The sequence below is a fragment of the Trichosurus vulpecula genome, chromosome 6, assembly GCF_011100635.1.
Source record: "Trichosurus vulpecula isolate mTriVul1 chromosome 6, mTriVul1.pri, whole genome shotgun sequence".
NCBI classification, from domain to species: domain Eukaryota; kingdom Metazoa; phylum Chordata; class Mammalia; order Diprotodontia; family Phalangeridae; genus Trichosurus; species Trichosurus vulpecula.
In genome coordinates, this window is record NC_050578.1 from 267,254,576 (window position 1) to 267,323,846 (window position 69,271).

General features: G+C 37.4%; 4 protein-coding genes and 1 pseudogene across 4 annotated transcripts; all 5 read left to right on the forward strand.

The window, feature by feature from the left end:
- Positions 1–7,968: 7,968 nt before the first annotated feature.
- Positions 7,969–8,916, forward strand: LOC118855145 (olfactory receptor 5B2-like). The gene has a single exon (XM_036765245.1). The coding sequence runs from the start codon at positions 7,969–7,971 to the stop codon at positions 8,914–8,916; it is 948 nt and encodes a 315-aa protein (XP_036621140.1).
- Positions 8,917–19,103: 10,187 nt separating this feature from the next.
- On the forward strand, positions 19,104–20,039 carry LOC118855146 (olfactory receptor 5B12-like). Its single transcript, XM_036765246.1, has one exon. The coding sequence runs from the start codon at positions 19,104–19,106 to the stop codon at positions 20,037–20,039; it is 936 nt and encodes a 311-aa protein (XP_036621141.1).
- Positions 20,040–34,551: 14,512 nt separating this feature from the next.
- On the forward strand, positions 34,552–35,108 carry LOC118855147 (annotated as a pseudogene).
- A 720-nt stretch (positions 35,109–35,828) lies between these two features.
- On the forward strand, positions 35,829–36,767 carry LOC118855148 (olfactory receptor 5B12-like). The gene has a single exon (XM_036765247.1). It carries the CDS (start codon positions 35,829–35,831, stop codon positions 36,765–36,767), a length of 939 nt encoding a protein of 312 aa, XP_036621142.1.
- A 26,972-nt stretch (positions 36,768–63,739) lies between these two features.
- Positions 63,740–64,675, forward strand: LOC118855149 (olfactory receptor 5B2-like). Its single transcript, XM_036765248.1, has one exon. The coding sequence runs from the start codon at positions 63,740–63,742 to the stop codon at positions 64,673–64,675; it is 936 nt and encodes a 311-aa protein (XP_036621143.1).
- Positions 64,676–69,271: the final 4,596 nt, after the last annotated feature.

Sequence of the window (69,271 nt, forward strand, 5' to 3'; positions counted from 1 at the left end):
GTAAGCTTGTCAACCCCTTCACCTTGCTTTCCTTAATTAAGCAGATCGAAAGAACCTGTGCTGTTGGCAGCTTTCTGGGTGCTGGCTGTGGGTGAATCTTATACCCCCACAGAAGCTGCTAGCCAGGTTGTTGAAACAATACCTTGCATGGAATAAATGCTTTTTTTCATTCATTTGTTCATTACTACATTTTATAGTAATGGTATGCCACATTATTCCTTCAATAAACACAATAGGATTTACCTAAGAGGAAAATCACAGTCCTTATTATGAGGGGACAATCTAAATGTTTTGAAGAATGCACATTCTGTAGACCTCATTATTACCCACACATGGGGCATTTGGTCAGCATTGAGCTTCCATTCCCTTTTTTCAAGAAATTCAACAAACACCTATCAAACACCTATTTTGCTAAAGACTGGACTAGGAGCCAGAATAGTTCCAAAGATCAGAGCTAAAATGATTTAGTGCACTATTGGCCATTTAGTGGTTCTCAAACTCTCCAGAGGTTCACAATTATAATCCAAGGATTTGGAGTTTACTGAATTTATTGGTTCCAGAAGCAATAAATAATTGTTCAGTTTTGTTACAAATCTCTTTTTCCTTGGTGACTCCAAGTACGTACACGTTCACAGCATTTTAGGCTTCTTTCTGCAGCAATATGAAACTGATATGATCATGTACAAAATTTGGGAGTTTGCTATAACATGACCTCAAACTCACTAGGCCCAATGCAAGTTCTGGGTATACTAAGACAAAAAAGAATATTGTGTATCCATTAGGAGCCATATTTTATCAGATGAAACTACATAAACACATGTGAAGATGCAATACACAAACAGTAAATATATTCTTCAGTGTCAGGGCAATGCTAGCTGGCAGGGGACCAGGATAGGTGATCTTCTAAGTTGGCAAGGAGCCAGTATTGAATCCTTCTTAGTTTTCAGTATTCAACAAATTCTGCATCTATCATATTGTGCTCCTTAATGTACTGATCTGTGTCTTATATTGAAGAACAGTAGGAGGGAGGTTGTCAAAAGGTTTCACCATGACAAATGATTGCTACGGTAGTCCTGCCAGTTACCATTTAACTAGAAGATTTAGAGCATGGGTTCTCAAGGACCAGAGCTGTGAAGCAGAGTGAGGCAGGACAAAATTCAGTTTGTGGAGACAGGTAATTTGGAAGTTCTGAGCAGTTATAAGAAAGAGAAAAAATATTCATGATAAGACTATCTTTTATAATTTACAAATTACTATTCTCACAAGGTCCTGAAAATTAAAGCATGAAAACATGCTTATTTGCCTTTTATAAACGAGGAAATCAAAGGTCATCCAGAATAAGTTATTTGCCTAAAGTTTCACAGCTGCCAGCAATTCCAAAACAAATCTTACATCGACTTCAGTGATCTTTTCACTACCCCACATCATGGAGATCATTTCACTACTCCACATCTCTTTTATGTTCAGTATCACATTTCATCTTCACCAAAACTTTTTGATTGCTTTCAGGTCTGACATTATTAAACTCACTTGAAAAATGAATACGCTGAAACTTATAGATATATGGTGACTTGGCCAATGCCACATAGCTAAAACATGTTAGAACAAGGTCTAGTATCCAGCTTCTGTTAATTGCCCTACCCAGGCCCCTTCCTTCCTCACTTTGCCAAAAAAAAGCTAAAAAGCACAAAGTACCCTGAGGAAATGATTCTTTTCTCAGGGTCAGAGCAGAATTTAATGGCTTGTTTTCTTGATGAGTTGGCAGCAGAGCTGACAGGGGTTGCTGAGGGAACACCATCTCCCAAGAGCTGAAGGGATCCCAGGTCTGCATAAAGTCCTAGCCTCTTTGCTGACTCTGGCTACTGACATTGAAACATTCTATTATAGGGCTCAATGCTTTGGTATCAGCTTCTGGGTCAAATTCCCTGAGTCATTCGTTCATCCAGTTGCTTTTCTTTTTCCTAGGGCTGAACTGAATGGAGGGCATTAACTCTACTGTTAGGTGACACTCCTCCCACCAGGAAGCTTTGAACTCTTTGCCACAGTGACTAATGAAGAGTTTTTTTTTTTCCAGTAGGATCACAGGCCTTGAACTTCAACCAAACTTTGAATTTAAAGTTCTTGACTAACTCTTCTCTTTGGAGTCCTGGCCACCTTCCTCCATATCAAGTCAGCTAGGTTGTAGGATGCCCAATCCAAGACTGTAGTGCTCACATAGGCCACAACATGGTATAGCGGAAACATTGCTGGATCTTAGAGGCAAGAAGACCTGGATACACTCCTTCTCTATCTCAGACACTAACTCACTGTTTCCACATGGGTAAGTGCCTTGACCTAGTCCCTCTTTTATCCATAAACTGTGCATAATTAAACATGTACTTATCTCATATGTTTGTGTGGGGCTCAAATGAGTTCATATATGCACACTGTGTTCAAAGATCCAAGTATTCTGTAAACACCAGCTATTATCTTTTACTTTTTGCTTTTCAAGGTCACTATCCTTCAAGGAACTGGAAGAGCAATTTGAAGGACTGGAGTCCCTGCAGTGGTAATGGGTACTTAAATAATGTTGATAGAGGGCATACTAGGTTTAGGGCACTGCATTAATTCTTGAGAAAGGCATTGATAACAAAATTTAGATGAGATCTAATCCTTGTTTTCAATGACAAAAGCTCACATTTAAATACAAATGGGGTCACTAAGTGTTGGCCTCTACTGAAATTACCCAAATAACACTTAAAACTTGCAAAATACTTTATATTAATTTTATCATTTCAATCTACCCAAAACTGTGTGAGATTAATACCATTATTTTTATTGCCCTTTTTAAAGATAAGTAACTTGAGACTGAGTGACATAAGGGATGTGTCCAAAGATATCCAGTTAGTAATGGTCTGAGGTAGGATTTAAATCCACATCTTCTTGAGTCAAAGATCAAAGCCCTCTGCACTACAAAATGATGTACTGGCACTTTGGAGTGGAATGGCAACTTTATGTTCTTTTCTCTTTGTCTTTGTGTTTTTCATAGCACCCACTCATCCACTGTCATGTACAAGCCTGATAAACTATGCTGATGGTGGTAACCCTCATGTATATAGAACTTGCTTCTTGGTAAACTCTTTCATCACAATGTCTGTCTTACCTCCATATTGAAAGAAATATCATTGTAATTTAATAAATGAGGAGACAGAGGCCCAGGAGAACTGATTAACTTTTGTGAAACCACAAAAGAAATTATCGAGTATACAAGTACCATTAGAATCTGAGTCTTCAGATTCCCAATCAAGTGCTCTTTCCAAATTTTACTATCCACCAACACCTGAGCATTTCTAAGTGGAATACAAATTACCTTATTTTCCCTAGTGAACAACAAGGGCTCTCTCTAGACATGGGAACTTAAGAAGATCAAATCTGGAGAACATCAATGAGAAGGATTGTCATAGATTACGTCTACATATATTTGATTCAATAGTATCGATTATTAAAATAGCTCAAGACTAACATATATTGGACCAACATTACTATAAATCTCGACTTTAAGTTGGTTGCTTGTATTCTATTTAATATAATTCCTGTTATGAAAATTAACATAGCTTAAAAGATCATAGGATCATCAACTCAGAGCTGAAACTGATCTCAGAGATAATCTTGTCTAATATCTTTTCCTTATTGATGAGTAAATGAGGTCCATAGTATCCTAGGAGTAAAAGACCTCAAGGAGATTTCTGATAAATAATACAGGTAGTAGCAAAAGTGTTAGTAATGGAAATAATGACAGTAGATAACATTTACAAGGAGTTTTAAGGTTTTCAAAGCATTTTACAGTATTATCTTCTTCTATGGTCAGATAAGCCCCATGATGTAGATGCCATGAGTTTTAGCCTCTTTATCATATTGACATAGGAGCAAAGTGAGGTTGAAGTGTAATGACTTGTCCATGGTCACAGTGACTAGAAGACCTAGGAGCCAAATTTTTCCATGAAACGAGAGCTAAATCTTTTTTGTCTTTATCTCTCCCTGCTCTCTATTACACACACACACACACACACACACACACACTATATATATATATATGTATATAAATGTGTGCATACATGTATATATATACACATATATGTTATATATACATACATGCAGTGTGTGTGTGTGTGTGTGTGTGTGTGTGTGTGTGTAAAACAATTGGTCAACTAGCTCTTCTCTCAAGACTTCAAGTGAAGGGAAATCCAGTATAAGTCAAAGAAGTCATGTCCATATCTGAACAACATGATTCTGGGATTGTTTTCTTTACATTAAACCCAAATTTGTTTCATTGTAACTTTTGCCTTTGCTCCTGATTTTTCCCTTTGCATAAAAATATAACAAACAAATCCTTCTTCCGTATTTCAATCCTGTAGTTGCTTAAAGATAACATTAATCCCAACACATGCTCTGATGTATTCTCTACACCAAACACCCTCAGTTCCTTCCACAAACACTAATATAGCAAGATTTCAAAGTCTTTCTCCATGCTGGCTTAACTCCTCTGGAGAAGCTCTAGCCAATCAATGTCCTTCCTAAGGTGTGTAATCCACAACTTAACATGTTTCTCCAAATGCAGAGTACACTGGACCACCTCTGTACACCTGGATCACGTGTCCCTCCAATCATTTTAGAGTCAAATAGACATTCTTGTTAGCCGTGTATGTCACAAAGTTGTTGTGGGGATCATATGATTCCATGTGTCTAAAGTACCTGGCAAACTTTAAAGAAGCAGCTCTAGTACAGGCGGCAAAGCACTAGGACTGGAGTCAGGAAGTCTTGAGTTCAAATACAGTCTCAGAAATGGTGATACCCTGGGCAAGTCACTCAAACTCTCTTTCCCTCAGTTTCCTCAACTTTAAAATTGGATGATAACAGCACCTGCATTGCGGAGTTGTTGTGAGAATCAAATGAGATCATATACACAGTGCCTGCCACATAATAGATGCTATATTAATGCTTCTTCCCTTCATTAATATCAGAGCTAATTCCTATTATCTTTAGCATCAACTCCTTATTAGCTGGTTATTTTGTTCTGCTCAATCCATAGATCATTCTACTTGTCAGTGAAAAGAGTAGCAAAATACACAGTGAGCAACTCTGCCTTGGCTTGTCATTGATTGAATTTGTGTCATCAACATAGAGAATCAGACTAATTCCTTATTTGATTATCTTTTGCTTACCTAAATGGCTAATTTTTCAATTAAAAAACACACCTTTTTGTAGTCTTGGGCTTTCTGCACTTTCTTCAGCTCATCTTGAGCCCTGCCACTCCTCCAAATCTATTACCATAATATAGGATCTGCTTTGCCTTCATCCTTGGTTATCTGTCCTTTTTTCTTACTATAGGTGTTTTGTTTTCATAACGGAGTATACATACTTGGCAATTTTTCATCTTGTATCTTCAAAATTTAATTCTTGAGATCTTTCTATCCCTTCAGGTTTGAACTCTCTGTAGCCCCCTACGTCACCCTTCCTTTGAATGCCTGGAATTGACCCACCTCAAACTTAATGTGCATGTCTGACAATTGTTAGTGTTCCTTTCTTTATCTACTTCAAACTTTAACATGATCTAGTTACTTTCTTCCTCTTCCAGTCACATAGCCATATTTTGATCCTACCTAACAATTCTTCCTCTTTCATGAGAATAAAACACAGATTAGAATTTCCTCATATAAGCTTCTTCACTTTTGTTGGATAAAAATATCATTGTCATCAAGAAACCAATAGAATAGCTGTTCTGAGAGAGAGAGAGAGACAGAGACAGAGACAGACAGACAGACACAGAGAGAAGGAGACATAGAGGGAGGTAGATAAATTACAAGAAACAGATAGATACATAGATGGATAGATAGATAGACAGATTGATGGATAGATGATAGAGACATATAGAGAGAAACAGGCAGAAAAAAAGGAATATCAGAGACAGAGAGAATGTGACAGGACAACTGAGACAGAGATGTGGATATATAAAGACAAACAGAGGCAGGGAGAGAGAGACAGAAAGAGAAACAGAGAGGTAGAATGAGAGAGAAAATTCCAAATTGAAAATCTTCATCACTCATGTATCATTCCTCCACGCTACGTTTGTGATATTTACCAAATCCATGATCTATTTCCTCTTCAAATTAATAGTTCTTTATAACAATATATTGTTTTTCTAATGTCAATATAAATGTTTTCTATCATATTTCCCCACTCTGGCTGCCAAATTTCATCATATGAGTATATAGTCTGTTTTTTTTTAAGAAGAGCCAGCTGTCACCTATTCCATTTCATTAAAATTAGAGAGAAACTTTTTCTAGAACCACATCCCAGTTATGAGTACCTTCTCTCAAGTTTAAATATGACCTTGTTAGCTAGATTTGATTTCTTGAATTAGAGATTCTAGTTCAAGTTGCTCATTAAGCACAATTCCTTGGGGACTCCAATGGGTTACCAAAGCTATATGTCTCTTATTTTTTCATTCTTCCTACTTAACCATCTCTATTCCTTTTCCAACCTCACATTCTTTTTGGCAGGATTTAGTAGAATTGAATGCTGGTCAGATGTGAGCTGAGGTAGTTGTCCACTGAAGAATTATAATGACTTGACATTCTCTGATTCTGTTTGTTATGATTTTTTCAAGATACTATAGATACAAAACATAGACAACATGTAGCAGCCTACTCAAAACTTCTTTGAAAACTTTCTTCTAATGTCTCATGATGTTAGAGATGATACTAACTTCTCCAAGTTAGTGAAGCATGACTGTGGCATGTCCTGCCAGGTGTAAAGCCTTATGGTGGAGTCTGAGGTTGGAATATGTATTTACCTGAAGCCCAAAGGCTACCTCAGCTTTGTTCATAAAGGAAGAGTTGCCACCTAAATAAATGAACCAATGAACATTTATGAAGTGTTTACTTTGAGCTCAGCACCACACTAAGCACAAAGAACACAAGGAAAGGTAAAGTATAATCCCTGCCCTCAGAGAACTGATAATCTCTGGACAACATGCAAGTAACTAAACAAATAAGAATTATCCAGGATCAATTGTAATAGTCAAAAGAGGGAAGGCAATGGAATTGAGATGGATTGAGAAAGACTTCCTGTAGGTGAGATTTTAACTCAATCTTGAAGGAGGCTAAATCCTACACTGGTAATTTCTATGCAACTCAGAAAAACATTCAGGAATGAAACACTAAATGTCCCTGTTTGTGGCCACCTACTGAATCCACAGTGACAGTGCTGGAGAATTGAAAAAGGGAAAGGCTATGGGAAGGACACAAATTTAGAAATGACACACATACTATTGCATGAACTACCAATGGTATTTTCAAAAGATAATTCCAACAGCTATGCCAGTGGTATGTACTGGCAGCTGTTCCTCTTCAGGAAATAGTCACTTCAGTCCATTGCATACAGTAGACCTTACAGCTGCAATGACACCAGGACTAATCCGGGGCTAAGGGAACTTTTGGCCAACTTTCTTTGATCCTTTCTCGCAGTCTTAACTTGTCTTAGTTGGTTCCTGCCTCTTCTCCTTTATTCCTCTTTTTACTCTTCATCATAAGAGTTAAGCATATTTACATTGTCCATATTAGACCAAAAACCATATTCCCTCTTATGGTGGTTTTTGCAGAGAATAAGGCACTTCCTTTTCCTAATGAAGGAAATTCCACTTGGATGATTGATAATATTTTATCAGATTGGAAAATGGTGAAGAGTAATACATTAGCAACTACCTCTCTTGATGGGAAAATGGACAATTGATTTTTTGTGATGTAGTGTAATTGCTATGACAACTACCTAGATGTTCTCAGTCCTTTGATTCCTTACTTCTACTCCTCACATAAAATTGTTCTCTGACCATATTTTATGACTTGAAGTCATTCATCATACAGAATTGATTTTTCTGATGATTCCTCTTTTGTTGCAGGTGAATGACCTCACTTTCAAAGGGCAATTTCTATGGAGAACAGATCTGAAGTGAATGAGTTCATCCTCGCAGGATTAACAGATGCTCCAGAGCTCCAGGTTCCTTTCTTCATCATGTTCACCTTCATCTACCTCACCACCCTGATAGGGAACTTGGGGATGGTAGCTCTCATCTCCTGGGATTCTCACCTCCACACCCCCATGTACTTTTTCCTCATTAACCTCTCTCTGGTAGATTTTGGCTATTCCTCAGCTGTTACTCCCAAAGTGATGGCTGGGTTTCTCACAGGTGCCCAGGTCATCTCCTATAATGGATGTGCTGCACAAATATTTTTCTTTGTGGCCTTTGCCACAGTTGAAAGTTTCCTTTTGGCTTCCATGTCCTATGATCACCATGCAGCTGTGTGCAAGCCCCTACATTATACCACTACCATGACTTCAACAGTATGTGCATTTCTGGCCAGTGGTGCTCACATATGTGGCTTTCTAACCTCCTCCATAGTCACAGGAAACACATTTAGCCTTTCCTTCTGTAAATCCAATGTGGTCCATCACTTTTTCTGTGATGTCCCTCCTCTCCTAGTTCTCTCTTGCTCTGATACTCACAGCATTGAGTTGGTATTCTTTATCATAGGATCATTCACTGTATTTGTCCCATTTCTTGTCATCTTTGCTTCTTACTTGTTAATCTTCATCACTATTCTGAAGATCCATTCTGCTGAAGGCCGCCAGAAAGCCTTCTCCACCTGTGCTTCCCATCTCACAGCAGTGTCCATATTTTATGGGACAATCACCTTCATGTACTTCCAACCCAGCTCAAACCATTCAATGGACACAGATAAAATGGTGTCAGTGTTTTACACCACAGTCATCCCCATGTTGAACCCCCTTGTCTATAGTTTGAGGAACAAAGATGTCAAGAATGCTTTTAGAAAAGCTGTGAGAGGGCAACAACTTCAATTTGATTCTCATGTTTGTTAGACAGAAAATCTAATGTGAACCTTCCCCACTCTGGGATCCAGCCCCCAATTCAAAGTATTTTTTTTGCACAGAGAAGTGGTAGCCAAACTTTTTCATAGGTACATGGTTGAAAAGACTTGAAGTTAAGAGAGTCTGAAATTTAAATTGTGTCTCAGACATTTTCATATTTTGTTTCCTTAGGCAAGCCACTTAAACTTTCAGCCTCAGTTTTCTGAAGTTCAAAGAGACTTAATTTTATTTCCTATTTACAGATTGTCATGTAGAATGAATGACATATGTAAACACAGACACAAGCACAATATAGGAAATCTGGAAAGTGGAAGATCATTTACAACATTTTTGCACAGAATCATACTGGGAAAGCAAAGCCACTGAGTTGTTTGGAATTTATAGCTTTCATGTTATTGGCATTACTGTTTCAGAAGAACCTAATCATGAGGTATGATGCTAAATGCTTAAGAACCATAGCTTTGAAAAACAGGGTCCATGAGACACTTTAAAATTTAATATTGTTTTTATTTTCTCCATCACTTTCTAAACACTGGATCATCAACAAAAGAATAAGTGAAGTCTTTATCTGTAGCATTTACTGATTTCTATGGTCTCAATGTTCAGGCTCAAAATTCAATAATCTTTTTGTGGCCCCTCTGGAGCAGGCTTCAGCACAGCCCTTCAGCACAGCTACCTTTAGGAAGGATATAAACCATAGGTGGTCCTAAGGGCCTGCAAAGAACATTGAATGATCCTGTGGAAGAGTTGTATTTTACTGTAATACCTCAATACCAATTCCATTCTATCTAAGACATTCTTTAGATGTTTTGGGTATTTCTGTGTCTGAATACAGGTTGCTGTATTTTTTTACATATTTTGATTTTGATGGGGGCTGAAACAAAGGCTATCAAGTATTCGGCAATTCGAATTATTATATATGAGCTGGAGACCCATCTTGACCTTATTGGAAGAAACTTAGGAACATACCATCTTATCAGCCTGTAAGTTAATTTTCCAAGGATGCCTCTATTGATAGGGTTATATAATATTGAAAATTGATGATTCATTTTATTTTACATTACTTATTAATTATTGTTTGAGAATTATATCTTATCCCTGGATTTAATATATGTCTATTGAATGTAGATATAATGGCATAGACATCATTGGTAAAATTTGTAAGAGTTTAAGTTATCTGTTGCTATGGGCTAAAGTCAAACAACAAAGACTCAAATCAATGAGCATTTGCCTACCATGTGGGGAGGTGAGTGACCCTGGTCTCAGGTTCTTTGCTTACCATGAGACTTTCCAAGGGATATTAGTCAATATTATTTTCCCTGTTGCCCTGGTTCATGAAATCTCTACTCTGATTTAATCCAGGCAAAACCAACCCTTCATCTCTGTGACCAATCACATTCAGTTTAGATTGCGTCACTGGACAGCTTCTGGTAACTTATATAACCAGGTATATAAAAGAGTTACTCTGATTGTTAAAGGTATCCTTAGATAGTAAAAAGCCTTGTATCTCTTTTATTGACATTTTTTAGCCAAGCTAATAAATTAATTCTTCTCAGACCATTCTGCCTCAGCTTCTCTTTATCATAAAGTTTTATTATAATAGTATTGAGATAACAAGAGAGAGAAAAACTTTTTGTAAGTCATTTTTCCAGGATTAAACATGGGCCATGTAAGACTAAAAGTCTTGATGAGGCATGAGGGCATTTGGTAAGCATTTGGTGTCCCTTTTCCCACTCTGATTCCACCCTTTTTTTGCTTTGGGATTTGAATTATTTTGGACTCAAATCAACTCACATTTTCAGCCCTGCCATTGCTTCTACTATTGCTTTTGCCCCAAAATTAATTAAAGAAATAACAAAAAATAATAACTACGAATAATTCTGCAGTCCTTATCCAGAAATATAGTCATTGTGGAGAACCATGTTCCCAAATGAGAAAATGTTCTGTCAGTGAAGGCTGGTCCTTCACGTGATGCTTACATCTGAAATGAACTGTATGTATCATCTCCCTGATTAGAAGTAAACCCTTGAGAACATGACTCTCTGCTTTTCAATATGTATCCACAGAACTTGGCACAGTATTTTGCATGGAATAGATGCTTTTTCATCATTCATCTGTTCATTACTACCTTTCATAGTTGTCAGTACACCGTACAGGGGTAATTCACATGATTCCTTTCAATAAACACAATAAGCTTTACCTAAGAGGAAAATTGCAATCATTATTCTCAGGGGAAATTCTGAAGAATCTTTGGTTACCTTTGATAGACATCATTACTACCATATATTTTGGTTTTGGGGTCACAGTTGAGCTTCCATTCAATTTTTTCAAGAAATTCAACAAATAACTACTAAGGACTTACTTTGAGAGAGGGTGGACTAGGAGCTAGAATATTTCTAAAGATGAGAGGTAGAATGATTTAGTGCAATGTCTCTCATTTAGTGGTTCACAAACTCTTTGTGGCTTCACAATTATAATCCCAGGAACTGGAACTCACCAATTTTCATTGGTGCCACAAGAAGTAAATAATTACTCAATTATGTTACAAATCTCTTTTTCCTCTGTGACTACAAGCATCCGTATGAATGAAGCATTTTGGACCTTTATTCTGCAGCAATTTGAAACTGACATGATCATGTACACAACAATCTAGAGGCATGTGAAATATTACATGAAACTCATTAGACTCTGCAAGTTTGTGGTATACCAAGACAAAAAGAATATAGTTTATCCAGTAGGAGACAAATGTTATTGGGTAAAACTATATACACACATGAAAGTGCACATAAAATATATAAAAACATACAAAAAGATTTTTCAATGTGTGGGAGATACAGGCAGGCAGGGGATTAGAGAGATGGCCTTCCAAGTTGACAATAAGCCATCATTAAATCCTTCTTGGGTCTAAGTATTCAACAAAATCTTAATCTATCACTCTATTCTCTTTACTGTCTTTCTCTGCATCTTATATTGAAGTATGCAACGAAGGAGTTTGTCAAAATGTTAAAATATGAGAAATGATTACTGAAGTATTCACCCCAGTTACTATGAACTAGGATCTTTAGGACATGGGTCCTCAAGAACCAGAGTTATGAAGCAGAGTGGGACAGGACAAGATGGTGTTTGGGGAGATAGATCAACTGGGAGCTTTGGATATTTTTAAGGAGAGAATTAATATTGATAATAAGCATGTCATTTATGATTTACAAATACTATTCTCACAATGGTCCTAAGAGTTACAGTACACAAATATGCTTATTTGCATTTTAGTAATGAGGAGACCAAGGTTTATCCAGAAAATGTTATTTGACTAGAGTTTCACAGTGACCTCTAAGTCCATTTTAGATCTTCCATCTCCAAGTTCAGGGATATTTTGATTACCCCACTTTGTGGAGATTTTTTCACTACTCCATATCTCTTTCATGTTCAGTATAACAGTTGATCTTCACAAAATCTTTTGTTTGTTTTCAGGTATGAGATTAGCATACCCACTTCAAAGATGAATAAACTGAGACTTAGAGATGTTCAGTGACTTGATGAATTTAATGTCGTTAGGAGATGGTGGAAGAAGGACTAGCATCTGGCTTTTGTCAATGGGCTTGTTCAGGTGCTTTCTTCCTCACTTTGCTCATAATAAGCTAAGATTGACAAAGTTCTCATGAGAAAATGTTTCTTTTCCCATGGTCAGAGAAGAACTTAATGGCTTGTTTTGTTCATGATTTAGCAACAGAGCTGCTAGGATCTCCAAGGGAGCATCATCTCCCAAGAGCTGCAGGGCTCCCAGGTCTTCATACAGTCCCAGACTCATCCCTTACTCCAAATACTGATACTGAAAAATTTCCCTAAAGGGCCCAGTGCTGGGGAATCAGCTTATCAGCTTGTTTGTCCAATTCTCTGAGTCATTCACTCATTCATGCAGTTCTTTTTCTGCTTCCTGAGGCTAAGCTTAATAGAGGGTAGGGATGGACATTGCTAACTCTACTGCCATTTATGGCACAGCAATGGCCAGAAGTGACCTCTCTGCTACTAGGAACTTTTGGACTCTTTGACCCACTGACTAATGAAGAGTTTGTTTTTTTTTCAATAAGATCACATGCTTCCTAGTCTTGGGACTTCAAGTCAACCTTGAATAAAAAGTTCTTGACTAACTCTCCCCTTTGGAGTCTTGACCACCATTCTCCATATCAGGCCAGGTAGGTTGTAGGTTATCTCATCCAAGACTGCAGTGGAAACATCTCTAGACCTGGAGGTAGGAAGACTTGGATAAAAACTTTCTCTATAACAGATACTAAGTCACTTTTTACCCATGGGTAAGTCACTTGACATCTTCCCTTTCCTTATCCATCAAATGTGTACAATTGCAATTGTTGTATTCATCTCACAAAGTTGTCTTGGGGTTCAGATGAGATCATGTATGCAATTATATTCAATACAAAAGCGCTCTTTAGACACCAGTTAATATTTTCTACTTGGACCTTCTCTTGGTCATCATCATTCGGTAACTGAAGGAGTAATGTGATGGACGGGCAACTGAACAGTTCTAATGAACACTTACTTAAATGATGTCGACTAAGGGAATATTGTGTGCAGAGAACTGCATTGAATTCTCGAGGAGGGAGCATTGAAAACACAATTTAGATGAGATATAGTCTTTGCCCTCCATGATAATAGCTCACATTGTTATAGGACTAAAACATTTGCAAAGGGCTTTACACCACTTTTCTTCTTTTAATCTCCCTGCAACTCTGTGTCATAAATCCTACTAATATTATCACCCTTTTACAGGTAGGTAACTTGAGTCTAAATGGCTTAAGTGCCTTGACCAGATGTGTAGAATTAACAAGGATCTGAGATGGGATTTAAATACACATCTTTTTGATTCTAAGATGCAAGCCCACCTTAGTACATTCCCACATTAGTACTTTGTATTATTGTAATACCTCTTTCCTCTTTTCTCTCTGTCTTTGTGTTTTTCAGAGCACCCGCTGGTCCATGATGACATACAAGCCCAATAACCTGTGCTGATCACGGTCACTTTCATATCAATAGCACTCGACTCTTAGAACACATTTCCTTTACATTCATTATGTGTAAGCACTACCCCCAAAGAAATATTAACCCCATTTTTCAGATGAGGAGACAGTGACCCAGAAGGATTGATTGGCTTTTGTGAGATCACAGGGAAAAATAGTTCAAATCCAAGCAACACAGGAGACCAAATCTTCAGTCCCCTAATCAAGTGTGCTTTCCAAAACATAGTATCTACCAACATCTGAGGATTTTTGAATAGAAACCAAATGGCTTTTTCTGCCCTGACAATGATGAGAGCTCTCTCTAGACACGGAAAATCAAGAGGACCTAACAGTGAGTACATCAATTAGAAGGACTATCAGAGACATAGACTATATCTATACATATTTGATTCAGTACTACTGACTACCAAAATGGCTCATGACTACCATGTGGGGGATGAACATCACTATCAATCTTGGCTCTAAGTTGATTGTTTGTATTGTACTTAGGATAATTCCTGTTATGCTAAAGGAAAATCTTCATTGTTAGTTGCAAAAATAGGTTTTATTTCTACTTCTCTAATAGACCATGATATAAAGTTTTAATTATTCACGTTGTCCTTACCTAGAAGTCCCAAATAAATTCCATTAGAATAAAGGCTCTTTTATTGTGGTGTTATGAAGGCTAATGAAAAGCTTTAAAATCAATGCAGGTTAGAAGTATCATGAGATCATCTATGTGGAACTGGAAAGGTTCTCAGAGGTGATCTAGTCTAATGTCTTTTCTTTATTGATGAGCAAACTGAAGTCTATAGTAGCCCATGAGTAAAAGACCTCAAGAGGATTTCTGATAGATAGTACAGGTAGCAGCAGTTATGATAATAATTAAAATAACAATAGTAAAGTAAGTTACAAAGAGCTTTAAGGTTTTTAAAACAGTTAATAGAATTTTTTCCTATGATCAGAAGAACCCTATGATGTAGGTTCCATGAATTTTACTGTCTTTTGACATATGAGTGAAATGAGGTGACTTTTCCATGACCACAGTGACAATACCGAGCTAGTTGTCAAATTCCTCATAAAATGAGAAATAGACAATTTTTGTCTCTGCCTTGGTCTTCCCCTCTCTTTCATTCATATGGATAGATAGATAGATATGTATATATGAATAGAAAGATAGATATATGTATAGATAGATATATGTATAGATATATATATAGATATAGATATATAATACACATGTACACATACGTACACACACATAAATGTATATGTATACATATATATCATACATGTGTATAAATAATATGATATATATTTAAAAAGTGGTCAACTAGCCCTTCCTTCAAGACCTCAAGTGAGAGGCAATCCAGTACATATTAGGCCAGCCCCTTCCTCTTCTGAATACCAATATTTCTGGAATGTTTTCCTCACATTAAACCTATATTTGTTTCTTCTTAATTTCTGCATTTTGCTTCTGGCTCTTTCTTTTCGGTACAAATAGAACAAGTCGAACCCTTCCTCCTTGTGACAGTCCTGCAGATACCGGAAGAAAACTAATCCCAACCCCACCCCTGACACCCGTCTTTTATCTTCTTTACACCAAACACTCTCAGTTCTTTCCACCAATCCCAATATGACAAGATTTCCAAGTCCTTCTCCATCCTGGCTGACCTCCTCTGGAAAATATGTACCTTCCAATGTCCCTTCTGGAGGTGACAAGTGAACATGTTGCTGAAAATGTGGAATACAGTGGACCACCTCTGTACTCTGGGATACTGTGCCCTCAGTGTAAGGTCAGATTAGGTTTTTTGTTAGCCATGTATGTCACGAAGTTGTTGTGAGGATCGTACATTCAATGTATTTAACATTCTTGGCCTACTTTAAAAAAGCAGCTCTGGTACAGGGGTTAGAGCACTGGGACTGGAGTCAGGAAGTCCTGAGTTCCAATCTAGCCTCAGATATTTAGGATGTAATCCATAGCAAGTCACTCAAGCAGTGTTTGCCTCAGGTCCCTCAACTTTAAAATGGAAATAATAAAAACCCCTACATTGTAAGGTTGTAGTGAGAATCCAATAAGATAATACTGATAAAGTGCACACTTAACTCAGTATTTGGCACCTAATAAACACTATATAGATGCTTTTTTCCTTCCCTTCACTAATATCAGTGCTAATTATTATTATATGTACTATTAAATCCCTATAAATCATAGTTGACCACTTCTTCTAAATCCAAAGAACATTCTCCTTGTTAGAAAAAACAGAAGCAAAACATAAATCGAGAATCTCTGCCTTTCTTATTTGCTGTACTTGTCCTGTCAATTCAACCTGGAGAATTGTACAATCCTTACTTGATTATTGTTTGATCCCCAAATAGCCATTTCTTCAAAAAAGAAACATCTTCTGTTAGTCTTTAGCTTTCTCTGCTTCCTTCAGCTCACCCTGGGCCCTGGCACTCCTCTTACACTTACAATATTATAAGATAGGATCTGCTTTGTGGTTCATCCTTGCTTACCTCTCCTTTTCCTTTACTGAAGGTTTTTTTTTCATATCTAAGTCTACATAATCAACAATTTTTCTTCTGTTGTCTTCAAAATTGCATTCTTAAGATCTTTCTATACTTTAAGTTTTGAACTCCTTATAGAATTAACCCATAGGACACTACTATCCTTCCTCTGGAAAGCCTGTACTTGACTCACCTCAAACCTAATGTGCATGTGTGACAAATGCTGTTTTTTTTAAATTATCTCAAACTTTGAGATGATTCAGTTGCTTTCCTCCAATTTCTGTAACATTCCCACTTATTTTGATCTTATTTAACAATTTGTCATCTCCTATGAGAATCAAATGCAGAATAAGATTTCCTCATTTTGGTTCCTTCCCTTTTGAATTTTTGATGGATAAAAATATAATTTATATTCAAGAATTCAATGGATGTTCTTTGACGAAAGAGAAACAGAGTTATCTGGGTATTTAGACTGAATTCACCAGATTGATAGAATGAAAGAGAGAAAGAAAGAAAGGAAGGAAGGAAGGAGGGAAGGAAGGAAGGACAAAAGAAAGAAAGAAAGAAAGAAAGAAAGAAAGAAAGAAAGAAAGAAAGAAAGAAAGAAAGAAAGAAAGAAAGAAGGAAGGAAGGAAGTGAAATACAAAGACAGAGGCTAAGAGAAAAACAGACAAACAAGGAGAGACAGAGATAGGAAAAAAATACAAAGGGAGAGAGATAGAGAATTGCAGACAGAAAGGAAGAAGATAGAACATTCTATCAGATTCCCAGACAATTAAAGTCCTCCATCTACTAATAAATCATTTCTTCTTGCCAAGTTTATATTTATCACCTTGATGATCTGTTTCCTCTTACAATATAAATGCTGTGTATTAAAAGTATTTTTATGCTGATAACAGTAGAATGCTTTTCATCATGTTGCCTCATTCTGGTTCCTGGATTTCCTCATGTGAGTATAGAGGCCATTCTTTACAAATACAATGGCTTGCTGTTACCTATTTCATTTCATTCAAGTAAGGGTGAAATCTATCCAGAACAATATTTTTGTTATGAGTCCCATCACTCTAGTCTAAACATTAACTTGGCAACTATGTTTGTTTTCTTGTATTAGAGATTCTAGTTCATCTTGCTTGTTAGGCATAACTCCTTGAAAACCCCAATAGGCTACTAAAGCTATATAACTCTTATCTTTCATTCTTCTTCTTTAAAAAGTTCTTCCTTTTTTCAATCTTACATGCCTTTTGGCAGAGTTTTGCAGAGGTGACTACTGGTCAGGTGTGATTTGAGGGAAATGACCTCTGAAAAACCATCATGACTTAAGATTCTCTGATGTTGTTTTCTATGGGTTTGTTTTTTTGGGTTTTTTTTTTGAGATACAACATTCTGTAGAAAGCACATGGCAGCCTACTTGTAAATCCTGAAAAATAATACTTTTAATGTCTCGTGGTGGTAGAGATGAAACTAAGTATTCTAAGTCTAGGTTAGTGAAACATAATTGTGGCAGGTCCTTCTGAGCTGTAAAGACTTATGGTAGAGTCTATGGATGGACTATGTATTTGTCTGATGCCCAAAGGCTGCCTTGGCTTAGTTCAAATGGGGAGGGTTAATAATGACTAATCAGTGAGTCCATGAACATTTATTAAGTGTCTACTCTATGGCCACCATCATGCTAAACACTAAGAATAGAAGGAAAAGTAAAAACAGAATCCCTGCCCTCAAGGTGCGAACCATCTCTAGGCAACATATAAATAACTATGCATAAACAAATTATACCCAGGAATAAATTGGAGATAATCAAAAGAGGAAGGCCCTAGAATTGAAGTGGATCAGGAAAGGCATCCAGTAGGTTTGGTTTTAGCTCAACCTTGAAAGAGTCTAAACCAAAGATCGATGATTTCTCTGGGACCCAGAAAATCATGTAGTGAAAAAGGACAAAGAGTCCTTGCTTGTGGTCACCTTTAGCTTCCATGCTGGCAGTGGTGGAAAACTGAAAAGGGAGCAGACTGTGTGAAGGAAACAGATTTAGAAATCATACATATTGCTATGTGATCCATCAATGGCCATTTTTGACTAAAGACTCCCATAACTATGCAACGGCTGTTAACCTGCAGCTGTTCTTTCTCAGGAACTGGTGACTTCAGTCCATTGCATAGACCTTAAAGCCACAGTGAAACTCAGACTAAGTGGAATTCCAGGAAATTTCATCCCACTTTCTTTGAGCTTTTCCTCTCTTCTCTCCATCTTTTAACTTTTCTCTCATTTTATTCCTCCTCCTTGTCCTTTGTTCCTCTTTTCTCTCATTATCAGAGTAAAGTATATTCATAAGAAAAGAGATAGTTCTCCATATGAAGCAACAATACCCTCTTTTCATGCTGATTTTCCAGATAAGAAGGCAGTTATTTGTCTTTCTTGCAGAGGGAAATGCCATTTAAGAGACTATTAAGTTTGTAATGGACAGAAAATAGGGGGTAACAAGGGACTCTATGAGAAATTGGATCAAGGTATTTGGGGGAGCTAGAGCAACTGCAATGACACATTTATGCTTTTGGTTCCTTCATTCCTTATTTCTGTCCCGCACATAAGATGAGCCTCTGATGATATTTTGTGTCTTGGAGCCATGCATCATGTAGAGTGGCAGGTAAATGGCCTCACTTTCAAATGATATCTTTGGAGAGCAGGTCTGAGGTGAAGGAGTTCATCCTAGAGCTTCAGGTTCCTCTCTTCCTAATGTTTACCCTCATCTACCTCCTCACCCTGGTAGGGAACCTGGGGATAGTTGCTCTGAGTTCCTGCGACTCCCACCTCCACACCCCCATGTACGTTTTCCTCAGTCACCTCTCTCTGGTGGATTTTGGCTACTCCTCAGCTATTACTCCTAAGGTGATGGCTGGGCTCCTCACAGGCAACAAAATTATTTCCTACAGTGGATGTGCTACACAGTTGTTCTTCTTTGGAGCCTTTGCTGGGACTGAAAGTTTCCTCTTAGCCTCTATGGCCTATGATCGCCATGCAGCTATATGCAAGCCTCTGCATTACACTACTATCATGACATCAACTGTATGTGCACAGCTGGCCAGTGGTGCTCATATCTGTGGCTTTCTGACCTCCTCCATAGTCATAGGAAATACCTTTAGCCTTTCCTTCTGTAAATCCAATGTGGTCCATCATTTTTTCTGTGATATTCTCCCTCTTCTAGTTCTCTCATGCTCTGATATTCAACTCATTCAGTCAGTAGTCTTTATCATAGCATCATTCACTGCCTTGTTCCCATTTCTTGTCATTTTTACCTCTTACTTGTTAATCTTCATCACCATCCTGAAGATCCCTTCTGCTGAAGGCCACCAGAAAGCCTTCTCCACTTGTGCTTCCCATCTCACAGCAGTGTCCATATTTTATGGGACAATCATCTTCATGTACTTGCAACCCAGTTCAAGCCATTCAATGGACTCAGACAAAATGGTCTCAGTGTTCTATACCACAGTCATCCCCATGTTGAACCCTCTGGTCTATAGTCTGAGGAACAAAGATGTCAAGAATGCTTTTAGGAAAGCTGTGAGGAGACAACGACTTCAGTTGGATCATCTTCTTTCTTAGAAAATTGAATCTGTACCTTCCCCACCCTGGGATCCAGCCCCCAAATTAGTATATTTTTTTCTTATGCACTGAGAATTATAATTCAAACTTTTTGAGAGGCAACATCACATATTAGAAAGTGTCATGGACTTAAAGTTAGGAGACATGAATTTAAGTTCTTTCTCAGACACTTTCACATTATATAACCTTTGATAAGTCATTTAATGTCTCAGGCTGTTTCCTCATATTTAAAGGGCCTTAACAATATCCCCTATATGATATGATTGCTATGTAGAATGAATGATGAGTGTTTATGTCTACACAGCCACCTCTAAGTGTAATTTATTCATTCTATCTGTTGTTCTTCCAGAAGGAGGAAGACAAGCCCCATCATTTCTGAACAGCTTAATATTTGTGGAGCAAATCCACTGAGTTTCTTGGAAATTGAAGCTTTGATGTCAAGGGCCTTGCTTATTCAGCATCCCCTAAATGAGATGTGAATTTTTAAATGCTTAAGGAGCAGCTCTATGGGAAAGAATATATCCATGATATACTTTGAAACCTAATCTACTTTATTATTTTCTACATCACCTCCTAAAGTCTAGATCATCAACAAAACAATAAAGTCTTGATTTGTAGAATTTACTGATTTATGTGATCTAAATATTCCACTTAAAATTCAATGATCCCTTCATGAGCCACTTGTAGCTGGCTCTACCACACTGCTGCAGTACAGCTGCATTTAGGAAGAAATACAAACCACAGTATGTCCCTTAGCTCCTGGAAAGAACATCGATACTGTGGGAAAGAAGTATTTTACTGTAACATTAGTGTAATGTCCCAATTTCCAACTCAATATCAATTTAATTCTAGCTAACAGATTCTTGGTGCTTTGTGTGTTTTTGTGTTTGAATAGGGGTTTTTGTGATATTTTTTAAAAGTATCATTTGACTTTTCTGTGGGATGAAATAAAAGCTATCTACTATTTGGTAACTTGAATTATAGGAGCTGGAGAGCCATCTTGACAGTACTAGGAGAAAATTGGCAACATACTATACTTTTAGGAAGTAAGTTAATTTTCTAAGAACAACTCTTCTTGAGGGTAATTTGGAATTGAAAATTGATAGCCTCTGTATTTTGTATTATTTATAAATCGTTGATTGAGAATCACTAGAATCAATATATGTATAGCAAATGTAGGCTTTAATTGTATAGCCCTAATTTGTAATATTTGTAAGATCTTAATTTCCCTATTCCTACAGTCAAACATCCAGCCACAAAGACCCAAATCTGTGAATTTTACTGACATTGCTGGTAGATTACTCAACCTGGTCACACAGGATACTTGCCAAGCACCAGACTTTCCAGAGGATGTTAGTCAATGCTATATTTTCCTGTTGCCTGGATTATGTATCTTCCTGCTCTCAGTCAAGCCAAGAAAAGCCCATCATTAATTTTTGTGTGACCAAGAACAGTCTTAATTTAGTCTGAGTAACTGGACTTTATCTAGTACCTTATGTAACCAATTGTATAAAAGAGCTTCTTTGACTGTCAAATGAATCCTTGGCTTGCACCCCTTTTATTTACAATTGCTAGCCTTGCTAATGAATTTATTATGCTTGCATCTTTGTTCCTCATTTTCTCCTTAGTGCAGTTATTTATTGTGACAGTAATGAGCTAAGAAGAGAGAAAAAAATCATTTTGTGCGGATCAATTTTATTAGGATTGAACTTGGCCCATGTGAGCCCAGAAGTCTTTGTGGGGCATGGATGACTTTGGTATGCATTTGGTATTCCTTCTCCCACTCCGTATCATCTCCCTTTGGAATTTTAATTATTTTTGAGTCAAATCACCTGGCCCTAGTGCATGGCTCATCTAAAAAAAATTCAGTTGGTATTAGTGGGCTACTGGTACAATACCAGTGAATAGTAGGACTTGAAAGCAAAAATATTAATTCCATACATGACCACATTGATAAATATTTTGCCCCAAATGAGGTAGCTGATCATATTGCTTTGCTTTTGAGAGTATTTCTGAAGATTTTATTCAGTCCTGGGGGTCACATTTCGGGAAAGAATGTTTACTGGATACTATTCTTTTTGAAGAACAGTTAGAGAATTGAGTATATTCGTTTTGAAGAATGAAAATTTAAGTGTTGGTGAGTGAAGTACTTAAAGATGTATCTTATGGAAGAATGATTAGACACATTCTGCTTGGTCCTAGAAAGTAGATCATAAAGTAATGGCTGGGGATTTCAGAGGTAAATTTTGGCTCAATGCAAGGAAAAAATTTCCAAACAAATGATCCTAGTCAAAATTAGGAGAATTCTCCTTCACTGTAGGTCTTCATGAGGAGTAAATACGTATTGCATGTAATTTTCAGTCATGATTAGATTTAATGACTACTGGGAGCTCTCTGACTCTAAGCTTCTAAGATTCCTTCACTCTAACCCTCTCGAGATTTTCCCCAGACCTTTTGTGTTTACATAATACTACTGCCTCCAGAAACCTGGGTGCCTATTGGGACATAGCAAACTTTTTTGCTTCATTTGTCTAAACCCTCACATGCCATTATGAATGTGGATTGCAAAATATAAAAAAGTAAAGCACTTTACCACTGCCTCAACTTGTTTGAAATAGTTTGTGGAACTTTTAGTATATTCAGGTATTTTTATAAATATTAACATCCTCCTGCAATAATCAGATGAGATCAACTAATTTCTTAGTGTTTTTTTTCTTTATAACCTCCATGAAGGGCAGGTTCTATGGGTTTTTGTTTCTGATTTCCCAGCTCTTTCCATGTTTGCTTCATAGATGAATCAATAAAGACAAATTGAGTTAGTGTTTCTTAAGTGACAAGCACTCTGCTTAGAAGCAGAAAAACAAATACAAAAGCAAGACAGTGCCTACCTTCAAAGTTTACGATCCATTAAGCAGCTAGGTAGTATAGAAGATAGAGATGTGGAATGCAAGGCAAGGAGACCCAAGTTTGAATACCACAATAGCATTAAGTAGCTGTGATCCTGGAAAAGTCATTTAGCCTTTCTCAGCCTCAGTTTTTTCATCTGTAAAATGAGAAGAATAATACCATCTGTCATATAGGTCTTGTTCGGATCTAATAAGGTGGCATGTGTAAAGTGCTTCAGAAATATAAAAGTGCAATGTGAGTGTAACTGCAGGGGTGAGAAAACACTTTGAGTGGTGTGGTAGCCTGAGAAGAATGATTTGTTCTGGGAGGTCATAGATATAATTAGTGGAATAATAAGGCTATCCATTGCTTTTTCAAAGGCAATAGTAGTGGGCGATCTGATTAGAAGGCTGGAAGAAGATGGGTTGGAGCCAAGATGGCAGAGAATAGGCAAGATGTTGCCCGGGATCTCCCAAGTTTACCTTGGGGAAGAACTCTAAATCATGTCTCAAAACAAATTCTGGAGCAACAGAACCCACAAAAGATGGGGTGAAACAATTTTCCAGCCTATGCCAATTTAGTAGTATTACAGGAAAGGTCTCACTTAGTTAAAAGGAGAGTGTGGCCCAGTGCAGGACGTGTTGGGGCAACCCATCAGGAGGCCTATACCCCAGCACAGATTAGCAACTGAGGCCCAGTGGTTGTGGCTCAGCAGGCCAGCTGTTCAGTGGGCAAGCACTGAAGCCTCTAGCCTCAATATTTATAGCAACTCTTTTAGTGATGGCAAAGAATTGGAAATTGAGGGAAAGTCCATCAATCGGGGAATGAATAAGTTGTCGTACATGGTTGTGATACACTACTATTGTGCTATAAGAAATTACGAGCAGGATGCTCTCAGAAAAATCTGGAACGACTTAACATGAACTGATGTAAAATGAAATGAGCATAACCAAGAGAAGACTGAACACAGTAATAGCAATGCTGTATGATGATGTGCTTTGAATAACTTAGGTATTGTCAGCAATACAATGACCTGAGACAATACTGAATGACTTATGATAAAAGGTGCTATCCATCTTCAGAGAAAGAATTGGTACAGCCTGAATGCAGATTGAAGATACTTTTTTCTTTATTTTCTTTACTTGTCTTGGGTTTTTTTGTGTGTATGTGTCTGTTTTCTTTTACAGTACGATTTACATGGAAATGTTTTGCATGACTTCACATGTATAACCTTTGTCAAATGAATTACCTTCTCAATGAGGGGAGGAGGGCAAGGGGAGAAAGAATTTGGAACTCAAAATGTGAAAAAAGGTTAAAATTGTTTTTACACGTAATTGGGAAAAATAAATAATTTGAAGTAAAAAAAGTGGGTGGGTCAAACAACATACCATAGAAACAATAGTTTCATCAAGGAAAATGACAAAAATGAGACAATGTCCCAAAATATATGATATTCATCCAAAGCAGAGGAAAATTTGTATCTCTAAGCACTTACATCGATAAAATAGAGAAAGAACACATCAACAAATTGGGCCTGCAACCAAAAAAGCTAGAAAAAGAACAAATTAAAAACCTTTCATTAATGCCAAATTGTAAATGCTGAAAATCAAAGGAACGATTCACAAAATTGAAAGAAAACCATTGAAATAATGAATGAAACAAAGAGCTGGCTTTACGAAAATCAATAAAATGGATACACCATTGGTTAATTTTAATTAAAAAAGAAAGAACAACAAATCATCAGGATCAAAAATGAAAAGGGTGAATTCAGCACCAATGAAGAAGAAATTAAAGCAATAGTCAAAAACTATTTTTCCAACTGTATGCCAATAAATCTGACAACCTAAGTGAAATGGATATTTACAATAATATAAATCACCTTAATAAATAGAAGAGAATACTTAAATAACTCCACTTTAGAAAAATAAATTGAAGTGAGCTCCCTACAAAAATCTCCAGGTCTATATGTATTCACAAGAGAATTCTACCAAGCATTTAAAGAATAATTAGTTCCAATATTATATAAGCTATTTGGAAAAATAGGTGAAGGAGTCCTATCAAATTCCTTTTATGACACAAATATGGTGCTGACACCTAAACCAGGAAGAGCCAAAGGAGAGAAAGAAAACTTTAGAACAATTTGCTTAATGAAAGTGGTTGCAAAAAAAGTAAATTAAATATTAGCAAGGAGATTACAGCACTATTTACCAGGATCATACACTGTGAACAGGTGAGATTCATACCAGTTATGCAGAGCTGGTTCAATATTAGGAAAATTATCAACATAATTGACCACATCAGCAATGAAGTCAACAGAAATCATATTATTTTAATAGATGCAGAAAAAGGTATTCTGGAGAGCAATTTGAATTATGCTCAAAGGGCAATCAAACTGTACACACCTTATGATCTAGCAACACCACTACTAGGTCTGTATCATTATCACCAACACAATATTCACAACCCCAACAGCAACTCTGAATATGCTGGCTTAGTTGTGAATCACAAAATATAGCTAACTCTCTACATAGAAGACAGAACAAAAACATTTATTCAAACACCAGAAAGCCAAATCAAAACACCAGGAAACCAAATCCACCATAGCAACAAAGAAGTTAATACACATTATCACTGCAGGGAGCACCACACCACAATCTTGAAGCCTTCCCCCTGCTTGGGCCTTCCCATAAACAAAAAACTCACAGATAGCTGTCTGCTTGCCTGCTTCCTCTCTCTCCCTGGGCTGTAATTGCTCTGAGCAACTTTCACCATTCTGCTCCAACCTTCGTCCTCCACCCTTTCCTATTCCACCCATTCATCAAGCTCCTCCTACCACAGGCTTTATTTAACTTAGGGTTCCATGTGACTTAAGCAGGTCACATAGGCCTGTTAATGGATGGGAAGATCTTAAAATTTACATTACCATTACAATATCCCAAAGAGATCATAAAAAAGGGAAAAGGACCCACCTGTAAAAAAATATTTGTTGCACTCTTTTTGTGGTGGCAAAGGATTGGAGATTGAAGGGTTGTCCATCTATTGGAGAATACCTGAAAAGTTGCCAAAAATGAATGTAATGGAACACTATTGTGCTATAAGAAATGATGAGCAAGCGAATTTCAGAAAAACCTGGAAAGATTTACATAAACTAATGCAAAGTGAAGGGAGCAAAAGCAGGAGAACATCGTACACAGTAACAGCAATATTGTGTGGTGATCTACTTTAAATAACTTAGCTATATCTTCTAAGCAATGATCAAAGACAATTCCAAAACATTCATGATAGAAAATGCTATCCCCATCCAGAGAAGTAACAGATGGAGTCTGAATATACATTGAAGCATATTTTCATTTTCTTTAACTTTTCCTTTTTTCCTTTTGTTCTGTTTCTAATTTCAGAACAAAATTAATATGGAAATATGTTTTAATTGATTTACACAGAAAACCTATTTAAAATCCTTACCTTCTTAAAGAGTATGGAGGGAGAGAATGGAGAGAGGGAGAAAAATTTGAACTAAATGTTTTAAAAATGAATGTTGCAAATTGTCTTTACGTGAAACTGGAAAAAATATAATACTGTTTAAAAAAGGGAAAAAAAGAAAGTTGAAAGAAGATTGTGTGTGTTTGTGTGTGCGTGCATTTATTAGGTTGGAGCAATAGCAGAAGTAGGAGTGGCAGGGCAGAAAAGGGGAGGTGTAGGTGAGGCTGCATGTTGTTGGAAGTTCAGGATGGAGCCCCTTTGCTCCCCCTGGTGTGCTGAAGGCAGTTTGAACATGCACCTGCACAAAGTTTCTACTCAAGTCAAAATACACCAATTCCACTTTCTGCCCTGAAACTGCTTCTACTACTGCTGTTGTCGCAAAACTAATTGAATAAATAATTATTAATAATAATTTTGCAGATATTATCGAGAAGTGTAACCCCTATGGAAAAGATATGTTCCCAAATGCAGCCTGGTCCTTTATATGACACTTACATCTGAAAAGCCCTATGTGTGTCATGTCCCTGTTTAGAATGTAAGCCCTTGAGAGCAGGGACTGCTTTGCTTTAGATATGTATTGCCAGCACTTGGCCTCATACTTTGCATGAAATAAATGTTTTTTCTTCATTCGTTTGTTCATTGCTACATTTTGTTTTTGACTGTACAGCATACATGGTAGGCTACACTATTCCCTTCAGTAAACGTAATAGGATTTATCTAAGAGAAAAATCACAGTAATTATTTTGAGGGGACAATCTAAATGTTTTGAATAATGTAGAATGAAGAATTCTGTAGACATCAGTACTACCCACACATGGGTCATGTGAATCAGAATTGAGCTTCCATTCACTTTTTTCAAGAAATTCAACAAATGTCTGTGAACCACCTACTTCATTAAATACTGGGCTAGAAACTAGAATAGTTGCAAAGATTAGAGCTAAAATGATTTAGTGCACTGTTAACCATTTAGTGGTTTTCAAATTCTCTGGGGGCTCACAGTTATAATCCAAGGAGTTGGAGCTTATCAAAATTCATTTTTGCCAGAAGCAATAAATAATTACTCAGTTTTGTTATGAATCTCTTTTTCTTTGGTGACCACAAGTATGCACACGTTTGAAGGATTTTAGGCTTCTTTCAGTAGCAATTTGAAACTGACATGCCTGTGTACACAATTTGGGAGTTTGCCAAAATTATTACATCAAACTCACTAGGCCCAATGCAAGTTCTGGGTATGCTAAGACAAAAAGAATCTAGTGTGTCCATTAGGAACCAAATTTTATTGGGTGAAACTACATAAACACATATATGTAAACTTACGTATATAAACAGTATTTTCTTTCAGTGTTGAGGCAATGCTAGCAGGCAGGGGATCAGGATAGGTGACCTTCCAAGTTGGCAAGGGGCCATCATTGAACCCTTCTTATTTCTCAGTGTTCAACAGTTTCTGAATCTATCACATTGTGCTCTTTTATGTCTTCCTCTGTGTCTTATATTGAAGAATAGTACGAGGGAGCTTGTCTAAAGGTTTAACCATGACAAATGACTACTACAGCATTCCTGCCAGTTACCATCTAACTAGCAGATTTAGGGCATAGGTCCTCAAGGACCAGAGCTGTGAAGCAGGGTGAGACAGTACAAGATTCAGTTTGGGGAGATAGGTAATTTGGAAATTCTGAGTAGTTTTAAAAAGAGTAATAATATTCATGATAAGAATATCTTTTATAATTTACAAATTACTATTCTCACAATGGTCCTGAAAATTAGAGCATGCTTATTTACATTTTACAAATGAGGAAATCAAAGCTCATCCAGGATAAGTGGATTGCCAAAAGTTTCACAATAACCAGCAATTCCATAACAAATCTTCTAACACCAACTTCAGTGATCGTTTCACTACCCCACATCACGGAAATCATTTCACTACTCCAAATCTCTTTTACTTTCAGTATCACATTTGATCTTCACCAAAATGTTTTCATTGTTTTCAGATCTGACATTATTACATTATGCAAATAAAAATTAAATACAATGACACTTGGAGATAAAGGTTGACATGGCCAATGTCACATAGCTAGGAGATGGTATAAACAGGACTAGATTCAGCTTTTGTCAGTTGCCCTCTCCAGGCCCCTTTCCTCCTCACTCTGCTAAGCAAAAACTAAGAAGGAAGTGCCATGAGAAAATGATTCTTTTCTCATGGTTGGAGGAGAATTTAATGGCTTGTTTTCTTCATGAGTTGGCAGCAGAGCTGCCAGGTGTCTCTGAGGGAAGGCCATCTCCCAAGAGCTACAGGTCTGTATAAAGTCCCAGCCTCTTTGCTGATTCTGGCACTGACATTGAAACATTGCATTATAGGGCTCAATGATGTAGTACCAGCTTGTGGAGCAAATTCCCAGAGTCATTCACTCATCCAGTTTTTTTTTCTTTTTTCTAGGGATGAGCTGAAGGGAGGACAAGGGTGGGCATTATTAACTCTACTTCCATCCATGAAGCAGAAATGGCCCGAAGTGACATATCTGCCACCAGGAACCTTTGAATTTTTTTTTGCCCCATGAGTAATAAAGAGGTTTTTCCAACAGGATCTAATGCATCCTTGGCCTTGAACTTCAAGCCAAACCTTGAATTTAAAGTTCTTGACTAACTCTTCTCTCTGGAGTCCTAGCCACCTTTCTCCACATAGAGCCAGCTAGGTTGTAGGATGTCCAGTTCAAGACTGTAGTGCTCACATAGGCAGCAACATGGTATAGTGTAAACATTGCTGGACCTGGAGGAAGGAAGACCTGGATACACTCTTTCTCTATCTCAGATACTAACTCACTGTTCGCCCATGGGTAAGTTGCTTGACTTTGTCCCATTTTTATCCATAAACTGTGCATAATTAAAAATGTACTGAACTTGTAGGGTTGTGTATGGATTCCAATGAGCACACTGTGTTCAAAGATCTAAGTTTTCTGTAAACACCAGTTATTATCTTTTTCTTTCTTCTTTTCAAGGTCATTGTCCTTCAAATGACTGGAAGAGCAATTTGAGGGACTGGTGTGCCTATAGTGCTAATGAACACTTAAATAATATTGATAAAGGGGATATTGCATGTAGGGCACTGCATTAAATTCTTGAGAGATAGAATTGATAACAAAGTTTAGGTGAGATTTAATCTTTGCCCTCAATGATAATATCTCACATTTATATACAATTGGGTTGGATTCACTGAAACTAAACCAAAAAAAGCACTTAAAACTTGCAGGGTATTCTATATCAATTTTCTCATTTCAATCTCCCCCAAACCAGGTGAGATTAATGCCTTTATTTTTATTGCCCATTTATAGGTAAGTTGGTTGGTTTTTGTCATTTGTTCTTGAAGAGGACCAAAGTGATATCACTGGACTAGAGTCAAGTTTCACTGTGTCCGACTGTGGCTGATCAGACCAATAGGAGCCCAGAATGCTCTACCATAGGTCAGGCACAAATAGTCCATATGAACATTTGGGTTGGATACTCTAAATTTGCACATCCTGCATTTCCTTTGAGCTGTTTCCATTCTGCTTTGCTCATAGAACAAAGCACCTTCTTTGATGTGCGTATGCCATGCTGAGCAGTCCTGTGCCTGTGTCTCCCATGTCACCCAATCAATTCCAAAGTTTTTGAGAGAGAACTTGAGAGTGTCCTTGTATCTCTTCTTCAGACTACCTTGTGAATCCTTACCCTGTGTGAGTTCTCCATAAAATAGTCTTTTTTGGCAAGCATGTGTTTGCATTTGAATTTATGCACAAATCAAATTAAAAAAATATATCTGCCATACCATTACCATTTTACCAATGTACAGGTAACTTGAGGCTGAGTGATATAAGTGATGTGTCCAAAGATATACAGTTAATAGCAATCTGAGGTGAGATTTAAATCCACATCTTCTTGAGTCAAAGATCAAATCCCTCTACACTACACCACAGTGACATATTGGTACTTTGCAATGGAGTAGCACCTCTATTTTTCCCTCTTTGTTTTTGTATTTTTCATAGCACCCACTCATCCATTATAATGTATGAGCCCAATGAACTGTTCTGATGATGGTAACTCTCATGTACATAGCACTTGATTCTTGGTAAACACTTTCTTCACAACCCTTGTCTTACATCCATATTGAAAGAAGTATTATTCCCATTTTCTAAATGAGGAGACAGAGACTAAGAAGTGATTAACCATTGTGAAATCACAGAAGAAATTATTGCATATACAAGTAACATTAGAATCTGAGTCTTCAGATTCCCAATCAAGTGCTCTTTCCAAATAGTACTATTCACAACACGTGGGCACTTCTGAGTAGAAAACAAATCACTTTATCAGTCCTGATGACCAAGAAGGACTCTCTCTAGACATTTGAATTGAAGAGGACCCAACTTGAGAACATCAATGAGAAAAATTGTCATAGACTATATCCACATATATTTGATTCAATAGTATCAATTATTAAAATGGCTCAAGATTAACATTATGAGATGAACATTACTATAAATCTTGACTCTAAGTTGGTTGCTTATATTCTATTTTAAAGAGATCCATTTATGATAAAAGAAAATCTTTGGTTATATTAGTTGTGATAATAGTTTTTTTTCTACTCTAATAGCTTATGAGACAAAGATTTAATTATTCATTTTTTCCTTAACTATACTACAAAATTAACTACATTTTTAAAAAAGTTCTTTTACTGTAGCGTTATGGAGACTAATGAAAATCTTTAAAATTAACATAGCTTAAAAGGATCATAGGATCATCAACTCAGAGCTGAAACTGATCTCAGAGATAATCTGGTCAAATATCGTTTTCTTTATTGATGATCAAATGAGGTATAGAGTATCCTAGGAGTCAAAGACCTCAAGGGCATTTCTGATGGGTAACACAGGGAGTAGCAGTAGTGTTAGTAATTAAAATAAAGACAGTAGATAATATTTATATGGAGTTTTAAGGTTTTGAAAGAATTTTATAGAATTATCCACTTCTATAGTCACATAGGCCCCATGATGTAGATGCCATAATTTTTATTCCCTTTTAACATAGGAGTAAAGTGAGGTTAAATGTGTGATAACTTGTCCATGGTCACAGTGACTAGAAGAGCAAGGAGCCAAATTTTTCCACAAAATGAGAACGAACACTTTTCTGTCTTTGTCTCTCCCTGGTCTCTATTACACGCACACACACACACACACACACACACACACATGCACATGCACACGCATACGTGTGTGTGTATACATATATATGTATATATGTGTGTGTATATGTGTATGCGTGTGTATATGTATATGCGTATATGTATATATACATATATATATACATAAATACATATGTGTATGTGCATATACATACACATGGATATATACACAAATGTGTATGTTATATCTCTATATATGCAGTGTATTGTGGTGTGTGTAGGTGTGTGTGTGTGTGTGTGTGTGTAAAGTAAGTGGTCAACTAGCTCTCCCCTCAAGACTTCAAGTGAAAGGAAATCTAGGATATGTCAAAGCAGTCCCTTCCACATCTTGAAAACACTATTTTTAGAATGTTTTCCTTACGTTAAACTTAAATTTGTTTCTTCGTAACTTATGTCTTGCTCCTGATTTTCCATTTGCATTAAAATAAGTCAAATCCTTCCTCCATATGTCAGTTCTGCAGATGCTTAAAGGTAACTTTAAACCCAACACATGCCCTTAAATCCATCTTTTATCTTCTCTACACCAAACACCCTCAGTTCCTTCCACCAGTACTAATATAGCAAGATTTCAAAGTCCTTCTCCATGATAGCTGAACTCCTCTGATGAGTCTCTAGCCTATCAATGTCTTCTTAGAGTGTGGAACCCACAACTGAACATGTTTATCCAAATTCAGAGTACACTAGACCATTTCTATACACCTGGATAATGTGTCCCTCTAATCAATTTAGGGGCAAATAGACTTTCTTGTTAGGCATGTATGTCACAAATTTGTTGTGGGGATCATATGATTCAATGTATTTAAAATACTTGGCAAACGTTAAAGAGGCAGTTCTGGTACAGAGGATAGAGCACTGGGTCTGGAGTCAGGAAGTCCTGAGTTCAAATACACTCTCAGACATAGTGATACCCTGGTCAAATCACTTAACCCCTCTTTGCCTCAGTTTCCTCAACTTTAATATGGGGATAATAACAGCAGCTACATTGCAGAATTGTGAGAATCAAATGAGATCATATACACAGTGCCTGACACATAATAGAAGCTATATTAATGCTTCTTCCCTTCATTAATATCAGTGCTAATTCCTATTATATTCAGTATCAACTTCTTAATAGTTGGTTGTTTTATTCTGCTCAATCCACAGATCATTCTCTCTGTCAGTGAAAAGAGAAGCAAAATACACAGTGAGCAACTCTGCCTTGGCTTGTCATTGATTGAATTTGTGTCATCAACATAGAGAATCAGACTAATTCCTTCTTTGATTAGCTTTGGCTTACCTAAATGGCCAATTTTTCAATGAAAAAATACACCTTTTTGTAGTCTTTGGCTTTCTGCACTTTCTTCAGCTCACCTTGAGCCCTGCCAGTCCTCCAAATCTATGACCATAACATAGGATCTGCTTTGCCTTCATCCTTGGTTATCTGTCCTTTTTTCTTACTATAGATGTTTTTTTTTTCGTAACTAAATCTACTTAATTGACAATTTTTCTTCCTGTACCTTCAAAATTTAATTCTGGAGATCTTTCTATCCCTTCAGGTTTGAACTCTCTGTAGCCTCCTACTTCACCCTTCCTTTGAATGCCTGGAATTGACCCACCTCAAACTTAATGTGCATATCTGAAAAATTGCTAGTGTTCCTTTCTTTATCTACTTCAAACTTTAAGATGATTTAGTTATTTTCCTCCTATTCCAGTCACATTCCCATATTTTGATCCTGCCTAACAATTCCTCATCCTTTATGAGAATAAGATGCAGATTACAATTTCCTCATATTGGTTATTCACTTTTGATAGATAAAATAGTATTGTCATCAAGAAACCATTAGCTGTTCTTTGAGAGAGACAGAGAAGTACATGGGTTGATAGATTATAAGAGACAGATAGATAGACAGATAGACAGATAGATAGATAGATAGAGACATACAGAGAGAAACTGAGAGAATGAGAAAGACAGAGACAAAGATGCACATGTATACAGACAGATAGAAACAGAGAGACAGAGAAACATAGAGACAGAATGAGAGAGAAAATTAGGGGAAATGTCCAGATAATTGAAATCCCTCCTCACTAATATATCATTCCTTCATTCGAAATCTGTGATATTTACCAAATTCATGATATATTTCCTCTTCTAATTAATTGTTATTTATAACAGTATACTGTTATGCTAATATCAATACAAATGCTTTCTACCATATTTCCCACTCTGCCCCCTGGATTTCATCAAATGGATATATAGTCTGTTTAAAAAAAAAAGAATAGCCTGCTGTTACCTATCTCATTTCATTTAAATAAGGGAGAAACTTTTCTAGAAACTCATTCCAGTTATGAATCTCTTCCCTCAAGTATAAATGTAACCTTCTTAGGTAGATTCAATTTCTTGTGTTAGAGACTCTAGTTCAAGTTGTTTGTTAGGCATAATTCCTTGGGGACCCCAAAAGGCAACCAGACCCATATGTCTCATTTTTAACTCTTCCTACCTAACTAGATCTTCTTCTTTTCCAATGTCACATGCCTTTTGGCAAGTTTTGGAAATGACTCCCAGTCAGATGTGAGCTGAGGTATGTGACCTCTGAGGAACCATGACTTGAGATTCTCTGATTCTGCTTGCTATGATTTTTTTTCAAGATATTCTAGATAGAAAATATAGATAACATATAGTAGCTTACTCATACCTTTTATGAAAACTTTCTTTTCATGTCTCATGGTGGTAGAGATGAAATGAAGTATCCGAAGTTGGTGAAACATAACTGTGGCAGGTCCTTCCAAGCTGTAAAGGCTTATGGTGGAAACTGGGCATGGACTATGTATTTGCCTGAAGCCCAAAGGCACCTTTAGTTGGTTATAAATGAAGGGTTATCACTTAAATGAATGAGACAATAAGATTTTTCTGATGATTATTCTTTTATTGCAGGTAAATGACAGCACTCTCAAATCATATGGATGGAGAACATATCTGAAGTGAATGCTTTCATCCTTGTAGGATTAACAGACACTCCAGAGCTTCAGGTTCCTCTCTTCATCATGTTCACCTTCATCTACCTCACCACCCTGGTAGGGAACCTGGGGATAGTAACTCTGATCACCTGGGATTCTCGCCTTCACACCCCATGTACTTTTTCCTCAGTAACCTGTCTCTGGTAGATTTTGGCTACTCCTCAGCTGCTGCTCCCAAGGTGATGGCTGGGCTTCTCACAGGTGACAAAGTCATTTCCTATAATGCTTGTGCTGCACAGATTTTCTTCTTTGTGCCTTTTGCTACCGTTGAAAGTTTCCTCTTGGCTTCCATGTCCTATGATTGCCATGCAGCTGTGTGTAAGCCCCTATGTTATACCACCACCATGATGTCAACTGTATGCGCACGTCTGGCCAGTGGTGCTTACATCTGTGGCTTTTTAAAGTCCTCCATAGTTAGAGGAGACACCTTTAGCCTCTCCTTCTGTAGGTCCAATGTGATCCATCACTTTTTCTGTGATGTTCCCCCTGTCCTTTCCCTTTAACCTGGGACTTTTGAAACTTGGCTATGATATTCCTATAAGTTTTATTGCTAGGACCACTTTCAGGTGGTGATTGGTCAGTTCTTTCAGTGTATACTTTGTTCTGGAAATTCAGGACAATATTCCTTGGTAATTTATTGTAATATTTTATCCAGATTCTTTTTTTCATCATAACTTTCAGGTAGTCTAAAATTCTCAAATTACCTCTCCTTGATATGTTCTCAAGTTCAGTTGTTTTCCTAATGCAATGTTTCAGATTCTCTTCTATTTTTCTAGTTTTATTATATCTTAGTGTCTTATAACATCATTCAATTCACCTTGCCCAATTCTAGTTTATGAGGAGTTATTTCCCACCTTACAATATTGTGTCACTTTTTTCAATTGGTTAACTTTCCTTTCATAATTTTCTTGAAATGCTTTTTATTTCTAATTTTTCCTTGTTCTCCCTTATTTGATTTTTGAATTCCTTTTTATTTTCTTCCTTATGATTTAGTACCTTTTTCCAATTGGCTAACTTTATTATTTTTGTTTTTATTTCTTATTAGCACCCCTTTATAGACTCTCTAATCCAGTCAAATGGACCTTGAAGTTTGTTCCTCATTCACAATATCTTTTATGAGCCAATATGTCCATAAACCAGAGTTTATGCCTCAGAAAAGTTCATTGTGCCCAGGTACTTCTGATAATTTCCTTTTTATTCCAGGTGAATGGCCAACATCCGAAATGTCATCTATGAAGAACAGAACAGAGGTGAGTGAGTTCATTCTCACAGGAATATCAGATACTCCAGAGCTTCAAGTTCCCCTCTTCATAATGTTCACCATCATCTACCTCATCATCCTAGTGGGGAATTTAGGGATAGTAGCCCTGATCTCCTGGGATTCCTGCCTGCATACTCCAATGTACTTTTTTCTCAGTAACCTCTCTCTGGTAGATTTTGGTTATTCCTCAGCTGTCACACCCAAAGTTATAGCTGAGTTTCTTACAGGGGACAAGGTCATCTCCTATAAAGGATGTGCTGCACAAATGTTGTTCTTTTCAACTTTTGTCACCACTGAAATTTATCTACTGGCTGTTATGGCCTACGATCGATACACAGCTGTGTGTAGGCCCCTACATTACACCACCACCATGACAATGAGTATGTGCACTTGTCTGACTGTTATTGCACATTTCTCAGGATTTTTGAACTCTGCTATTGTCACTGGACAAACTTTTAGCCTGTCCTTCTGTAATTCCAATGTGGTCCATCATTTCTTCTGTGACATTCCTCCTCTTCTGGCTCTATCCTGCTCTGATGTATACACCAATGAAGTGATAATATTTATCTTAGGAGGGTTCACTGTCACTTTTGGACTCTTGTTTATCTGCATCTCTTATCTGTTCATATTTATTGCCATCCTGAGGATCCAATCAACTGAGGGCCGCCAGAAAGCCTTCTCTACCTGTGCTTCTCACCTCTCTGTGGTGTCCATATTTTATGGGACAATAATCTTTATGTACTTACAACCCAGCTCTACTCATTCTATGGAAACAGACAAGGTGACTTCTGTATTCTACACCATGGCCATTCCCATGGTGAACCCTCTAGTCTATACTCTGAGGAATAAAGAGGTCCATGTTGCTTTTAGGAAAGCTGTGTGGGGGCAAAGACTTCATTAGACTTAGCATTTTTCTCAAGAGAAAACAAAGTTGGACCTTCTTTCTCCAGACTCTCATTCCCAAGTCACTATTTTTCCTTTGTATTCTTAACATCAGAACCACCTTTGCTAAATATAGTGTGAAATAGCAGGAAAAAAAGGATTACCCTCTAAAGGAGGTGAAAATAGATTTGGATGTGGACTCTAACTCTTACTAGCCTTGAGAAAGACCTTGAGAAAGTCTCTGCTATTGATTTGTAGAAACCTGTGACAGATATTATTCATTAGTACATTGCAGTACAGAGCTGACAGCACCTGAGTCCAAATCCTACTTCTGATGTTCACTGTCTGTGACCTTAGAAAAGTCAGACAACATTTCTGGGCTTTAAGTTCCTTCTTTGAATAGTGAAAGGATTGGACCACATGAACTTTTCAGTCTTTTCCAGCTCAAAGTTAACGATTTTATGATAATGGTGAAGGAGGAAATAGATTTACAGGATTACCATGTAGGACAAATAAATCTAAAAAGAAACATTAGTTAAGAGTCTTCTATGTACTTGGCAATGGGATTACAATGACATAAAAAGAAAGTCTCTTATTCACTGAATTACAAAGGTTCATATTGTCTGGTTGAGGGTCAGGAAGCCAAAACCTCCTCACAGGTTCTGCCCATTATTTGGCCAATAAAAGTGAACTAATTGTTCCCTCTTTCTCTCTCTCTCCCTCTTCCTCTTCCCTTCTCTCCCCTCCATCTCCTTCTCTCTTTTCTCCTCCCTCTTTCTCCCTCCTTTGTCTCTCACTGGGTAACTTTGGAGGGAACAGTTTCAATGGAATGATATCAGAAGTCAGATTGGAAGAAGTTAAGAAGAGAGGGAGAGGAGAGAAAGTAGAGGCACCTATTGCAGATGGTCTTTTTAAGGACTTTAGCTAAAAAGGGAAGAAGAGATATAGGAGGATAGTGATGATGAAATGATCAAGTGAGGGTTTTTAGGATTGGGGAGATAAAAGCATGTTTGTAGGCAGTAGGAATGAGCCAGATGACAGGAAGATATTGCAAATAAGTGGAAAAAGTGGGGATTAAAGAGGGGGCAATCTACTGAAGGAGAGGGTATAAAATATGTTCCCTTCAATAAGTAAAGGGGTTAGCCTTGAGAAAGAGTAAGACCACTTCATCATGAGATGTTAATGAAGATCAAGATAGTAACAGAAAGCATCTCAGTAATAGTAGATGAGGAGGAGGGGAGAACCCAGAACCTACACTGAATGTCATTGGGTTTTTTTTGGCAAAACATGAGGCAAATGTTCTTAGCTGAGAGAGCATGGAGAATGTAGCCAAGGAAGGTTTTAAGGGATATGAAAATGTTTGAAAGAGCCATTTGGAGAACAAGAGAGTAGATTGAAAAGGGAGGCATAGTAGGATTGTTTAGAAGCTCTGAGGGCACAGCTTATATTATGTAACTTAAATTTGTAGTAGACTCAGTCAGAAAGGTCACATGAATTTCTCCATCTTAGTTCAGCAGCATATGTACAGGAGAAAAGGTAGAGAATGCTGGGAGTGTTCCTTGACTAAGGCTTGGCTGAGTTCAATCAGTACTATGATAAGGGTAATAGGGAGGAAGACAGTGTGAAGCTAAATTTTATTCACGAAAAGGTCAAGTTGGGAATAAAAGGAGCAAGTGGCTAGTGAGGAGGGAACGTCCTGGGAGAGATCAAGGTCATAGTGCAGATGTAATATTTTACTATGAAATTTGATAATGAGTAAAACATATAAGAAACATATGTATATGGACACAAGTGTATGTTTGTGTGTGTGTGAAATTTCTAGCTAACCCCTGGCTTGCTCCAACCTAGATTTTTCAGGACAGACAAAGCATACAATCTTTCATGACTAACTCTTGAGTTTTTATATAAAATAAACCTAAGATAAAGAAAAGGGATTAGCTCTGAAAAAAGAAAAAAATACAAAAAAGTCTATAGTAATGCCTCTTCCTGGACAGGCAGTAGGAGAGGGAATTTGGGAGATATTATGTGCTTTAGAACTTCCCTTAGACCTAGAAGAAGTGATCACAAAAAGGATTTTAGTGCAAATGATTCATTCCAAGAGATCTATCAAGGCTTGATAGTCTAATAATAACAGGTAGTATTGATTATTCCCATTTTGCAGATGAGGCAGACAGAGGTTAAGTGACTTGCCTGGGACCACACAAGAAATAATTGTCTGAGGTGGGAATTTTAACTGACATCTTTCTGATTCCAAATCCAGAATCTTGTCCATTGGGCCATGTTGCTACCCTTCCTGCAAACCCTCTCCTCTCTGCTGCCTTTCAGCTTTCCTTTCTCTGATCTCTCATTGTCTCTCTGTCTCCCTTATCACTCCAGTTCAGTTTTGAGGAAACCATCTCTACAGCTGCCACTGCTGCTTAGTTCGTGGATTCACACAATGTTCTTCCCTCTTCACTAGCTGACAGATTGTGTGTATTCTTCAGAATTTCAGGGCATGATGCAAGTCCAGCTCCTGGCACAAAACTCATAATAGTCCAATAGTCTCGAGCAGGGAAGGGACACTTCTATGTCTCAACTACAAAATCTAGACCATCAGTTCTTAAAACTATATGACACAAAATCTTTGTGTTGAAGTCAGAGTTTCCACACTATTGGCAGCAATGCCTGGCCATTTTGAGGCTTAATTTTTGTTTTCTGGAGTCCTCCTGATGCTTTTCTAGGGCATTTAATTCTTTGTTCTTCAAGTACCTCAGAGGTGCCTCAGGCAGAGTCCTGTATTATTTCAGTGTACTTAACATGCTTTTATGTAGGATGACATCTGTTAATCATTTCTCTGGTCTGAGCTCACCATGGTGCTGACCGCACCCTGTGTCTGGTTAATACAACAGGAGAAGAAAATGGCAAGTCACACCAGTATCTTTGCCAAGAAAAACCCAAATGGGGTTGCAAAGAGCCAGACATGACAGAAATAACTAAGTAACAACAACAATACAACTGTAGGCTTGCCCCTATTTGGAGATCCAGCAGACAGCTGCTGGATCAATCTCCCTGTTAGTTACCCTTCAGGCTCTTAAGGCTGAGAGAGACAGATATGCATGCTCACCATTGATCTAAGCTCCCTTCCCTGGTTACTCAGCTATAGGGCCCTGGCCATGCTTGAGAATGAATCTGACACTCTGCCCTAGGGACAGAGCCATAAGCTGTGGAATCCAGGACACAGACTTGGGCCTGTGCCCATTCATTTCCTTGATATAGTCAGCCTCTCCTGGTTCTGGTAACCTCTTGGGTCCATATTGTACCTACCACCTTGTTCTTGGGTACTAAAGAACTAGCATTTGACTCCTTGTCCTCCTTCCTGTGTAGAATCAAATTCATCCATCCTGGGCTCAGAATAATTTCTTCACCTAATATCCAATACAAGACCCAGTTCAGCCCTCCCCTATTAAAGCTGTGTGGCACCTGCCTGGTTACAACCGTACCTTTGTGCCTAGAGATATCAACCTGTTTACTTATACATACTTGGGATGCACAAATGACTCACTTTGATTTTTCTTTGGATTTCCTGGTCATGTCTTAGTCTGGTGCTCTTTCTAGGATCCTTGTTGAAGTAGTTATGGGAAGGAGTTAGGAATGAGAGAAATGAATATTTCTCTCTTATATTTAACAGCTTATTATTGTATTAGGACCAAGATTTGTCCCCTTTTCTACTTCTTCAAGAAGAAACCAACTAGTGTGGGAAATCTTAAAGATTTACCCAAGACAGAGCCAAGATGGTGGACAATAGGCAAAGAATTACCTGAGTTCTCCCCCAAATGCCTCTGTACACCTTTAAATAATGCCATAAAACAATTCCTGGAGCAGCAGAACCAAAAAAAGGGCAGTTGAACAATGTTCCAGGTAAAGACAACTTAGAAGGTTGCTAGGAAAGGGCAATTTTACCTGGGTGAGAGTGGAGCACAGTCCAGCAGAGGATATGCTAGCACAGACTCAACCCCAAAAAACAACAAGCAGGCTTGGGGAGCCACTGATTCAGCAGTGGCAGCAACTGCTTCTGGAGCTCTCAACTCAGAGATATTAAGGGAGTGGAAAACTTGGTCAGAAAGAGATTACAGGGTTATCTTTGCTAGCACTGAAGCAGTACTCTGTTACTTTCTCCACACTCAGATCTGGGTCACAGTATTGGGTGGCAATCTGAGGATGAGGAGGAGAATTAGCGTCCTAGAGCTTGCTGCTGCAGTGCAGTGGAGATCCTTATCACAATCGCAGAGCATAAAAGAGTACTTGTGGTAGCTCACAGACCAGAGCACAGGCCAGGAAAGTAGTAAATACACCTCTCCTTAGATCATACCACCTTGGAAAAACTGAACAGGGTCCCTAGAAGTACCTTCGAAAACAGTTACACATAACCATTGAAGCTTAGGACAGTGAACCCTCTAGCCTGGAAGCAAAGCCCTACTTTAGAAAAGAGTTAAAACTCAAGAAGCAGGCTGGGAAAATGGACAAATAGCAGAAAAATTTCTGACCATAGAAAGATACTATGGTGACAAAGAAAAGCAGAACACACTCAGAAGAAGATAACAAAGTTAAAGCTCCTACATTCAAAGCCGCTAAGAAAAATATGAATTGGTCTCAGGCTATGGAGGAGCTCAAAAAGGATTTTGAAAATTAAGTAAGAGAGGTAGAGGAAAAATCTAAAAGAGAAAAGAGAGTGATGCAAGAAAATCATGAAAAATGAGTCAATAGCTCGATAAAGGAGACCCGAAAAATAATGATGAAAATAACACCTTAAAAACAGACTAGGTCAAATGGTAAAAGAGGTTAAAAAAAACAAAGAGAAGAAGAATGCCTTAAAAAGATGAATTGGACAAATGAAAAAAGAGGTATAAAAATTCACTAAAGAAAAAAAATTCCTTAAAAATTAAAATTAGTTAAATGTAAAAAGAGGTACAAATGCTCACTGAAGAAAATAATTCCTTAAAAGTTAGCATTGGAGAGTAATCTACTGTTTGATAAATTCAAAGACTCTTGCTTCTGGGAAAAGAACTGGAATAAGAACTCACAAAACCTGCTTTGGAAACTGTAAAATAGTATGGAAGAAACTCAACTCAGAACAACATCTTATACCCTACACCAAGATAAACTCAAAATGTGTACATGATTTAGACATAAAGGCTGATAGTATAAGCAAATTAGGAGAGGAAGGAATGGTTTACCTGTTAGATCTATGAAGAATGAAAGAAGTTATAACCAATGAAGAGATAGAGAATGTTATTAAATGCAAACTGGATGATTTAGATTACATTAAATTGAAAAGGTTTTGCACAAACAAACCCAATGCAACCAACACTAGAAGGGAAGAAAAATGCTTGGAAACAATTTTTACAGCCTGTGTCTCTGTTCTAAAGTATATAGAGGACTGAGTAACATTTATAAGAATACAATTCTTTCCCCAATTGATAAATGGTCAAAAGATACAAACATGGAGTTTTCAGATGAAGAAATGGAAGCTAGTTATATGAAAAAAATGCTCTAAATCACTATTTATTAGAGAAAGTGGAACCAGGAGAACATTGTACATAGAAACATTCACATTGTGTGATTACTAAATTTCATAAACTTAGCTCTTGTCAGCAGGGCAAGTATCTAAGGCAACTCCAAAAGACTCGTGATGGAAAATGCTTTCCACCTTAAGAGAACTAACTTTGCAATCTGAATGCAGATGGAAGCATACTATTTACTCTGTTTTTGTTGTGGTTTTTGTTTTGTTTCTTCTTTGTCATGGTTTCTCCCATTGATCCTAATTCTTCTTTACAACCTGACTACTATGAACATACGTTTAACAGGCAAGGCAAGATGGTGCTGTGAAAGGAAGGAACTACTGGAGATCTCTTAGAATTTCTGTTACATTCATCTAAAAAAGTGAATCTGAGCAGAATTGAAAGAGCTAGATGTCACTGGTAGACTGAGAGGGGTAGGAGTGCCGGGCATGCAAAACAGCAGCAGACCAAACCAATGGGGAACAGCAGAGGAATCCAGCCATCATGCAGATCTCAGAGAACACTGGGGGAGCAAAATGCTGAAGAAGGAACAAGACCAGGGTGGGAGTCTGTCAGAGAGCAGAGGCTGTGGCCAAAGGAGCAGCTAGCCCAGAAGCCTCCAACCCACAGTCTAAAGGTTTGAAACTCACCTTCTTAAACTTCCAGGAGTCATGATGTGCAGGTAAAATGACTCTTATCCCTCCCTTGAATAAACCCAGACAGTAATAACTCAGGAGGAAAAGAGGAGCCAGAAGGTAGGTTTCAGTAGCATGAGAAGTGGGGGAGAGGGACCTTCCTTTGATGGCAGAATGAGATTAGTGCAGGAAGAGAGGTGTCCCAGCAGCCCTAACCTTAACAGAACAATGAGAGTAACTGAGCCCCAGGGGGGTGGAGCTAACTAACGTCAATGCCAGGACCCCAGATGTGGCTTTGCACAGCTAGGAGAAGTGGCAGACACCAGCACAGACAAAAGTAGAGACCACCCATTCTGTAGAACAGTCCTGGGGAAGAGGAGACCCCCCAGCAGCCAGACCACCCATCACCCACACCTCATGAAACCAGAGGCCATAGAACATAAAGCCAGTGAGCATACCCACAGAATCCAACACAAAAAAAACTTGGGACAGAGGCCCCTAAGCCTCAGAATCAGAGATCCAATTTAGAAGCCAGGAGGGAAAAAAAACACCATGGAAAACATGGTAAGATCCCAAAGACAATTGATTTATATTATGGAGACAGGGAAGATCAAAAGTTCAGAAGATGACAGCATGGACAATACACCCACATTTGAAACCTCAAAAGGGAAAGTGAACTGGTCTCCAGACCAAAAGGCATTCCTGGAAGAACTCAAGGAGGACTTTAAAAACCAGATTACGGAGGTAAATGAAAAAAATGGAAAAAATGGAAAAAAATCAATGAGGAAAACAAATTTTTAAAAGGTAAAATTGGGGAAATGGTTAAGTAAAATCAGAATAAAAATGGAGAAAATGTCTCATTGCAAAGTAAAATCAACCATGTAGAAAAGGAGACAGAGAAGGTAAAGGAAGAAAACAAAACTTTAAAAATCAGAATTGGGCAAGTAGAAGCTAATGACTCTATGAGACATCAAGAATCAGTCAAAAAAATTTAAGGAATGAAAAAAAGAAGAAAATGGGAAATATCTGATTGGAAAAAAAAACCACTGACCTGGAAAATCTATCCAGGAGAGACCATCTAAGAATTATTGGTCTACCAGAAAGACACAATGAAAAGAAGAGCCTATACAGTATCTTCCATGCAATCTTTAAGGAAAGTTGCCTGGAGGTACTAGACCAGAGGTTAAAATTGTCATCAAAAGAATTCATGATCGCCCCCTGGAAAAGATCCCAAATTGAAAACTCCAAGAAATATTATAGCCAAATTCCAGAACTACCAGGATTATGCAGGATCTTTCAGCTTCTACATTAAATGACAGGAGAAGTTGGAATATGATATTCCAAAAGGCAAAGGATCAACTACCCAGCAAAATTGAGAATAATTTTCCAGGCAAGAAGCTGGGCATTCAACAAAAAAAGGGAATTCCATACCTTCCTGATGAAAAGGCCAGAGCTCAATGGAAAATTTGATTTCCAAATACAAATCAAGAGAGACATAAAAGGGTAAATGGGGGTGAACCCTAGTTAAACAGTAAGACTAATTAGTTACATCCTTATATAGGATTATTTTGTTTTATATATGTTGTAGCTAGATAGATAGATAGATAGATAGATAGATGTCAGTCTTGAGAATAGAATACGTATTATGACAATTGAAAGGAATATTCATAGACTGTGATATCAGAATACAATAACCAAAATAATAATTAAAATATATAATTAAGAGATATAAAGGGATGGAGAAGAGGTAAGGAGGTAGTAGAAAAGAGTAAATTACAGCACATGAAGAAGCAAAAAAAAATATTGCAGTAGAGGCACAGGAGGGAGGGAGAAGAGCAGTATGAGTTTCACTCTCATTGGTTTTGGTTAAAGAAGGGAATAATATAGGCTGATAAGTATAGAAATCTAACTTGTGGGCTGGAAAGCAGACACTCACCTAAAGATCTCCTCCAAGACCATTCCAAAAACCTATAAAAATGGCTCTGAACAAATTCAAGAACTGTAGAACCCATGAAATAGCAGAAGGAAGCAGGGCTCCAGCCCAGGACAGTCTGGATGGTCCCTGGGTAAGGTCTATCTCACCATACTGGGAGGGGAGCAGAGCAGAGCTCAGCATGGGCCACAGGCAGACCAACAAAATGCAGAGTCAGGCAGAACAGGCTGTAGCTCCCTGAATCACTGATCTGTGGCAGTTACCAGATTTCTCAACCACAAACACAAAAAACAACAGAGAAGGTTAGTGGTAAAAACTGCAGGAACAGAGTGAAAAGAGTTCACTAACAGCCACCACCCTGGGGGCAGCAGAGGTGGTGCAGCTCTGAGGCTGCTTCCAGAGCTACAGGTGCAGTTGCTTCCAGCCCCAGGCCCACCTGGTGGGAGGAATTAATCAGCAGATCAGAGCGGTAGTGCAGAACTTGCTTAGATCTGAGTCGCAGTACAGGTTGGCAGTTCTTGGGGTAGGAGAAGTGCTAGTGTGGAAGAGCTTGCTGTGTAGAAATAGCACTGAAAACAACAGCACATCCCCTCAAGCTTGGGACAAAGTGCTCTCTACTGTACAAGCAGTCATACCAAGTTGAAATACTCAAGGGTCAAGTAATTGCCTGGGAACATGTCCAGTCAATGAAAACAGACTCAGATTCAGACTCAAACTTTGGAACCTTTCTTTGGTGACAAAGAAGACCAAAACATACAGCCCGAATAAGTCAACAATGTCAAGGAGCCTACATCAAAAGCTTCCAAGAAAAACATGAACTGGTCTCAGGTCATGGAAGAGCTCAAAAAGGATTTGAAAAGCAAATAACAGAAGTAGAGGAAAACTTGGGAAGAGAAATGAGAATGATGCAAGAAAACCATGAAAAACAAGTCAATGACTCGCTAAAGGAGACCCAAAAACATACTGAAGAAAATAAAACCTTAAAAATAGACTAACTCAAATGGAAAAAGAGTTCCAAAAAGCCAATGAGGAGAAGCATGCCTCGAAAGGCAGAATTAGCCAAATGGAAAAGGAGGTCCAAAACACCACTGAATAAAATACTACCTTAAAATTAGATTAGAGTAAGTGGAACCTAGTGACTTTATGAGAAATCAAGATATTATAAAACAGAACCAAAGGAATGAAAAAGTGGAAGACAATGTGAAATATATCATTGGAAAAACCATTGACCTGGACAATAAAGCCAGGAGAGATAATTTAAAAATTATTAGATTACATGAAAGCCATGATCAAAAAAGAGCTTAGTAATCATCATTCAAGAAATTATCAAGGAGAAATGCCCTGATATTCTAGAGCCAGAGGGTAAAATAGAAATGGAAAGAATCCACAGATCACCTCCTCAAATAGATCCCAAAGAGAAAACTCTTAGGAACATTGTCGCCAAATTCCAGAGCTCCCAGATCAAGGAGAAAATGGTGCAAGCAGCCAGAAAGAAACATTTGAGTATTGTGGAAACACAATCAGGATAACACAAGATCTAGCAGCTTCTACATTAATGGATCGAAAGGCTTGGAATATGATATTCCGCAGGTAAATGGAGCTAGGATTAAAACTAAGAATCACCTCCCCAGCAAAACTGAGTATAATGCTCCAAGGCAAAATATGGATTTTCAATAAAATGGAAGACTTTCAAGCTTTCTAAGTGAAAAGAGCAGAGCTGAATAGAAAATTTGACTTTCAAACACAAGAAACAAGTGAAGCATGAAAAAGTAAACAAGAAAGAGAAATCATAAGGGACTTGCTAAAGTTGAAAGGTTTTGTTTATATTCCTTCATGCATTGTGCCCTGTCCCCCGGGTTACCTGCCATCTTGCCCCAGCTTGCCCCACAGTTTGTGCTCCCATCTCCGCGGAAATCAGTTTGTGTTTTTTTCCCTTTAAATACCCTGACCCTACCCTTGCTCAGGGCTGTTAGGTTTGAATATTTACTCTGAACAGTTGCGCGCTTGAATAAATCCACATCAAAATATATATCCGGGTCTCACTCACTTTTTTTGGCATAACACATGGAAAGATGATGTGTATAAAATATATATATATATATATATATATATATATATATATATATATATATATATTTACACACACACACACACACACATATATAGTGTGTGTATATATATACATATATATATATACATACACACACACATATATGTGTGTATAGATATATAGATATATACATATATATTTTGACAGAGGGCACAGGGTAAATTGAGTATGAAGGGATGATACCTAAAAAATATAAAATCAACTTAAGGGATGAGAGAGGAATATATTGAGAGAGGGAGAAAAGGAGAGATAGAATGGGGTAAATTATCTCACATAAAAGTGGCAATAAAAAGCAGTTCATTGGAAGGGAAGAGGGGGCACGTGAGGGGGAATGAGTGAATCTTGCTGTCATCAGATATGAACTGAGGAGGGAATAACATACACACTCAATTGGGCATATTAACATGCAGGAAAGAAGGAGGAAGGAGATAAAAAAGGAGGGATGATAGAAGGGAGGGCAGATAGAGGGAGGAGGTAATCAAAAACAAAAACTTTTGAAAAGGTACAGGGTCAAGGGGGAAAATTGAATAAAGGAGAATAAGATAGGAAAGAACAAAATAGAGTTAGCCTTTCACAACATGAGTATTGTGGAAGCATTTTGCACAATGATACACATGTGGCCTGTGTTGAAATGCTTGCCTTCTTAGGGAGGGTGGGTAGGGAGGGAAGAGGGGCTAGAATTCAGAACTCAAAGTTTTAAAAGCACATGTTCAAAAAAAAGCTTTTGCATGCAACTAGGAAATAAGATATACAGGCAATGGGGCATAGGAATTTATCATGCACTAGAAGAAATTAAGGGGAAAGAGGCGGGGGGTAGTGGGGTGACAGAATGGAGCGCTGACTGGGGAATGTGGCAATCAGAATATATGCCATCCAGGAGTGGGTGGGAAGGTAGAAATGAGGAGAAAATTGGTAATTCAAAATCTTGTGGAAATCAATGCTGAAAAGTAAAAATACTAAATTAAAATGATAATAATAATAAAAAAGAAATCTAACTTGTCCCACAGGTAGTAGGAGGAAAAAGGGGGATAAAAGGCATGGAGGTAGACAGAAGGGAGGGAAGAAATAGCAAGGGGGAAATGGTAAGATAAGGGAGGGGAATCAAGAGGGAGGGTAAACTGAGGAAGGCGGTGGTCAAAAGCAAAACTCTGTTGAGGAATGGAAGGAGAAAGGGAGAAATAAAAGCATAAATGGGGGGAAATAGGATGGAAGAAAAGACACAGATAGGAATCATAACTGTGAATGTGAATGGGATGAACTCTCCCATAAACCAGAAGTGGATAGCAGAATGGATTAAAAACTGTAATCCTACAATATGCTGTTTACAAGAAACACATTTGAAACAGGGGGATGAACACAGGGTAAAGGTAAAAGGCTGGAGCAGAACACATTCTGCTTCAGCCAAAGTAAAAAGAAAAGAAGGAGTAGCAATCTTAATCTCAGGCAAAGCAAAAGCAAAGATAGATAAAATTAAAAGAGAAAAGGAAAGACACTACATCCTGCTAAAAGGCTAAAAAGTGGTATACCATGCAAATTCTTAGAGAAAAGGTTAAGGGAGTTACAGGAAGAAATACACAGCAAAACTATAATAATGGAAGATTTCAACCTCCCCCCTCACCGAACTTCATAAATCTAACCTCAAAATAAACAAGAAAGAAGTTAAGGAGGTGAATAGAATTTTAGAAAAGGCAGATATGATAGGCCTCTGGAGAAAACTAAATGGGGATAAAAAGGAATATAATTTTTTCTCGGTGCTACATGGCACATGCTCAAAAATTGACCATTTACTACAGCATGAAAACCTCACAATCCAGTGCAGAAAGACAGAAATACTGAAAGCATCCTTTTCAGATCATGATGCAATAAAAAATACTTGTAATAAAGAACCATAGAAAAACAAGCTAAAAACTAATTGGAAATTAAATAATCTAATTCTAAAGAATGAGTGGGCCAAAGAACAAATCATAATAACTTCATTGAAGAGAATGACAATAAAGAGACAACATAACAAAACTTATTGGTTGGAGCATAATAACTTCATTGAAGAGAATGACAATAATGAGACAACATAACAAAACTTATTGGTTGGAGCAAAAGCTCCAAAAGCTTACATGAATAAAATAGAGAAAAAAGGAGATAAATGAATTGGGCAAACAATTGAAAAAGCTAGAAAAAGAACAAATTGAAAATCTCCAAATAAATACCAAATTAGAAATACTGAAAATCTAAGGAGTGATTAATCAAATTGACATCAAGAAAACTATTAAAATAACAAATAAAGCCAAGAGCTGGTTTTATGAAAAAAACAATAAAATTGATAAACTTTTTGTCAATTTGATTTTAAAAAGAGAAAGAAAATCAAATTACTAGTATCAAAAATGAAAAGGGTGAATCCACCTCCAATGAAGAGGAAATTAAAACAATAATTAGGAATCATTTTGCCCAGTTGTATGCCCATAAATTTGACAACCTTAGGGACATGGATGAATATCTACAAAATATAATTTGCCCAGGTTAACAGAAAATAAAATACCTAAAAACCCTATCTCTGAAAAAGAAATTGAGCAAGCCATCAATGAACTCCCTAGGAAAAGATCTCCAGGGCCAGATGGCTTTACATGTGAATTTTATCAAACTTTTAAAGAACACATAATTCCTATACTGTATAGACTATTTGGGAAAATAGGTGAAGAAGGAGTCCTACCAAATTCTTTTTGTGATACAAATATGGTACTAATACCCAAACCAGGAAGAGTCAAAACAGAGAAAGAAAATTATTGACCAATTTCCCTAATGAATATTGATGCAAAATTTTTAAATAAAATATTAGCAAAAAGACTGCAGAAATTTATTGGGAGAATAATACACTACAACCAGGAAAGATTTATTCCAGGAATGCAAGGCTTGTTCAATATTAGGAAAACTACCAGCATAATTGATTATATCAACAACAAGACTAGCAGAAACCATATGATTATCTCAATAGATGCAGAAAAATCCTTTGACAAAATACAACAGCCATTCCTACTGAAAACACTAGAAAGCATAGGAATAAATGGGGCCTTCCTTAAAATTATAAATAGCAACTCCTTAAAGCCATCAACAAGCACTATTTCTGATGGGGATAAGCTAGATGCATCCCCAAAAAGATCAGGGGTGAAACAAGAATGTCCATTATCACCCCTATTATTCAATTTGGTACTAGAAATGTTAGCTGTAACAATAAGAGAAGAAAAAGAAATTGAAGGACTTAGAATAGGCAAAGAAGAAACTAAATTTTGCAGATGATATGATGATTTACTTAGAGAATCCTAGAGAATCAAGTGAAAAGTTACTTGAAATAATAAACAACTTTAGCAAAATTGCAGGATATATAATAAACCCACATAAATTCTTGGCATTCCTATACATTACTAACAAAGCCCAACAGCAAGAGATAGAAAGAGAAATTCCATTTAAAGTTACTGTACACACTATAAAATATCTGGGAGTCTATCTGCCAAGACAAACCCAGGGCCCATATGAACATAATTATGAAACACTTTTCACACAAATAAAGTCATATCTAAATAAATGGAAAAACATCACTTGATAATGGTTAGGCTGAGCTAATATAATAAAAATGACAATTTTACCTAAATTAATTTATTTATTCAGCACCATACCAATCTAACTACTAAAAATTATTTTGCAGAGCTGGATAAAATAACTACAAAATTCATCTGGAAGAACGAGAGGTCTAGAATATCTAGGGTATTAATGGAAAGAAATGCTAGGGAAGGTGGCCTAGCCATACCAGATATTAAACTGTACTATAAAGCTGCAGTCAACAAATCTACCTGCTGCTGCCTAAGAAACAGAATCATGGAACAGTGGAATAGGTTAGATACACAAGACTCAGTAGTCAGTGACTATAGCAATCTACTCTTTGATAAACTCGAAGAATCCAGCTTCAGGGCGAAGAATTCACTATTTCACAAAAACTGCTGGGAAAATTGGAGAATGGTAGGGCAGAAACTGGGCATAGACCAATATCTTACACCATATACCAAAATAAAGTCAAAATGGGTTCATGATTTGGGAATAAAGGCTGATACTATAAGCAATTTGGGAGAGCAAGGAATAGTTTACCCACCAGATTTATGGGAAAGCAAAGAATTCATGACACAACAAGAGATAGAGAGCATTACAAAATGCAAAATGGATAATTTTGATTATGTTAAATTGAAAAGTTTTACATTAAAAGCCAATGTAACAAAGACCAAGAGGGAAGCAGGAAATTGGGAGAAAATCTTTACAATCAATGTCTCTGATAGAGTCCTCATATCTAAAATAAATGGGGAACTGAGTCTTGGTAGGGTGAGGGGGCAGGAAAGAAAACCTGGAACTTAAAATCATGCAGAACTGAGTGTTGTAAACTAAAAATAAAAAATCTTAATGAAAAAATGCTTATGAAAAAGTTAAAAAAATACATTTAACATGAATGTATACATAGAGGCTACATCAGATTTCACATCATATTATGGAGGAGAACAGGGAGGGAGGGGAATAAAATTAAAAACTCAGAAGTTTGTGGAAGTGAATGTTGAAAATGAAAAATTAATTTTTAAAAAGTTAGCATTGGAGGGGCGGAGCCAAGATGGCCTCATGAAGGCAGCGTCTTACTGGAGCTCTCTCTCAAGGTCTGTCAGATTCCTATAAAAAACTGAATTTGAGCAGATCTGAGAGAGTCAGAAGCCGCCAGGTGTCTGCGTGGGGCAAATTTCCGAGCCGGGAGAGTCTGAAAGGCCGGAGGCATGAACCTGTAGGCTCGGAGAGTGCTCGGTGCAGAGCTGCTCCAGACCAAGGTGGAAGCAGCCGGCTGGGAAATCCACGTGGGAGATGGGCTGGGAGAAAGCTGGGCGCCCGAAACCGGCGGAGATCCCCAGGACTCCCAACACAGGATGGCAGTCTGTGGAAGCGATGAGAGGCAGAGTAATGCCACCCATGAAACATCATCTCCAGAAGTTTGCAGCCCAAACATATTAAACGCGACTTCTTGTTCTTGTGGGAGTTCTTAATGTCCAGGTAAACAGCTCTAATCCCTCCCCTCCCCACCCAGAGAATCCCTCGGGGGAAAAAAAAAAAGAACGCTGGAACTGAGCAGAAAGTAGTGGGGCTTCAGTGGTCAAATAGCAGAAGTTCATCAGTCCCAGAGGGGCAGAGTCCCCAGGGGTCAACGCCAGGAGCCCAGACGTAACCTTGCTCCCCCAGGGGAAGTGCCAGACATCAGCTCAAACAACAAACAACTGAGATCATTGCTGAAAAGCAAGTGCTGGAGAGCACCCACAGGGAGTGAGACGCCAGGGAGCCAGACCCCTCCCCCACACCTCAGGAAACTGAAGGTTATAATTCTAGACTCACAACCCCCAGGATAAGAAATCTGGGACAGAAAGCCCTGAAGCCCACAGATAGAAATTCGTTGTAAAGCCAGCAAAAGGCAAACCAACATGAAAAAGAACACAAAAAACCGAGGACAATAGATTCTTTTTATGGAGACAGGCAGGATCAAAATACAAATATCCAAGTGAAAAGTAATGATACTGTAGATACATCAGATACCTCAAAAGGTAATATGAACTGGTCTCCAGCCCAAAAAGCCCTGCTGGAAGAGCTAAAGGAGGATTTTAAAAACCAAATTAGGGAGCTAAAAGAAAATATGGAAAAAATGGAAAAAAATTCACTGATGAAATCAAGTCCCTAAAGAATAAGATTGCCGAAAAGGATACGGAGATTCAGAATCTAGAGAGAGAAAAGGACACCCTGAGAGGCAAAATCAACCAATTGGAAAAGGAGACTCAAAAGCAAAAATGTAAACACTAACTCATTCAAAATTAGACTTGAGCAAGTGGAAGCTAATGAATCTATGAGGCACCAAGAAGTAATAACACAAAACATAAAGAAAGAAAAAATAGAAAAAAATGTGAAATATCTGATTGGCAAAACAACTGACCTGGAAAATAGATCCAGGAGAGACAATTTGAGAGTTATTGGTCTACCGGAAATCCACTATGAAAAAAAGAGCCTTGACAGTATCTTCGAAGAAATTATCAAAGACAACTGCCCAGAGGTCCTAGAACCAGAAGGCAAAATAGTCATTGAAAGAATTCACCGATCACCCCCTGAAAGAGATCCCAAACTGAAAACACCAAGAAATATTATAGCCAAATTTCAGAGCTATAAACTCAAGGAGAAAATACTGCAAGCAGCCAAAAAGAAGCAATTCAAATATCATGGAACTACAGTCAGGATCACGCAGGATCTCTCAGCTTCCACATTAAAAGACAGCAGAAATTGGAATATGATATTCCGAAGGGCAAAGGAGCTGGGACTACAACCAAGGATCAACTACCCAGCAAAACTAAGCATAATTTTCCAGGCAGGGTGATGGACATTCAATGAAATAAGGGAATTCCAGACCTTCCTGATGAAAAGGCCAGAACTCAATGGAAAATTTGATCTCCAAATACAAAACTCAAGAGAGACATAAAAAGGTAACCAGGGGGAAAAACACCACAAACCTTATTAACCAATAAGAGTAGGTTGTTTACATCTTTATGTGGGATTATATCATCTGATGTATGTTTTACATATATATATATATATAAATATATACACACACACACACACACACATATAAGTCATTCTTGTGAATGGTACAGCTATTATGACAATTGAAAGGGATATACATTGGTTGTGAATGCCTGTATAAATTAACTGATGTAAAGATATAAAATATAAGTAAGAGATATAAAGGGAGGGCTATGAGGGAAGCGGAAAGGAGGTAGTAGAAAAGGGTAAATTACACCAAATGAAGTGGCACAAAAACATATTATACTAGAGGGAAAGAAGGGAGGGAGAAGAGCAGTATTTGAGCTTTACTGTCATCTGATCTAGTTCAAGAAGGGAATAACATACTCTGATAAGTTTAGAAATCTAACTTGCCCTATGGGAAGTGGGAGGGTAAGGGGGGAAAAAGGGAGGGGGGTGGTCAGAAGGGGGAGGATAAGTAGCAAGTGGGTAACAGTAAGATAAGGGAGGGGAATACAGAGGGAGGGTTAACTGAGGAAAGCGGCGGTCAAAAGCAAAACTTTGTTGAGGAGCAGAAGGGGAAAGGGAAAAATAAAAGCATAAACAGGGGGAATTAGGATGGAGAAAAAGACACAGATAGAAATCATAACCCTGAACGTGCAGGGGATGAACATTCTCACAAAACAGAAGCAGATAGCAGAATGGATTAAAAACCATAATCCTACAATATGCTGTTTACAAGAAACGCATTTGAAACAGGGGGATACACATAGGGTAAAGGTAAAAGGCTGGAGTAAAATATATTGCGCCTCAGCTAAAGTAAAAAAAGCAGGTGTAGCAATCCTAATCTCAGACAGAGCAAAAGTAAAGATAGATTCAATTAAAGGGGATAAGGCACCATAAACAATGAAGCAATATCATTGCTTAACATATATGCACCAAGTGGTAAGGCATACAAATTCTTAGAGGAGAGGTTAAGGGAGTTATAGGAAGAATTAGACAGCAAAACTATAATATTGGGAGACCTCAACCTCCCCCTTTCTGAACTTGATAAATCTAACCTCAAAATAAATAAGAAAAAAGTTAAGGAGGTAAACAGAATTTTAGAAAAGGCACATATGATAGACCTCTGGAGAAAACTGAATGGGGATAAAAGGGAATATACTTTCTTCTCAAAAGTACATGGCACATACTCAAAAACTGACCATGTATTAGGGCATAAAAACCTCACAATCCAGTGCAGAAAGGCAGAAGTAGTCAATGCAACCTATTCAGATCATGATGCAATAAGAATCATTTTTAATAAAGTACCATGGAAAAATAAGCTAAAAACTAATTGGAAATTAAATAATTTAATTCTAACGAATGAGTGGGCCAAAGAACAAATCATAGAAACAATCAATAATTTCATTCAAGAGAATGACAATAATGAAACAACATACCAAAACTTATGGGATGCAGCAAAAGCAGTTCTTAGGGGAAGTTTTATATCCCTAAATGCCTACATGAATAAAATAGGGAAAGAGGAGATCAATGATCTGGGGATACAGCTGAAAAAGCTAGAAAAAGAGCAAATTGAAAACCCCCAATTAAATACCAAATTAGAAATAATGAAAATCAAAGGAGAGATGAATAAAACTGAAACCAAGAAAACTATTGAATTAATAAATAAAACAAAGAGCTGGTTTTATGAAAAAACCAATAAAATTAATAAACCTTTGGCCAATTTGATTAAAAAAAAGAAAGAAGAAAATCAAATTACCAGTATCAAAAATGAAAAGGGTGAGGTCACCTCTAATGAAGAGGAAATCAAAACAATAATTAGGAATTATTTTGCCCAACTGTATGCCCATAAATTTGACAACCTTAGAGATATGGATGAATATCTACAAAAACATAAACTGCCCAGGCTAACAGAGAAGGAAGTGAAATTTCTTAATAACCCCATATCAGAAAAAGAAATTGAGCATGCCATCAATGAACTCCCTAGGAAAAAATCTCCAGGGCCAGATGGTTTTACATGTGAATTCTATCAAACATTTAAAGAACAACTAATTCCAATACTTTGTAGACTATTTGGGAAAATAGGTGAAGAAGGAGTCCTACCAAATTCTTTTTATGACACAAATATGGTACTAATACCCAAACTAGGTAGAGTCAAAACAGAGAAAGAAAATTATAGACCAATTTCTCTAATGAATATTGATGCAAACATTTTAAATAAAATATTAGCAAAAAGATTGCAGCAACTCATTACGAGAATAATACACTAAGACCAGGTAGGATTTATTCCAGGAATGCAAGGCTGGTTCAATATTAGGAAAACTATTAGCATAATTGACCATATCAACAACAAAACTAGCAGAAACCATATGATCATCTCAATAGACGCAGAAAAAGCCTTTGACAAAGTACAACACCCATTCCTATTAAAAACACTAGAAAGCATAGGAATAAGTGGAACCTTCCTCAAAATTATAAATAGCATCTACGTAAAACCATCTACAAGCATTATTTGTAATGGGGATAAGCTAGATGCATTCCCAATAAGATCAGGGGTGAAAAAAGGATGTCCATTATCACCCCTATTATTCAATTTGGTACTAGAAACGTTAGCTGTAGCAATAAGAGAAGAAAAAGAAATTGAAGGAATTAGAATAGGAAAAGAAGAAACTAAATTATCACTTTTTGCAGATGATATTATGATTTACCTAAAAAATCCTAGAGAATCAAGTAAAAAACTACTTGAAATAATAAACAACTTTAGCAAAGTTGCAGGATATAAAATAAACCCACATAAATCCTCAGCATTCCTATACATTACTGACAAAGCCCAACAGCAAGAGATAGAAAGAGAAATTCCATTCAAAGTTACTGAAGGCACTATAAAATATTTGGGAGTCTATTTGCCAAGACAAACCCAGGGCCTATATGAACATAACTATGAAACACTTTTCATGCGAATAAAATCAGATCTAAATAAATGGAAAAATATCAGTTGCTCATGGTTAGGCCGAGCTAATATAATAAAAATGACAATTTTACCTAAATTAATCTATCTATTCAGTGCCATACCAATCGAACTACCAAAAATTTTTTTTTACTGAGCTGGACAAAATAATAACAAAATTCATTTGGAAAAACAAGAGGTCTAGAGTATCTAGGATATTAATGAAAAGACATGCTAGAGAAGGTGGCTTAGCCACACCAGATATTAAGCTGTACTACACAGCAGCAGTCATCAAAACTGCCTGGTACTGGTTAAGAAACAGGGGTGTGGATCAGTGGAATAGAATAGGTACACAAGTAGGAGAAATCAACAAGTTTAGCAATCTACTCTTTGATAAACCCAAAGAGGCCAGCTTCTGGGCTAATAATTCACTATTTCACAAAAACCGTTGGGAAAATTGGAAAATGGTAGGGCAAAAACTGGGCATAGACCAATATCTTACACCATATACCAAAATAAAGTCAAAATGGGTTCATGATTTAGGAGTAAAAGCTGATACTATAAGTAATTTGGGAAAGCAAGGAATAGTTTACTTATCAGATGTATGGAAAAGTAAAGAATTCATGACCCAACAAGAGATAGAGAGCATTACAAAATGCAAAATGGATAATTTTGATTATGTCAAATTGAAATGTTTTTGTACAAAAAAAGCCAATGCAACAAGAATTAGGAGGGAAGCAGAAAATTGGGAGAAAATCTTTGCAACTAGTATCTCTGATAAAGGCCTCATTTCTAAAATATACAGGGAACTGAGCCAAATATAGAGGAATACAAGCCATTCCCCAGTTGTGAAATGGTCAAAGGATATGAACAGGCAGTTTTCAGAGGAAGAAATTAAAGCTATCTATAGGCGTATGAAAAAATGCTCTGGATCACTACTGATTAGAGAAATGAAAATCAAAACAACTCTTAGATATCACATCTCTCCTGTCAGATTGGCTAAAATAACAAAACAGGAAAATGATAAATGCTGGAAAGGATGAGGGGAAATTGGAACATTATTGCATTGCTGGTGGAGTTGTGAGCTGATCCAGCCATTTTGGAGAGCAGTTTGGAACTATGCCCAAAGGGCTATAGATATGTTCATACCCTTTGACCCAGCAATACCACTTCTAGGGTTTTATCCCAAAGAAATCACACAAGCGGGAAAAGGACCCATATGTACAAAGCTATTTATAGCAGCTCTTTTTGTGGTAGCCAAGAATTGGAAATCAAAGGGATGCCCATCAATTGGGGAATGGCTGAACAAGCTGTGGTATATGAAGGTGATGGAATACTACTGTGCCATAAGAAATGGGGATGATGCAGACTTCATAACACCCTGGTAAAACCTACACGACATAATGCTGAGTGAGCAGAGCAGAGCCAGCAGAACGTTGTGCACAGCCACAGATATATGGATTCCGTGAGGACCAACCCTGACATGCTGTGCTCTTCTCAGCAACCTAAGGGGCAAGGACAACTCCAGGGGACTCACGATGGAGAATGCTATCTTCATCCAGAGAAAGAACTGTGAAGTTTGAATACAGATCGAGGCGCACTACATGCTCGCCTTTTTTGCTTCTCTTTTGTTTTTGTTTTTGAGTTGTTTTTTTTTTTTTGGTTCTGTTTCTTCTTTCTCATGATTCATTCCATTGGTCAAAATTCTTCTCCACAAATTGACTAGTGCATAAATTAATTCAATGTGAAGTTATACAGGACAGTTATATGAGCTTCCATGCCGTCTTGAGGAGGGAGGGGAGAAAATCTGGAACTCAAAACTATGTAGAACCGTGTGTGGTAAACTAAAAATAAATAAATTAATTAAAAAACATACTTTGAATTAAGTATGACAGTCATTATTATGCCCATTTTACATATGAGTTAATTGAAGCTTGGAGCAAGTCATGACTTGCCCAAGATCACATTACCAGGTGGCAGTAGAACCAGAATTATAATATAGGTCTTCTTATTCCCAAGTCCAGGGCTGTTTCCATTTTACTTCACTAACAATTAGGCAAGAAGGACCAAGACATACTCAAGAAAATTATCCTCCTAGGCAATCAGGATTTGGTCTCAAGGTTCATAACAAATTTTAATGGCTTATTTTGTTTACAGATGATAGTGCACTTCAGGTGTTTCCAAGGGGACATAGTCTCCTAAGAGTCATTGTGTGCTAAGATCTCTGTTAAGTCTCACCCTGACATCCACCTCTAATCACTCAAATGCAAATGAAGCTCTCTGATGGTTCATTGAAATGGAACCAACATGGATCAGGAGTCATCTGAGTGTTTCACTCATTCATCTGACTTCTATCATTCATCTTGTGACTGAGCAGAATGTTCCTAAGTCTACTGCCATCAATGTAGGAGCAGTACCCAGAGATGACCATTCTTGATCTAAGCACCAGATTCAGGGGAACAGCTTCTCTTAACAGTATCACTTGCTTCCTAGGCTTGGGACTTAAACCCCAAGCCTGTGAAGGTTCTGACACCCCTTGGAGCCTCACCAACATTTCTTGATGACTCAGGTAGGTCCTGGGAAATATAGTTCAAGAATATAGTGCTTATCTTAGAGTGGGAGTCAATGTGCTGTACTGGATAGATTGGTGGAATCACTACAACCTAGGTTCAAATCCCTAACTCTGTGTGATGTTGGGCAAATCACTTAACCCTTCTCAGTTTCAGTTTCCTCTATGGAAACAATAATAGCTCCTACCACACAGGACTATCATGAGGATAAAATAGAAAATATCTTTAAAGTGCTTTGTAAACCATAAAGTGGTATGTACATGTTAACTATTATTACCAATAACCACATGATATGATTTTGAAGACCTTCTCCATGTTGGTTGCCTTACTTTCAATATAGATCAATAATCCTTAACCTGGAATCTTCAGACAGACCTAGGCATAGATTTCAAGGGAATATATGAACTTGGAATAATGAAAAATAAGTCTTTTCTTAAATATTTTTTAAATTTCTTTTGTAACATTTCCTATTATAGTTTATGCATTTAAAATCCTTATTCTGAGAAGAGTTCTCCAGATTGTTTTAAATGTTCTATGACACATGCAAAAAGCTTTAGAACAATTTGGTAAAGCTTATGCACCTGCTTCCTAAAATATGAAACTCGAACCTAAAAAATGCTCTAGATGGCAAGTCAGAGACCAACTTCTAATTCCTAGATTCTTTGCTAAAGAAAGCAGTCAATCATTGCATTACTTTTACTGAATTGCATGGCATTCCTTTGATATATATATATATATATATAGCAATTACAATCCACTAAAACTGTTAGTAACTTTCCAGACAAACTTCTGTATAACTATGTCTCTCTAATTTTGAACTTCAAAGTTTTTTTTTTAATTCAAGTGTAACACTTTCCAATGTTCTAGCCTATCATATTTTTTTAATGTGAGGACTGTTATTCATTGAATTAATTATGTTCATAAACTTTGTGCTATTTGCATTTCTACTAAGCACTTATGTCTCTATCCAAGTCATCAATGAAATGCTTAAAAGCACAGGGCCAGATATGAATACTTGGCTACCTATTGACTACTTTGGGGGTCCTACCATTCAAACAAGTCTGACTCTTTCAAATTCCACAATTACCTCATCCTCATCTCTGCATCTTTCCCACAAGAATAGCAAAAGAGATTTTTTCGAATCTAGACAAATACTATATGCAACATTCCTCCAACCTTTCTGTTCACTAGCCCTGTGAAAAAAGAGGAGAGGGAGAATTAATTTTGTCTGCTACATCCTATACTAGATAAAGCCAGTTTACAACTTTGTCATAACCACTTCCTTTTCTAGATATTCACTAATGATCTCTTTAATATGTTTTAAAATGTACCTCTAACAAAAGTTGTGTTTTTATTCTATAAACTGGATTTACTTCTCTCTTTTGAAAATGGAGATATTTACCTTCTACAATCCTTTAATACTTCTTTCTTTCCTATTTTCCATAATCTTTCAAAGATCACTAACAGATATATGCTTAAAAAAACAAGTCTTGAGTTGATTAAACTTTACAATTTCATTTAAAAAACAGTGAATTTTACAAGCAGTCATTAGATAGACTTTTGATTATGAAATAATGCCAGTTATAAACTGGAATTAAATGACAGTCATGAGAAATAAAAAAGACTGGAACACAATTTTCAAAAAAAAGTTCAAACTGCAACCCCAAAATAACATTTCTGTCATAGCTGAGTCTGATGATCAATTATAAAAATTGGATCTTCAACAGAGAAATCAACAAATAAAAAATAGAGAGCTGAACATTTGAGTTGCAAACACTCCAAAACAAGAGAAATAAAAAAGGAAATAGATGCCAATATCAAGAAAAGACTACATAGGTAGAGGGATCCATGATTTGATTGATATAAGTAACCCACGAACAAGAACATTCTCTCTACCAATGGGGTTGGCCCCTTTTCTATGTCATATACTCTTAGAGAGTTTTCTAGAGCACTGAGAGGTCAAGTTACTTACAAAGGATCACATAGACAGTATGGTCAGAGACAAGATATGGACCTACGCCTTCCTGGCTCCAAGACCAACTCTATTCACTAAGAGGATACTCTCACATTTATAGGGTGCTGAAACCCAATAGAAAATCAATTATACTGGGAAGGAAAGACAAACATCATGGAGATACCCTCAAAGGATACAAAGGACACCGTTATAAAGCAAATTTCTAGAATCAGAAGGGAAGAAGAAAGAGCTAAATAAACAGTGTCAAATATGCCCTCTATAAGTTAATCAATATGTTTTCCTGAATTGATAACACAGCGGGCAGTTGCCTATGTGCTGAGAGAGGAGAAGAGAGGCAAAATGGAGTTTCTGATGCTGACCATCATCATCATCACTTCTGGTATTTCAATAATACCTTAAACTTTACAAATTATCTTACATATATTATCTCATTTGGTCCTCACAACAGCCCTGTGAAGTAGGTGCTATTATTGTCCCCACTTTATAAGTGAGGAAACCAAGACTGAGAGTTGTTAAGTGAGTGTCTCACTTCAGTTACTGCCACACACTTAGTGCCAGAGGCAGGATTTGAATTAGGATCTTTTTGACTCTGGGTCCTCCACCTACTCCACCTACTATACCATGTAGCTTCCTGAGATATTTATCAATAATTGATAAGGGAGTAGAGAAACTTTTCTCCTGTCCGTATTACTTTCTTTAGATTCTCAAAAAAGTGGAACCTATAGGAGAACTGTTTAAAAGCAATGGAGGATAGGCACTAACATGGAGGGGGAGAGGAAGAGTTAGAGGCAAAATCTTGCACTTAAAGAGGAAGGGAAGGAGACTCATTAAAGCCCATTTCTCATTGTGAGAGGAGGCATATATCTGACATAAGAGACAAGGCCTTATATTTTGCTTTGTCCAAGGCATCATTGGCAAATTAAAGGACTCCATTATATGACAAGAAATGATTGTCCTTCAACAAACCCCATGAGATTGGATGCGAATCCCCAAGGGCAACCAGAACTGAGAGTGGTGATGGGAGGATGGAGAGGGCTAAAATGATGCCTCAGAAATTATTTCTGAGAAATTCCTATTGCATGATACTTCTTCCACTTGAGATTGCTTCCTTTACGAAATGACTGTTCATAGAATGATGTATAGCAGAAAAAATGCAGGATGTGATAATTCCTATAAATAAAATGATACAAAAATGGAGTAGAGGAGGGAGTTTAAGTATGGTATTTTGAAATCTCTACCCTCCTGAGAGATGTAGAATAAAGTGGACCAAGTAAGGCTGTAAATAGCTCAGGAATTGGAGAGTGGGATTCTGGAAAAAGGCAAATAAGGAAGAAGGGCAAATTCAAGAAAAGTTTACAGGAAGAGAAGATCGCAAAATAATGCTACTTGAGCTAAGAGGTTAGTGATAGTGGGATTAGTTAAAGATTCTAAAACAAGTACTTGTACAGGGCAAAAGAAGGGTCAAAAGTGTAGGGGGAAATAAGTTCAAAATGAAAATGTAAAGGCATATTAACAACTTAAGTAAATTCAAAGAACTTGGGATAAAGCAGATAAAGGGTAAGAAGGGAGGAAGGAAAAGAACATAAGCAGGAAGAGAGAAAGGAAAGAAGGAAGGAAGGAAGGAACAAAGGAAGGAAGGAAAGAAGGAAAGAAGAAAAGAAGCAAGGAAGGAATGAAGGAAGGAAGAAAAAGTGAGGGAAGAAGAGAGAGAGGTGAGAGAGAAGACAGGAGACAGGGAGGATCAAAATTTCCATAGCAGTACTATTTCTAGTAATCCAAAATTGAAAAAATAAAACTATGTGTCTATTGATTAGGAACACGTCAAATGAATTTGTATACATGAGTAAAATGGAATATGTGTTCCATAAGAAATTATGAATTTGAAGAATTTGGAAAACCATGGCAAAACCAATAATGGATGCAGAGAAAAATAAGAATGAGGAAAATAATATATATAATTGAAATGAAGAAAAATAAAATAAAAATGAATGCTATGTAATTAAAATAACAAAGCTCAGTTCCAGGGATGATCTTAGAAGAAAATTTCACTATCTTCAATCTAGAGATAAGGGACTTTAGGCATGACTATATATGTTACATATCATACATGTATTGGTAACCTTTTCTTAAGTGTTTTTTTTTTAATTTTAAAACTGTTGTTCGAAGGAAGATTCATAGAGGTAGGATGAGTTGGATAAGAAGGGATATACATGGAACTGAATGTGATACACAAGTAGTTCAGTTATTTTTCAGTCATGTCTAATTCTTCATGACCCCACTTGGGTTGGGGGTGGGGTTGGTTTGTTTTTGTTTGTTTGTTTTCTTTTTGCAAAGATAATGGAGGAGTTTGCATTTCTTCCTCCAGTTCATTTTACAGATGAGGCACAAAGCTATTCAGTGTTTAAGACCAGATCTGAACCCTGAAACAGTAATCTTCGTGATGCTAGGTCTACCACTCTATGTACTGGACCTCTTAGATGCTGTGTGATGTAAAATTGTTTTTAAAAGAATAATCTGGAATAGATTCAAGAAAGGTTATGAAGTAGCTGCCATGTTGACCATCTAGTTTTTCCTAGGCCCTCAGGCCATAATTTCCACTATTTGCAAAAGATAGGTCAATGGACATGGTTTTGATTTTGTTTATCATGGTAAAAAAGTAATTTGTTTATTTTTTTCCCTCTCTAATTGTAGATCAGTAATGCTGCTCCCAGATGGCATTGGTCAAGAACAGCACAGAAGTAAATGGGTTCATTCTTGTAGGATTAACTGATATCCCAGAGCTTCAGGTTCTATTCTTCATAATATTCACCCTTATCTACCTCATCACCTTAGTAGGAAACCTAGGCTTGGTAGCCCTAATTTGGAGGGAATCCACTCTACACACTTCCATGTACTTCTTCCTTTGTAGCCTCTCTCTGGTGGATTTAGGTTCTTCTTCAGCTATTATTCCCAAAGTGATTGATGGGGTCCTCACAGGGGACAAGACCATCTCCTACAATGAGTGTGCTACACAAATGTTCTTCTTTGTAATCTTTGTCACTACTGAAAATTATCTGTTGGCCTCCATGGCTTATGATCACCATGTGGCTGTGTGTAAGCCCCTACACTACTCTACCATCATGTCATCAAAGATTTGTGTTGGTCTAACCATTAGTTCTTATGTCTGTGGTTCATTGAACTCTTCCATCCACATTGGCTGTATTTTCAGCCTCTCTTTCTGTGGTTCCAATATTGTGAATCACTTTTTCTGTGACATTCCTCCAATCTTGACTCTCTCCTGCTCAAATATACGCTACATTGAGTTATTGGTTTGTATTGTAGGGGCATTTCATATAGCCTTTGCTCTTCTGGTCACTGGGACCTCCTACCTCTCGATTTTCATTGCTATCCTGAGAATCCGCTCTAATGAGGGCTGCCAGAAAGCCTTCTTCACCTGTGCTTCTCATATATTTGCAGTGTCCTTATTCTATGGAGCAACCATCTTCATGTACCTACTGCCCTCATCAGCTCATTCCATGGATACAGATAAAATGGCCTCTGTATTCTACACCATGATCATTCCTATGCTGAATCCATTGGTCTATAGTCTGAGAAACAAAGATGTCAAGAATGCTTTCAGAAAAGCTACTAGAAGAAAGAAGCATTAACCTTATTCTTAGTAAGGAGAGGGATCACTAGGTGGTGCAATGGATAGAGCACTGAGCCTGAGATTGGGAAGATCTGAGTTCAAATCCAGCCTCAGGAACTTGCTAACTATATGACCCTGAGAAAGTTACTTAACTCCTTTTTGCCTCAGTTCATTATCTATAAAAGAAGGAAACACTGGAGAAATAAATGGCAAACCAGTCTAGTATCTTTGCCAATAAAACCCCATGGTCAAGTCCATGAACTCATGGAGAGTCAGACTCAACTGAATGACTGAACAAGAACAACAGTTAAGGAAAAGGGATGATCCAGATGTTCCTTCTCTGAACTCTAGTCCTTCATTCTAGATATTTTATTAAGCTGAAGTTTCTCTTGTCAAGAGGCACAGTTATCTTTGAGTTTGTGTGGTAGAATTTTTTCTTCACTACTTCCTTGTGCTATGATTTTTTAAACTGGGACAGTCGAGGTGGAGCCATGACAGTAGAGTAAAGGCAGGCACTCACCTGATCTCTCTGCCAAATACCTTTAAATAATGACTCTAGAGAAATTCTAGAGGAGCAGAACCCACAAAAAGAAGGAGTGGAACAATTTTCTACCCCAATACAACTTAGATGTTCAGCAGAAAAATGTCTGTTGCACCAGGGTGAGAATGGAGTGCTGTCGAGCTCAGGCCATGCCAGCACAGACCAGAACCCAGCAAACCAGGAGCAAGCCTCAGGGTGACTCAATCAGTGGCAACAGTGGCACTTTCCAAACCTCTCAGCCCACAGACAATAAGGGGATTGGACAATAGGTCAGAAGATTTGCATGGGTCCCTTTGCTGGAATCAATGACAGGATTCTGTCTTCCAATATGGGTTGCAGTCCTCGATCTTAGTCTCAGTGAGAGGAGGAGCACTAGCACAGTAGATCTTGTGGCCACAGGGGAGAAGGGACATTGGTCACAGTTCCATGGTTGAAAAGGGTGGCCATGGTCACTCAAAGCTAGTGCACAGTACAGGAGAGTAGTAAACACACCTGTCCCTAAATCATACTACCTTGGTAGAGTCAAAAATTTACAGGTGTCCAGAATTGCCTCTGAAAACACTTAGACAAAAAAAACCTGAAGCTTGAGACAGTGCCCCTTCCACTTAGGAATCAGAGCCCCGGTTTAGATTAAGAATTAACAATCAAGAAATACGCTAGAAAATGAGTTAGCAATAGAAAAAATTCTGAGCATAGAAAGTTTCTATGGTGAAAAGGAAGATCAAAACACACACTCAGAAGATAAAAAAGTCAAAATTCCAGCTTCCAGAGTCATAAATGTCCCCTGAGTCTTTGCTTCCCCTATGTCAACAGCAGTCAGTTCCTTCTACTGATCCTGCTATGGCCCTGTTTGGAAACTTTTCTCCATCCGAAATTGCTATCTCAGAAACCTCTCCAGCCTTTCAAAATTCTTCCTTGAATGTGGTACCAAAACTGAGTTGAGTTATACATAAACTCTTGGACTTGGATTCAAAAGACCTAGGTTCAAATTCCACTTCATGGACTCACCAGCTGGGCAACCCAGGGCAATAACAAAAATGACTAACATTTAAACAATACTTTAAGATTTAAAAAAAACTCTCTCTCTTTATAAATATATATATATATATATATATATACATATATATGATATGTATATTGCATATTATTGTTTTTGTTCAGTTGTTTTTCAAGCATGTCTGATGCTTTGTGACCCCATTTGGAGATACTCCAGATCATTTTACAGATAAGAAAACTGAAGCAAACAGGGCTAAATGACTGGGGAAGTTTCACACAGCTACTTAAGTGTCTGAGGAGGGATTTGAATTTAGAAAGACAAATCTTCTGAACCCAGGCCTGACACTCTATTCACTATACCCCCTGGCTTCTCTCTGAGAATTTTACACCATGGCTTTATCTCTCTTGTCTCTCAGTTTTTTTTTTCATCTGCAAATTTGATAGCCCTGACATTTATGACTTTGGCCAAGACATGGATTTTTTTAAATTGCACCAAACCAAGTTTAAGTACCTGGGGCACACCACCGGAGAACCTCTTATAAGATGATGTTAAACCATGGATAAAGAATTAGACTTGGAATCATGTAGACCTCAGTTTGACTCTTGCCCCAGATACTTCTTAACTACATTAACCTAGGCACATCACTCAACCTCCATTTCAGTTTTCCCATCTGTAAAATGTTGGGTAGCAATAGCATTTGTCTTACAGGGTCTTTGCAAGAATCAAATGAGATAACAAGCAAAGCATATTACAAACCTTAAGATGTTATAGAAATGCTAGCTTTTGTCATGATTACCTGGGCATAATTCATTGGAGAGCATCCTACAAATTAATATTTAACCATTCATTTTGGAGCTTAGGATCCTGTAATTCAATTACTGCTGAATCTTCCTAAATGTCCTATTATCTAGCTAAACTCTTTCTATCTTTCTCAAAAGAATCTCATGAGAGACTTTATCAAATTCTCAAATTAATTTTAAGTAGACTTTATCAACAGCATTCACCTGATGGACTATTTTAATGATCCCTTCAGTGAATGAAAAATAGGATGCTCTGCACTTACCTCTGAAACCCCAAGGTGCAGGTTGCAGTTCGTATTACTTCCTTTTGCTACATTGCCTCCCCATTGATAAGCTGATACACAACAGAATTTATCTCTCTTGGTTTCTTTGAAGGATGAAGCTATGGTTAAGTCAAGAAATCATTGGGGAGAGTGAGAAAGCAAGAGTGTGAAAGAGTGAGAGAGAGAGAGAGAGAGAGAGAGAGAGATGCAAATTTCCAAATAATTGATGTCACTGCTTCCATAACCCTATTTTACATTTATACTATATACTATATCATGATACTATAATCATGACCGAATTTTAAACTTGTGATTTCTTTCCTCTGCTAGCTCAAGGGCTCAAGAGCCTATTCTTATGACAATATTCCCTTTATTTCTGCCACCAAATCTCCATATGCTTCATCTAAATGATTTCCACAATATTTACCTCTTAGATCATAGATAGCTTTATAGACAGGTTTATAGACAGCTTCCTAGGTTTCTCTGAAACCATTTCTTTCATCATTTCTTATAACACAAGAGTATTTGATCATATTCATATACCATAATTTGGTAAGCTAGACACCAATAGGTGAAAACCTCCTCAGTTTCCAGTCATTTTCTACTAGAAATAGCCCAGCTATAAATATTTGTTCTGCATTTGATGTCCTTTTCCTCTTTCTTTGTTCTCATTACCATAAAGATGAAGGAGAGGTATCATTCACTTGTGCATGCCAGAATGGCTGGACTAATTCATTGCTCCACCAAAAGACCTTTTATGTGCCTCTTCTCCTGTAGCTCTTCCAACATTTATCATTCTCCTTTTTTGTTAGCTTTGGCCATGTGATGGGTGTGCTTTTACCTATCCCAGTTCATTTACTGTACAACCTCCCAGCAGCATGTTCTAGGTATATCTTAACCTTCCAAATCCCAGTGACAGATGTAAAGTGAAATTTTTCTTCTCAAAGCACCACTGAGGGGCTCCAACATGTCACTAAAATTAGCCATCTATGGGCTATCATTCTTCCCTTTTCAGTTTCCAAATTTATGTGCCTCTGTTGGTGATGTTTGCTGTCGAAGTGATTCTTTTTTTTTTAATTTATGAAATTGATATGAGTTAAACTTGATGAACTCTGAGCCCCCTGCCTGCTATGAATAATGTGATTGCATCTTCATTAATGGCTGCCTCATGGAGCTAATTCACATGGATTTCATGAGACTGTCTCCTAATGTCTTCCAGTCAGCCCAGCCCTTCATCTAGTGCCTCATTTTAGTACAGAGGTGACCCCTTGATTCTCTAGGATGATGGCCAGGAAGCAGAACCTGCCAGGTCCATCCAAATTGTAAAGGCTGAGAGTGGGGGTTTGTGACAGACTACAAATCTAGTTCCTAGGGACCATCCTGACTTAGGGGAGAGAGGCTCACATCCAGAATCCTGATATCTAAGGATATCTATATCTAAATTTGCATCAATTTCTGAATCTCTATATTTATATATGATATGTCTATATTATCGACATTTGTGTTTGTGTGTGTGTGTATGTATGGATATTTGGTGAACTGGCATCCTTTGAAATGAATGAAAGGACAAAAAACCCTCAGTCCTCTGTGACAGCCCCTTCTACTTCCATGATTTTGGTAATAACATAATGAAAACATGTAGGGATATAATGTAAAGAAAATCCAACTTAGAAACAACGAATTTATGGTCAAATAATTCTGTGATCATTCTGAGGGACTTGACTTCCATAACTATGCAACTGGACTTTGTTGGTATGTATTCTTACCTAGTGGCTGGTGACTTCATTGCCCAGCATAGGCCTCATTTGTTCTTGTAGTCCTCAAATGCATTTGTCTCTGGACTAACCAAAATTCCACTGACATCTGCACCTCTCCTACTTTTTCTTCCTTATTCTGTTTTTCTCTCATGTTTATCACAGTGAAGCATAGTCTTTAACAAGAGCCTAGCTCTCCTACTCTCTACAACACAATCCTCTTTAACTCACCAGAAGAACACAAGGACTCCCCTCTTCAT

What these genes read in the sequence shown, in the direction of transcription:
- LOC118855146 (XM_036765246.1), top strand. Translation starts at nt 19,104, where the DNA reads ATGATATCTTTGGAGAGCAGGTCTGAGGTGAAGGAGTTCATCCTAGAG.
- LOC118855145 (XM_036765245.1), top strand. Translation starts at nt 7,969, where the DNA reads ATGGAGAACAGATCTGAAGTGAATGAGTTCATCCTCGCAGGATTAACA.
- LOC118855148 (XM_036765247.1), top strand. Translation starts at nt 35,829, where the DNA reads ATGTCATCTATGAAGAACAGAACAGAGGTGAGTGAGTTCATTCTCACA.
- LOC118855149 (XM_036765248.1), top strand. Translation starts at nt 63,740, where the DNA reads ATGGCATTGGTCAAGAACAGCACAGAAGTAAATGGGTTCATTCTTGTA.